This window comes from Callorhinchus milii, unplaced genomic scaffold (assembly GCF_018977255.1).
Source record: "Callorhinchus milii isolate IMCB2004 unplaced genomic scaffold, IMCB_Cmil_1.0 Scaffold9, whole genome shotgun sequence".
In the NCBI taxonomy this organism is placed as follows: domain Eukaryota; kingdom Metazoa; phylum Chordata; class Chondrichthyes; order Chimaeriformes; family Callorhinchidae; genus Callorhinchus; species Callorhinchus milii.
Genome location: NW_024704750.1, coordinates 19,109,454 through 19,162,181, shown reverse-complemented (window position 1 = coordinate 19,162,181; position 52,728 = coordinate 19,109,454). Strand labels below are relative to the sequence as shown.

The window sequence follows — 52,728 nt, the reverse complement described above, 5'->3', positions numbered from 1 at the left end:
CATTAGCCGCCATTGCCGTGAGCCGCGGGTACGCCTGCGCACAGGAGACCCCCCGCTCCGAATTCGCGCCTCTCTCTCTCTCTCTCACTCGCGGTGGGGGGGGGGGGGCCGGCGGCAGCATGCGCATGCGCAGACGCGGGACCAGGTTTGCGGACGGACGGACGGGGGTATGACGGCGCGTTTGCAGAGCGCAGGCCCGGGACCCCGTCATACGAGCGCATGCTCAGTGTGCGGCTGGAACCTCGGGTGCGCACGCATGCTTTCAGCCGTTAGGTCACACGCACACGGCGAGTGAGAGACAGAGACACACACACTCAAGACATGTACAACTAGCAAAATGGTGGGAGCAGAAGAGGCGAGCGCCGGACTCGTGGCGCCGACATTAAAGTAACCGCGCTTTTTTTTTTCCCCCCCAAAAAAATTGGCGTGTGTGGGTTGTGTGGAGCCGGAGGAGAGGAGCGTTTTGTTAACAGGCGGTGGGCGGGTTTTTTTTTTTTCCTCTCTCTTCAGCGAGCGCGTCGGCGGGGCCCAGGCGGGTGTGAGGCCCGGGGCACGCGCGGCGGGGAGAGGGCGGGAGGTGAGGTTGGCGCGAGGCGGGGAGTCGGCGCCGCGCGCCGCCGAGTGAGTCACCAACCGCCGGCGCTCCCCCGGCGTGCACCGCGCCGCGGCCACTCCCGGCATGCTTGGCGGCGGAGGGCAGCCCCCAACCCCAGCGGCCGGCGAGCCCCGACTGCCCGCGCGCGCGAGTGGGGGCAAAACCCCGGGGCCCGGAAACTAGGTGAGAGCAGCGAGGCCGACACTTGCACTCGCCCGCGTGTGAAAAGCGGAGGGGCCAACGAGTGGAGGGTTTTTTTTTCTTCCCCCCCTCTTGGGGGTCACACAGTGTCAGGTTGGGCTCCAGGAAAGGGGCAAAACAAGGGGAGGAGGTTTTTCCCCCCTCTCCCCCTCCCTCCCTCTCCTCCCCCCTCCCCGTCGCATACTGCGGAGGCAATGACCCGGGGAGAGAGGGGGTCGAGGACAGTTGCATAATTTAGCACCTAGAGAGTGCACGCCCCCCCCACGCCGTACAGCGCATCCTGGGAAATAGGAAGCCCATCCTTTCCGCTCTCACCGCCACACTTTCTGGGCTCTCTTTTCCCCCGTGTTTTGGTCTGACGTAACGTTGGTCAAGAAGAGGGTGGGAGTTAATTCCAAAGGTCTACCACCTACTCACTCACTCACTCGCACACACACACACACGACCGTGCAACGCAATTGCAGAACACGCAGATCACCCAAGAAGCGGGAAATAAAACTTATTGGGGGGGGGAAGGAAGTGGGAAAACCACAGTCAGTCGGGTGAAGCGAAAAGAATAGGGCAGGTTTCGTCGCAGAGAGAGGGTGGAGGTTTGCACCGACCGATCCCCGGCTTCGGAACTCGTTGGAGGAAGGCGGCCGCTCGGAGCGGCAGTTTACACAGCAGCAGAAGCAGCACACGGTAGGCGCTTCGCTGGCAATCCGGCGCTGTCTCTGACGTTTACGTTGCTGTTGAGCGTGTTGGGAACATGCTCAGTCTTTTGGTGCGATCGTTGCAGGAGGGCCGGAACGCTCGGGTTTTTTTTTGTTGCCATTAATTTTTTTTTAATTTAAAAAAAATAAGACTTGGGAGCAGTGCAGATGCGTTGTTTAGAGTGTAGTTTTGCGATTGAAGGCACAAGTCGTGCAACGATGTTTCCGGGTTTGTTCCCTTCCAGTCGCATCCGATTTTGTGCGCGTCTTGTGATATTGTGCATCGTGTGTGCATGTGGGCAAATTGAGAGAGAGAGAGGGAGAGAGAGAGAGAGAAGAGAGAGAGGTCGGGCCTGCGGCTGAACAGGGAGGGCAGCATCAAATGTCAGGGTTGAATGCAACGGAAATTGGGCTTTGTGTGGAGAGGTGGGTTGTCGATGGGGATCGCTGACTGACTGAGCCACAATGCGCAGAAATGCACGTGTAGAAACGCCCATAACCGGGGCTCGGCTGTAAACAGTCCTCGGCGGATGGATCCCGATCCGTCACATTTGTATGACGCCCTTCACGTCGGGCGGACGTCCCAAGGCGCTGGACCAAACCAGTGGTTTTTTTTTTAAATTATCTATTTATTTAAATTAAGAATTTCAATTAAGAAATGTTGTTGTCCAAAGCGGGTGTGGTGGGGGTTGGGGGGGGGGAGTGGAGCTCAACTTCTGGAAAGAGAAAATTCGATTGTAATTGATGGACGCCATCCAGGTGGTGCTTTTGGCTTGAAGTGGATTGAAGGGGTTTTGCTGCTACGTGGAGTTGTTTCCCTGCCATCCTCGCACCGTTCTCCAATACTTGGAAAGTGGGAATTGATGAATAACGAGGTGTATTCTTCCTATGTTGTGGGAGCCGCACATTTTTGGTGTTGAGGGATGGGAAGCGGGTGTCTACCTATCCCCCAAGAGTCTGCGTGAGATGCAGATACCAGTGTGAGCTTCAAAGTATGTTTGCGAAGAAGGGTGTTGGTGTAATTATGTATAGTTTCACCCACAAAATATGCAGTCAATTCACTTTACAGTACATTCTGTGAAGCGCTTTTAGATGCCTCGAAAACGCAATAAGATGCTATATTAAATGCAAGGGTTATTATTAGTCTAACTGGTCGCGTGTGTGAAGGCGGGATATCTGATTAGATCTGTTTGGAAGGGAGAGCCATGTGAACAAAATCTCTGTCTGAGGGAGTTGGCCTATCCTCATTTGTAAGTGTATGCAAGTGATACACAACTTGCATTTGCGTGTGTGTGTATATGTATATACACCTATTCACTGGGGTCTGTGTGTTTGTAGGAGGAGTATTTGTGATTTACCTGAATTCGTGAGTACGAGGGAAGGATGCTTCAACGTCATCCATGTATATGGCCTTGGAAACTGGTGCTTAAGGGAGGAGCAATCAGTGTGTTTCTGAGGTCTGTGTATGGGAGACAGCCAAGGGACTGAGCATATGAGGCACACTGCTATCTGTATGATCCCCGAATCAAGTGCTTGAGGGAGGGAGCATCATTGTGATCCTGGGGGAATTTGGTACTTGAGTGGGGTATTAGAGTATGAAATCTGAATTTATAAAATCTGAAATCTTTATTTATGAGGAAGGAGATATCTGTAATTCTGGGCTTTGTGAGTATAAGACAACAACAACATTGCATTTATTGAGCGCCTTTCACGTCGGGAGGTCGTCCCAAGGCGCTGGACAGTTGGCTCGGGACCCGAGAAGGGATATCTATGCAATTTCCCTGGTCTATGTCTAGAGGGAGAAGGCATAGGGTGAAAATAGCGAGGAAATGGGATTCAAAGGTGTCCAGGCTCAACGGACTAAATGGCCTACTCCTAGTCCAATGTTATCTTGGGTGAGAGGGGGCATCAATGTGATCTCAGTGTATGAGGAAGGGGCATTTGGTAAGATCCTTGGGTTCTTTGTGTATGAGGGAGTGTGCTATTGTTGTCTCCCTTGTATAATGTCCCTTCCTCACAATAAATGTAAGGATTATTATGATGAAGAAGGGATATCAATATAACGTTTCCTGATTTAATTCTTATTTGTCCCATTATCTTCACTTTATCTGTTATTATGGTTTCTCTTGCTCTTGGATGGCCACATAAACTAAGGCTTTAGTTTTCTCCTTATCTTGGTGACATCCATCATTATTTCATAGACATTCAATTCTGGTTGAGCCTTAACTTCCTTCAACAAATGTCAACTAAACCAAAGCTTCCTGCTTGGCTACTAACACCCACTGGCCTCTAGCTCCGACTTCATCACTCTCCTCAGTTGCTTAATCCAACTCACCAAGCCAGTGTAGAACCTTTCCATATTCCTCAATCCCTCTGCGCTCTTTCCAACTCTATATCTGGTCTTTGACGAAAACTGCTTTTCTGCATCTCTGGAAGATGCCTCTGCTTCTATCACATCCCAGTGTGGCTGAAGCTGACCTACATCGTTGCCATTGGCAGACGTTTCTAAAATACTCTCCTTGTAGCCCCTGCACAAGTTCCATTTCACCCAGAACTCTGTTGCCTTAAATTCTCTTGACTCAAACCTGTCTTTCTTCTCTCCCCCCCCCTCCCACCCCGTATCTTCGCAACCTCCAACAATAACAAATTGCATTTATATAGCGCTTTTCAGGTTGGGAGGATGTCCCAAGGAGCTAGAAAGTGAAGGGTTTGCACCCAATCTGGGGATTGAAATCCAGAGGGATTGAGGGCAAGAGGTTTGGGGTAAGAGGATGTTTCAAGGCACGGTCGAATAGGAAGATCTTGAGACGGGCCTTAAAGGAAGCAAGGGAGGGGGCAGTGCAGATGGTCTCCAGGATAGAGTTCCAGAGAATGGGGGCAGAAAGGCTGAAGCCCGACTGTCAATGGTGGACAGGGCAGGTGACACGGAGCAGGCCAGAGTCTGCCAAGCGGAGGGAGCGGGCAGGTTGGTAAAGCTTTAGTAGGTCCCAGAGGTAGGGAGGAGCAAGACTATGGAAGACTTTAAAGTGAGCATTAGGATCTTGAACTCTATCCTTTGGGGGATGGGAAGCCAATGAAGCCGGGTGAGGATGGGCTGATTGGCTCACAAAGCTTAGTGTGGGAGAGGATACCAGCTGCAGAGTTCTGAATAATTTGCAGCTTGTGGAGGGAAGAGTTGGGAAGTCGAGCGAGCACAGAATTAGTATAGACCGGCGGGCAGGTAGGTAGCATAGCCTGACTGGCTCCCTGTCCCCTACTGGATTGACTTATTGATTCTAATCCCTTCATTCCCTTGCCCCAGCTGCAATTTCCCCCCATCCATACTCTGCTTGGTAAGTCTGGGCCTACTGCATTGGATTCATCCTGTCTGCCTCATCATCGCTGGCCAAAATACAGTCACAATGCCTTTGCTGTCTGGAGCTTTCTCCCAAAATCCCTCTGCCTCTTGCATAATATCCCTCCTACAAATTTACCTTGTTTCAGGGCAATTTCCTTTTCCTATACACCCTTCTCCAATTCTCTTTCCACCTTCTGCGGTGATCCACACTGTCCCCGTGAAGGAGTTATTTTATGTGAAAGGTGCTATATAAGTGCATGTTGTTCCTCTCTGTGTATGAGGGAGTGGTTATCAGTGCTGCCTGGCAACTGTGGGTATTAGAAGGGGATCGGGTTCATGGGGTGACCACAGGGTTGTCATGAAATAGCGGGGTGATCCAGGGGCTGTAAAAGTGAGAAGATGTCAGTGGGATCCCCAGGATGCTTGTATAATGGAAGGGGTACTGGTGAGTTCACAGTATCAATTCATGTGTGTGAAGGAGGGTTAGTGTTGGTCTGAAATGCTGTACACTGCGACGACCTGCCGACGTGAAAGGCGCAATACAAATGTAATCTTGTTGTTGTTGATCCCTAGGGAGGTGTTTACAAGAGCAGGGATAAGTCCAGAATCCATCTATGAGCGACATTTTATCATTGTGTTACCCGGAGTCTGTGTAGATGTTTTCTGTGATCTGCAATGTTGAGGGGGTTATTCGTGTGTAGCCAGGGACTGTGTTTTTGGGGAGGGGGGTATGAGTGTGTATCACAGGGCTGTGTGTTTGGGCGGGGGCTATTAGTGTGTATCACAGGGCTGAAACTGCCTCTGGTCAAGGTCACAAACGTCATCCTGACAATGTGTGACCAGGGCTCCCTCTGCCTCCTCCTCAACCTCTCTGCCGCCTTTGACATCGTGGACCACTCAATCCTCCTCCACTGCCTCTCCTCCCACCTCAACCTTCAAGGTTCTGTCCTTGACTGGTTGAGGTCCTACCTTTCACACCGCCTCCACTTCATCGTGGCAAACGTTTCTCCTCCAGCCCCCGCACTGTCTCATGTGGTGTTCCTCAGGGCTCTATCCTCGGTCCCCTCCTCTTCACCCTCTACATGCTCCCCCTTGGTGACGTCATCTGCAGACATGGGGTAAATTTCCACATGTATGCGGATGACACCCGACTCTACCTCTCTGCCTCCACCCTGAACTCCAGGACTACTGGCATCCTGACCGACTGCCTGTCCGACATCAAGTCCTGGACGAAGGCCAACTTTCTCCAACTCAACGTCAGCAAGACCGAGGCCCTCCTGATTGGCTCGTGCCAGCACCTCCGCACTTCAGGTGCTGGCAGCATCAGCTTCAGTGGCTGCACACTCAATCTCACTAAGCCAGTCAGGAACCTGGGTGTCTTGTTTGACCCTGAACTGTCCTTTCTTCCCCACATCCACACCATGACCGGCACTGCCTACCACCACCTCCACAACATTGCCAGACTCCGCCACTGCCTCACCCCTCAGGCTGTCGAAACCCTCACCCTCGCATTTGTCACCTCAAGGCTCAATTATGGAAACTCCCTCCTCATCGGTCTTCCCAACTCTTCCCTTCACAAGCTGCAGATCATCCAAAACTCTACAGCTCGTGTACTGTCCCGCACCAGCCTCCGCGACCCCATCACTCCCACCCTCGCCCGACTCCACTGGCTCTCCATCCCCCAGAGGATCGAGTTCAAGATCCTCGTCCTCACCTTTAAGGCCATCCATTGCTTTGCCCCCTCCTACCTCTCTGACCAGCTGACTCCCTACCAACCTGCCCGCTCCCTCCGCTCATCAGGCTCCGGCCTGCTCCATGTCTCCCGCCCTACCATCGGTGGCCGGGCTTCCAGCCTCTCTGCCCCCACACTCGGGAACTCCATCCCACGGTCCCTTCGCCTCGCCTCCTCCCTTTGCCTCCTTCAAGGCCGGTCTCAAGACCCTTCTCTTCGACCGTGCCTTTGGTCTCCCTCCCAGCTCTCCGCCTTCCCTCACCCCTACACCACCCCTCCCCCATGCTCGGGTCCCGACATCTGACTGTACAGAGCTTTGGGACATCCTCCCGACCTGAAAGGCGCTCTATAAATGTAATGTTGTTGTTGTTGTTGTGGATGTAGTAATGTGGATGCCAGCACTGTGCGTTCGTGGTGCGGGGTGGGGGTGGGGGGGGGGGGTATTACTGAGTATCACAGGGCTGTGTGTTGGTGGGGGATCAGTGTGTATCCCAGGGCTGTGTGGGTGGGGTGTGTGTGTGTGTGGGGGGGGGGGGTTATTAGTGTGTTCTCTGGGGCTACATATTTCGGGAGTTATTGTGATTTTCCCTCTGTCCGTGTGTACGAGGGACGAGGAGTGTCAGTGGCGGGTGTTTGAGGGTCGGTGGGGGTGAGTGGAGGGGGGGGTGGGGGTGGAGGGGGGGGAGATCTGATCCCAGGTGTGTTAGTGTGTGAGACCGGACCTCCCGCTCTGCTCTGGGGTCGGCCCTCTGCGGCTCCTGTAACTGTATACCGAGCGATGGCGATGTTTCCGCGTGTGGGCGGGTGGGGGTGTGGGTGTGGGTGTGGTGGGGTGTGGGTGTGGGGTGTGTGGGGGGGAGAGGCCCTCTCGGGTCAGGGCAGCGCCGAGATCGTGGCGGGTTCCATTGTATGGGGTCGGGCCGCAGACGGCGGCCAAAAGGGTGTCGCCGCTCTCTCCCCCCTGTCTGCCGAGTGCCGGCGGCGGAGGGAGGAGCGCACCCTCGGGGGGGAGGGCGGGGAGTGGGAGGGGGGGGGAGGGGGAGGGAGTCACACACACACACACACACACACACACACTGGGGCCCGAGCAGATCGAGGAAGGCGCCAAATCGGCGGTAAGAGCTCGATTGGAGCGGTCTGGGGCGGCAACACCGTCCTGTTCACGTGGTCGGGAGGAAACATCGGTGCGGGGGGGGGAGAGAGAGAGAGAGAGAGGTGGGGGGGAGAGGGAGAGGGGAGAGAGCAACGGGCGGCTCGGCGTGACCCCCCCCCCCCCCCTCCTCCCCTCCCCGCGACGGCCTGACTTCCCGAGCCCTGCGGTTGGGGCGACGCACAGACCGGTCCCGCCCACACCCGCCCGCGCCAGACCGCGCAAATCGATCCGACCACGTTATGTCCTGTCCTCGGGCTTTTCCGCAGCAGCCGTTCAATCCCCTCCTCCGTGAGACCCCCCACACCCCCCCGACACACACCCCCCCACCCCCACCCCCCCCCCCCACACCCCCCCCCACCCCGGTCCCTGGCGTTGCATTGCTCGGCTTATCCCCGGTGCCTCCAGTCCGCGATCGCAGGGAAGTGAAAGCCGTGAGTGCTGGTCGGGCTGAGCCGCGCCGGGCGGTCCGCACTGCATCGCGCGCACTCTCTTCGACCTGAACAGGTATTTAAATACTTGGGCGGAAAGCGAGTCTTTTTGTGTGTGTTTTTTTTTCCAAAAAAAAAAGGAAACGCACACAAACAAATGTGCAGCGCACGAAGATTCGGTGCTTTTGCGTTGTCTGTTTGCACCCAATGGCGCATGGAAACAGCGATCGCTAACATCAGGATCCAACTTCACTATCAACTTCTGAATAATCCGAAATTTCCAATTGTCCCTCTGACTGTTCAGATCTGTTTTATAAGTTTTTTTTTTCACATGTTGGTGTGAACCCGCCCCCCCCCGTTACCGTGTTTTTACTGTACAATATCACATTGAGGGGTATCTTCTGAGCACATTGTTCTCAAATTAGCAGATACTCATCAATGCGTCGCAGTAACATCACAAAATTCTTTAACTAATCCAATCTTACAAGCGGGTAAAAATTGTTGGGTTTTCTGGAAAATAGTTTGAAGGTGAAAGATTATACTACACGACTGGTTATGGTGAGATTCTGCAGTTCAACTGCCATTACCATTAATATTTACTGTCGCCAATAAACACTATATGTTGTCTTATTGGTGGTGGATGAAAAGTGCATCAGAAATTCCTGATGTGTAGGATATACCAAAGGTTACCATTGCTGTTTTACTCTCATCGCCCTTGGGAAATGGTCTATCTGTTTTTGTACTCAATTGGAGCTTCTGCCAAATAAGAACTAAACTGTTGCAAAATTACTTATTTCCTCTTTCTACCCCAACCTAATTTTATGCTTGTGTGTTGAGTCTGCAAAATAATGGATACCTGGGAGTGAGTTACAGGCAGGAATCTAATTGGGAGATTTAGGTGGTTTCTACTGTATATGGTACATAGGAACAAGAGTAGGCCATTCAGCCCATCAAGCCTGTTCCACCATTCTATGAGATCATGGCCTATCTATACCTCGACTCCAATTACCCGCCCTTGCCCCATATCCCTTGATATCCTTACCTCACAAGTGATTCCTGGGAGTGAGTTATCGATGGGAATTTAGTTGAGGGCTTCATATCGCTTTAGCTCGTGTACACAAAATGTAGAGCTCAAGTGGCTTTTAAATGCAACCCAAGTTTTGAAATAACTTGCTGGTGATTTTTACTCAAGATGCCACCGCAAACAATCGTCCACCCAAGGTAGTAATGCAAAAATTACCATTTGTCATTGATTGACATGGGTACATTCTCCATCCTGTGTGTATATATAACAACAACTTGCATGTTGTCGTTATATACACTTGCATCATAACAAATGAAGACACAATTAGCAATTCAGTGGTATAACTTTAGGAAATGTTCGCCCACAAATGTAGTCAGTTCACTTTACAGTATATTTTGTGAAGCGCTTTGAGATATCTCAACAACATAAAGCGCTAAATCAAATGTAAGGTTTGTTATTATGTTCGGAAATTTATTGAAAGGGCTTCAGTAAAACACGAATAAGATCTGAAAATTATTGAAATTTTTTTACGGAACATTGGTACAAGGAAACTGACCCATAAAGATGTGTTCTTAAAGCGTACTGTATTCTAATAGGATCGGGATCTCGGGAGAAGGGTGTTGGTAAGGGCAATCGCATGAGATTGTACTACACATGCAAGATAGATTTTAGTTTGCAGTTGAAGCATATTTCACAAAGTTGCCAATTCATGAGTTGTTCATGCAGGGACTTCATTTACATTGTGCAGGTTTTGTCCAATTGGCTGTTGCATATGAGTCCTTAGATATATATTTACTTGGAATTCTGAAACGGATAGTCTCCGAATGGCAATTAGTGTTTCTTTTAATGCTACATGTATGGATGTCCATGCAGGTCCATGTTAATTTTACCTCCTGCAACAGGAATGATGGTTTAATTACTTTGTGAGCCTTAAAAAATTAAAGCGTCTCTCAGGAGGTAGCATATTTCATGTTGCATTTGTCCCATGGGTTTGTTGTTGAATTAAATGCACAGGGCACTACAGTAGTAGTGTGTTTTTGTTGAAAAGTGATTGATAGATTGCGGAAACTAAGGTTTGGAAAGGGTGCTTTCTATTAGTCTCAGCGGTTACCAGGATTCATGGTTATGAAGAAAACATCAAGTTCCTTCCCGATTTCTGGATTGTGACTTATGAGTGACTGCTTTCAGGTCCTGTGTATTCACGTGTGTAATTCTATTTTGGAGACCCAAGAAAATGGTTTACTAATGTTTTTGATGTTGGGTCCTGCATTTTCCAGCCAACAGATTTAAAAGTGTAGGATTGGAGAGAAGATCTAGAAATTTTATTAATTAACCTGTCTGGACTTCCCTTTTCCCCTTAACACTGAACAAATCCTTCGTATTATTTTCATATGTAAAGCCAGCTCACTTTGCAGTATTTCACCCACAAAACATACAATCAATTCACTGAGGTTTGAGGTGTCTCGAAGGCGTGATGAGACGCTATATCAAATGCAAGGATTATTATTCTGTGAAGTGCTTAGAGACGTCTCAACAATGTGATAAGGCGCTCTATCAAATGCAAGTATTATTATTTACAAGGGCAAGACTGGTTGATATGCACCATTCGCCAACTCTTTTTTGCTGCTTATTTTCCTTGCTTCTCTCCTGTTATACATTGTTGGAAAGGATTGGAAGAATGTGCCAGGAAAAATGAAGTTATGGTGCATATGTTGGAGCTGTTTATTATAGGTATGGAGGATTTATGTCAGGAATCAGAACTCAACCCATGAGCAACTTAAAATGCTGCCATCTACACCAGAACAAAGAAAATTTCCCTTTTGTGTCTTGATCCAGTGTAAGGGATCACTTTAACGCAGAGTTTAGAGTTCATGCTTGGAAATTTGTGAGTGGCCAGGGAGTAGAGAGAGATTGAGCTTGGCTGGCCTCAGGTTGGAATTATATTTTATGCTGTAAATGCTTTTGTTTGTATCTTACAGGGTTTTTTATGGGCCAAACTGACATCGGGTTTGGATCTCTCTCTCTTTCTCTCTATCTCTCGGACAGGTTTTGATTTCCAAAGACTATGGAGAAACAACAGTTGGTATATGTAAAGCAGGAGGGCAGCACCCCACAGGGTTCAGGTAACCCTGCTGCATACTTTGTCATTCTCAAGCAAGGGCCTGGAAATGGTGGCAGTGAGACTAGCATGGTGGTGGCCAAACAAGAACTCGGAGGTGGCAGCTGTATTGCAGATCAAAGGAATGAGTCTGAGTCGGGGGCGAATGTTCATCCATTTGAATGCCGGTCTGGGAATGCCGTTGTCACCTTGGAGAACCAGGAGATGTGGAATCAGTTCTATAAGCGTGGCACTGAAATGATCTTGACCAAACATGGCCGACGCATGTTTCCAAACTGTAGCTTCTGTATCTGCGGGCTGGATCCATTCCGCAAATACATCCTGGTAATGGATATTGCTCCAGTGGACAATAACCGCTACAAGTGGAATGGCCGATGGTGGGAGGTGAATGGCAAGGCGGAACCACACGTCCTTGGGCGAGTTTACATTCATCCCGACTCGCCTTCCACTGGGAGCTACTGGATGAGGCAGCCCATCTCCTTTTGCAAACTGAAACTCACCAACAACACGCTAGACCAAGAGGGTCACATCATCCTGCATTCCATGCACCGTTACCTGCCACGCTTGCATGTCATCCCTGCTGACAAGCTCACCGATATAATTCCCCTCAATGGCCCAAACGTGCTCACCTTCACTTTCTCGCAGACTCAGTTTGTGGCTGTGACTGCATATCAGAACATCAAGATCACTCAGTTGAAGATCGACTACAATCCCTTTGCGAAAGGCTTCCGGGATGATGGACTCAACAGCAAGCCTATGAGAGATTTGAGGTACAAGGGCAGTGACTCAACAGATGAAGGCTGTAGTGATGATTCTAGTTCCTCCAGGGGTGTGCCAGCTGACTCCAGTGAACACTCAAAACTGAAAAGACCCTTTTCACCTTCCGAATACAGGAAGATGCAGGGTAGCACCCAGGCGTCTTTGGGGCCCAGTTTTGACGGGGAAATGTATAATACAGATGAGGAAGGGGATTTGGAAGCTGATGTATCAGGGAGTAATGAATTTAGTCTGGGAACTGGAATTGTGAAGAAAAAGAGAACAACTGAGAGGTAAGCAAAGGATAGGAAACCTGGAGCTCAATCTGTTTATTACTCCCATCCTTGCCAGGATCCACTGGCTCCCAGTTCCTCACAGAGATCGATTCCCAAGATCCTCACCCTGATCTCCAAATCCCTTCACGATCTTGCTCCCCTTCACCTTTGCAATCTCCTATACCCCACTTTCCTACCTGTGCCCTCTGCTCTCCTGACTGGTCTTGCTGCTCTTTCCTCATTCCTCACTCCCTCTGTCCAACCATTGGTGGTCATGCTTGTAGCCACTATTCCTCTGCTCTCTGGAACTGTGTCCCCAAATCTCTTCACCTTGAGCCCCCATATCCCTTCACTTTGTGCTTTCTCTCCCTTCAGTCATTTCCTCTTGAAAACCTAACAGTGATCGCGCCTTTGGTCAGACTAGCTCTTCTCCCTGCTTGTTGATTCACACCATCCGCAAGGCGTTTCAAGACATTATCCTGAGTGAATTGCATTATTTAAATGCGCATGTTTTTGCGATGTTTTTGTCAAATTGTCAAAGTCCATGAACTGCAAAAAATTCATTTTACAATGATGTTTGTTATGTTCCATTTTCCCCTTCCCGTTTTTGAATTCTAATAATAGTCATTACATTTGATATCAGGCCTTACATGTCAGGAGGATGCTCAAAGCGCTTTAGGGAATTTACTGTGAAGTGTGGTAACCGTATTTTATAGGTGAATGCAGCAGCCAATTTGCACACAGCAAGTTCCTGCAAGCAACCATGAAGTGAATGAACAATTTTATCTGGGGAACGGTTGGCCAGGGCAACAGGAGAAACTCACTTCTCCTTTCAAATAGGATTTTTAACATCCACCTGAACAGGCAAAGAGGCCCTCGGTTTAACGTCTCATCCGAAGGATAGATTATATAAGGATTATGATCACCAGATTAGGTAGCAAGCCCTCCACCCTGCAACACAAAGCATTCGCACACAAAGTGCAGTCATTTACACAGAGTTCGACAGAGGCGAAGTTGCTGCTGGAAAATGCCTGAAAAATGTGCCTCAACTCTTATCAACAGGTTGATGCCTACCTCCTTCACCAGTGTCATGATGGGGGATGGGGAAAGGGAGATAGAGAGAGACAAAGCACTGTAGTTGAAGCTTAATTGTTTTCAGGTAAATGACGCGTGGTCTCCTTAGATGATTTAGTTATCAGCCTGGCTCAGTCGGAGCACATTTGCCTCCCGAGTCAGAAGGTTGTGGGTTCAAGCCCCATGTCGGAAATTCGAACTCCTAATCTACGTTGACGCTCCAATACAGTGCTAGGTGAGTGCTGCGTTGCAGGAGGTGTTCACCTGCTGAGACGTTAAACCAAGGTCCTGTCTGCCTGTTCAGATGGATGTTAAAGGTTCCATGGCACTACTCGAGAAGGGAGTCTTATCCAACGTTGCTGCTTCCCCCTCCCATAAAATTATTAATTTGCTTCATACTGTTTGTAGAACAGAGTGGTAGTAGCTGCCATATTCACCCTCGAAAGTACACCAGTCAGAACAGGAAATTCTGTGATGCTTTTGAGACGTCTTCACATGAAACTCACTGCATTAAATCCAAAGATGATGATTATGTGGTTCGGATGGGGGAATTGAGGAAGGCTATGTTCCTCAGTTTATAGAACTCTTCCTAAAGTTTTGCAGGAAAAAATGCAAGATGGTCAGAATATATTGTCCATTGAACATTTCTAAAACTATTTGTAGCCTGTAAACCCAAGATCTGGATCAGGCAGGAAGCGGCTGATGACTCCAGCTTGTTTGTTTTAAGGCAGCTGCAACTACCCAGACAGAACATCCACCTCTCACTCCGGTAGGCTGCCACCTTCTCAGGAGGTGCACCATATGTAGAACAATTTGAGGAATATTGTCCAATTTGGCCCTGCACTCTGACCAGGAAATTGTACAAGGAAAAGTTGTAATCAATTGAAAGGATCTAAAACAGACAAAGTCACAATACTGTAGAATGCACATTAATTACAACGTTTCCAGCCCATTCTATCAGCGTGGGGTGCGTGTTGGTTAAAACATCCCGCATTTATCTGTTCAACACCTCATAGGTGTGCATAGTAACACAGTAAACGCCCCAAGAAGGTAAAAGGACCATTCACAAATGGATTCCATGTTTAGACAAGTTACTTAGAAATAGATCACATAGTAACCTTTCATAGAATCTAGTACAGGAATACAATTCTTGCATTTGATATTTTCAATAAATTGTGAAGTTGGGCATCTCAGCATTAGCATAATAGCTTTGATAATCTGACAAGATCATTTGATTAAGGCTCAGTATTTCTATCCCTTTTTTGATGGTTTTCAACCTCAGATTTGTGTGATCTTACCATTTCTCTCAATCCCTTTCTCTTTCAGAAACACATCTCGCTGCCTCTTGAACTTGTTTATAAAATCTACGTCAGTGACCTCTGACAATTATTTTCTGCAATTTTACCTTTGTTGTATGTTTTTTTAAAAAAATGCCTGTTCTTATTCTTAACTTCCTTTTTAATCCATGTGTCTTGGTGAAACATTCCTGTGCTCCCAATCTTGTCAAAATCCCTTTGTAACATTGAAACATCTTTTTAGGTCACCTCAGATTGCCACTATGTATAAATGCCTAAGATCCTAAATAGAAAAGCTTTGGTTACTTGTGGCAAAACCTATCCTTTCTTGTCTGTATCCTAGTTCAGATTCCCCATGCTGTTGCTGCCTTTCATCCAGTTTGAATGGCAAATTTAGTTGGCCCTTACCCTTATGTTATCCAGATTCATGCATTGTACCAGGAAAGTCCAAGCTTTGGATTGTTAACACTTGTGGGAAGTGTACAAGTGTACCAAATTGCAAGAGAGCAGCTGAGTCTTGCATTGCGAGTTGGCGGTGTGTGAGGGAGAGGGTTAAGGAAAGATACTGCTACAAATAACATGTCAAGGGGCATATATCACAATACAAGGCAGTAGTAGTAATAATAAAAATAATCATTGCATTTGGTGTTGTCTTTCATGCTGGGAAGACATCTCAAAGTGCTTCACAGGATTTACTGTGGAGTGACTGTATATTTGTAGCTGAATGTGACAGCTGAATTGTGCACAGCTATGTCCCACAAATAGCCATGAAATGAGTTTATTCCTGTAGCTCAATGGTTAGAGCACTCGCTTTGCAAGCGAGAGACCTGAGTTCAATTCCCGGCAGGTCAGGGCGAAACCTTGGGCAAGTTTCCTTACTCCACACAGATCCTAATAATAATCCCTCCAAAACCAAAAACAATAATAAATTGGTCATTTTCAATCTACGACTGTTTGTGGGACATTGCTGTGCGCAATTGGCTGCCGCGTTCGCCCACAAATATACAGTCAATTCACTTTACAGTGTGTTCTGTGAAGCGCTTTGGGACGTCCTCCCGACGTGAAAAGCGCTATATCAAATGCAAGGATTATTATTATTATTTAGGGAATTGTTGGCCCAGACACTGGGAGAAACTCCTTTCTTTTTTTGAATAGTGCCATGGGATCTTTAATGTCCACCGGAACAGGAACCTCGGTTTAACGTCCGGTCTTAAGGACAGCTCTTACAATATTACACCAACCCCCAGCACTGCAGTGGAGTGTCAGCTTAGACTCTGAGTTTAAGTCCTCACATGGAGCTTGAACCTACAACTGTCTGCTTGGAGGCAAGAGTGCTACAAACTGAGCCAGGCTGACACACCACTTTTCTTTACCATTATCAATGTACTACTAAGAACTATATAGCCTTAGCAATTTGATTGTTGTGTTTGAAGCAGATACTAGGTCAGAAAATCACCTGGTTTATTTCTTATTATGCTGTTACTGGAAGTTGGGAAGCTTTCTGATCATTGCATGGACGAGCAAAGTGCTTTAATGTTGGTTTCTTATTGCTGATATGTAGGGGGCTATCTTCTTTGAACAGGTGGGTGTGGAAAGAGAAGTAAGAAGGATATTTTGGAGATGAATTGTTTCCAAAGTTGCATGCTATAGTGTCTGTAGTCTGGTTCCTGAGCTGGGCAGGTCTGTAGTACTCCAGTACTGTTCATGACAAATCAGCCAGACTGGTTCATGAGCGAGTCTTGGAGGACCAGATAAGTCCTTGAAATTCAGTCGCTGAAATTCATATCACCCAGTGCCCATGGAAGTTGTAATGGTTGGTCCTAGCTGGGCAAGCGGTGAGAAGGTCATCTGTATTTGCGGGGGGAAACTGTGTGGATTTAGCTGGTTAAACTCCAGCAGCTACCCCAATGCACACTCAGGGATCTCAAGCCATGTCTTTTGCCAACCTGGGGCTACTTTCTACAAGATTAAGTGAGAAGGTTGTCTCTCTCTGAGAAAGAGTTCACACTGCATACCAAACAAATTGAAACTAGACATATGTAAAATTTCTGGTTTGGAGACTCGTACAGCATGGTGATGGGTTTCTGCGTGTGTCAGACACCTGGTTGACCCCAAAAAAACTAGGAGTCATTTCCTACAGTTTGGTTGGCCTTAATACACTAAGGATTTGCACATTCTTATTAGGAAATCCTATAAAAAGTATGCTATGGAGTTATTCTCAATATTAAAAGGGTTTATGAACTGACAGAAATCCCAACTAGAGCAAGCCTAGGTTCTGTTCTTCATAAATAAATGCCCCCATTCCAACAAAGTTCGATGCATGATTTTATTGATAGGCTTTATCTGGCTGCTGGAAGAGGTGGTTGTTAATTGGGCATTGAGCTGGTGAGGTGGGGGTTGCAGTAGATATTTAGGGAATGGAGAGAGTTTTGGAGACATATGGTAAGGGAATCATTAAGAAAAATATTATTTTCAAAATGTCAATGCTTACTGTTCACAAGAGAGAGGACAGTTTTTGAACTATAAAAATCTCTTGCGTTACTGACTGCAAGTAATTGGTCACTGTTTTTCAGTACTATGTTCCATTCCTCATGTATGTTGCAGCTACTGGAAAGTGAGCCAATCATAGGAAGACAGGAGTGAGTTCCAGGTCTGGGGTGGGCTGGGGGATAGGGGGGAAGCTGGTTATGATTCAAGCCACAAAGCTCGAGTCCACAAGTGCAAACCTTGAGCGTTTTGTGGCTAATGAGAGTCTGAGGTAAGACCCACAGATATCCTGCTCACATCCTAATGGCTGCATAATACAACTATCAGATTTTCACTGACACTCGTATCATTTTGAAGGTATTGGCAGAAGCTGCAGAAATGTTGATAGTGGATTATTGTGACTGTTTACTATTTATTGTTCGTTGCATTTTGATATCCTTTTTTTTTCTCTCCCAGCATTTTGAAAAGCCTCCCTAATGTTTGTTTAACACAGCCATCCAGTGTGGCATCATCTGAAGACCAGGCGCCTTTCAATATTATTATCAAGGAAGAACCACTTGATGACTATGAGTACTACCACACAACACACCAGGAGGGCTTTGACGGAGCTGGACTGAAATGTAAGGAGGAAGGTGACAACGATAGTGATGATGATTCCTCATCCAGTTATAGTATTCCAACGTTAGAGAGGCAGACGGATTGGATCCCCACTGAAGTTAATGCTGCTAAAAACGTCACTGGCGACCTGGATATGCCTGCCTTGGGGGCAAAAAAACGTCCGCCGAGCAGTCCTCCGGAAGCAGTAAAGGCCAAAATGCTGAAAACAGAGACTGGTAAAATGCCCATTGTTTACTTGGAACCATGTGCTATTACAAAGGGTACTGTCAAAATCTCTGAATTGCCGAAAAACCTCCTGTCACCATGTCGAAGGAACTGGATCCCTCTGCTCCCTCGTCCTCCCAGTCAGCCAGAGTCAGCTGGAAAATCTGTCACTTCTCCTGGCTCTGCTGAAAAATCCAAAGAGGGAAATGTGATGTCTTCTCTAGAGAAGGATCCCATGTCGGGAAGAACTAAGAAACGCAGGACTTCGGCAGCGGTACAGAAATTGGCAATTTCACGAGATATTCTGTCCAAAAAGTTAGCTGCAAAAGGTGATACATTGGCCAATGTGGTCAAAACCAATGCTTCTTCAAAAGCTTTCAGCTCCGGCATTTGGAGACCTCCGACGGGGGAGGCTGATTGTACAGAGGAGTCGACTCCATGTTCCACCCGCACTGTTTCTCCGAGTGTGTCAGAGCACCAGTCCAAGGGGAGAACTCGTCGACGGGTCCGAAACCGAAAGCTGCGTCTGTCAAGGAAATCGCTCTGCTTTACCTCAAAAGTAGCCCCTTCTCCAGCCTCCTCTGAACACTCGCTGGAGCACCCAGACCCCTTCCCTGATGTTACCCCAGACCTGGATGATGTGGAAGGGGTTACCTTTGTGTCCTATTCCTCTCAGGTGACAATAAAACACTCAAATGATAAGATAATCATTGATGATGTTTTTGTAACTATGTTTGGAGATGTGCAACTTGACCACCTTTAACATAATAATCCTTGCCTTTGATATAGCACCTATATCAAATATCACATCAATTCGAGCCAGACTCCACTGGCTGCCTATCACCGATCAGATCAATTTCGAGATCCTCACAATCGTCTCCAAATCCTTTCATGTCCTGGCACCTCCCACCTCTCTGACCTTCTTAGACCCTGGAGCCAAGGTTTGGTGAATTTGGTAGAGTCCTAGGGGTATTGAGGGGGTCAGAGCCAGAAGTGAGACATTGGTGGTAACCAAGAAGGATGGCTTGTCTTGCCCATATTTAGTCGAGGGAAATTGTGGCTCATCCAGGCTAGGTTAGTGTTGCTTTCCCCCAAACAATGATATTAAGCCTCTGTATTGGCATGGACGTTAGACACTTAGACTTGCTTACTTTGTTTGGCATGCAGGAAGCGGTCCTTGTCCTTTTAATACCCAGGTTTTAATTTGATGTGGTTTCTCTTGTCTGGGTAGTCTATGTCTGGGAGGAGGAGGAACTACATTGTCCTTTGGATTATATCTAATGGAATTGTCAGACTGCTTGTTTTCCACTAAACTACTAAGATTTTTCACTTTGGGCCTCACTGATCACACTTCAACACACGTACGATAACCAAGCAGTACTGTTATGTTTCTTGATGGCCGTCTCATGTTGAGTGTTCTTTCTGATTGTATGTACAGGATGCCCTCCAATCCCAACCGGTCGAGCAGATCCCAGAGGACTTGAATGATCCCACCCATCAGACAGGTACTGACTGAATCTACTTTCCTTCCTCCTATCTGTGTGTGCTGCAGCAAGAGCCCTTCACTCAGTTAAACCTTAATTTTTGCTCAGGGTAACATTTAGACCTGCATATCTGTTAAAAGATCCAAGAGGATCTTTATGAAGAGTACTATATAAATGCAAGTTGTTGCTCCGTGTCTTGTAGCTTTTTATTGGGTCGGTTTTGTTTGAACATTTAACTTTACACAGCTTTGTGGTATTTTGTGAATTCAGTGTAGGAATTAAATAACATCAAATTTTTAGAAAGTAATCTCTGTAACTAACAAAAGTAATCTTTCAAAGAGCTTTACTACACACAAAATTGTGGTGGAGTCCAGGGCTTTGGCAAGGCTTGAATTTGAGGAGCAAACTTCCGAATGTCGTTCTGCCCCACGGTAAACCACGGTTGTGTGCGTGATCTCCTTGCAGCTCCACAAGAAAATGATGGAGAGAAAATGGCGCGACTGGAGTTAGAGTTGATCGAGGAATTAGCCCAGTTAGACCCCCCAGCGATTGTGCATCCAGCCCTCGAAGCAGGTGATTGTTATTTTATCATAGATTCAAGGTTCCATCATCATGAATTGGTCAGCAGAGCACTTCAAACATTCACTTGGAAGGTCCGAGTTGCAAGTGGGTCACTTGCTCCCAGGCTAGACTGCTTGTCTGTTTCATGCACTTAATCTGCATGCAGTTAGAGTATGATCTGACCAAGAGTTACATCTGAGTGTTAATTATGATGGTGTGAATTTGGCTGCGTATTCTTTTGGTTTATGCTGCTAATGCCTGTGTTCTCCCTATAGCTGGTTTTAAGCTGAGCTCCTTGGTGCCAACATTAAGCCTAGACCTGAAGCGCTTAGGGGTGGTGATACCACCCTCACCGGCTACAGAGGTCAGATCTGCTTTTAGGGGAGTTACCCAAAGCCCTTCAGGTGAGCCAGTTGGTTCAAAGAGAAATGCATGCATAGCAGTATTGTGACGCCTGTATTCTATTGCATCGGAATTTCCAGTTTGTAGCAATAAAGTAAGAATCACTGATTTGTTGGCATGTGATCGAATCTATCACTGGCACCTGAGAGGCTTCCTGCCATACTCCTGCATGAGGAGCATGGACCTCAGACAGAGGATTAGTGGTCTGAAGAGAGGTTTTACTGCAATATTAGTGTGGAGGGGAAGCAGTCTGCAGTGTATGACTGCACACTACAGAGACTCTTTCTGTGAATGTGGGAGCATTCTGAGTGCTGGTTTGGGTTTAACATTTCTCTGAATCATAGAATCTTACACCAAAGATGGAGGCCATTTGTTCCATCATGCCTGTGCTGGCTGTTTGAAAGAGCTATCCAACTAGTCCCAATCCCCTGCTCTTACCGCATAGTCTTGCAAATTTTTTGAAACCCATTATCGAATCTGCTTCCACCACGCTTTCAGGCAGTGCATTCCAGATTGTAACAACTGTCTTGGTTAAAAAATACTTATCCTTGTCTCCCCTCTTTTGCCAATTATCTTGAATTGGTTCTTTTGCCAATTATCTTGAAACTGTGTCCTCTGGTTACTGACCCACCCACCAGAGTTTCTCCCCATCTACTCTTGATCAAAACACCCCCTCAATAGTTTGAACATTGAGTATGGTTTTATTGCTATTTTAGCTCAATCAGAACAACTAATATTTTAAAACATTAGTGTTGCTGATGTAGAATTTAAATTCTCTCCAGCTTTGTAAACTTATTAGTCTCTGCCTGTCACCGACCTTGGAGTAGCCATGTCAAACCGTCAGATTCCTGCAACATGGGAAACAATTAGGCTTACTGTGTTTTCCTACAAAACAGATGTTAAAGTAGGGGAATCCTGGACCTCTTCCTGTCCCCTACCCTATCCACCCCACCATCGTCAGGTAGGCTTCCAATCCTCCTCCCCACTCTCAGGAACTCCATCCCAGAGTCCCTCCGACTTGTTTCCTCTCTCACCTTGTTCAAGGTGCGTCTTAAGACCAATCATCTTTCCCCTCCCCATGCCCCTCGGCTCCCACCCCCAGGTCAACTTGGAGGAGTAGACTAGTTACTGGAAGCAAGAGTGTTTCCCACTGGGATCCTGTTAACCCTGCAAGCCCTAATGAGCAGGGTGATCGAGCTGGACAAGCAGTGGGAAGCTTGCCAGGCGGTACTCTCAATGGTAGGTTATGTGGTTTTAGCTGAATGTAAATTCCAGCAGTACCCCACAAACACTCTGGGGTCAGCAAGCCTTGGCTCTTCCTGTCCAGCACCTAATTTTCTCCGGAATTAGAAAAGCAGAGTGCGTCCCTCCAGGAAGGGAATGCACAATTCCATTTTTGACACAGGGAAATTTCCCTGTGTAAGTACAATACATAGGCGGAACCCTGTTGGGTTTGGATACAATTTCACATAGTGATGAGTTCCATTTATGTCAGATACCCAGCTGACCAAAAAAAAACAAAGATTTAAATAGTTTTTACTTATGCTCAAATTTTAAAAATAAGTAAATTTTGTTATACAAGTGTAGTTTTTAAGCTGATCTTTTAAAAAATATATATATAACTTCAATATTCTACAGACGAAGAGATTCCCTTTGTGTCCAGGACCGGGAAAACCAATGATTTCACAAAACTGAAGGGTTGGAAGCAGAAACTCGGCCAGCACTCAGGAGTTTCCACTTCCAAAATGACTGAAGCGAGTAAGTTTGTGCTGGGATGCTCTCTTGTGGATGTATGAACTGATCTGCGCATTGAATCGTACACATCACAGAGCAGAATAGGAGCATCGTGTCTGCAATGTTTATTCTTCACAAATTATTTTGATTGTGCGACATTGCTGCATGCAAACTGGCTGCCGTGATCACCAACAAAATACACACACATTACACTTAGCAATAATTCCTGTGAAACGTTCTCCCAAAGTCAAATGCAAAACTATTTTTATTATATTCTCCTGCTTACAACTCATGCTCCTCATACCCTCTGACATGTTCTTCAAACATCTATGCTAAAGCCCTGGCTGGCCAGACTAATGGGGGGTGTGGGGGGAGATCTGATATAATTACAACGAGGGAACAAGCATTTGCCGGATTTTTGGGACACCGNTTTTTTTCGATTCCCCAAAACGATGGTAAACACCAAACGGGTGCAAGTGTGTATTTTTGCTTAAAGCAATGATCACTGATGACCATAAGGCATAGGAGCAGGAGTAGGCCACTCGACCCTCGAGCCTGCCCTGCCATTTAATAAGATCGTGGCTGATCTTCTAACCTAATTCCATTTACCCATCCTATCCCCATATCCCTTCATCCCTCTATCCTTTAGAAATCTATCAACTTCAATCTTGAATATGTTCCACAAATTCACTACCTTCTGAGGGAAGAAATGTTTCCTCAAATCAATTCAAAAAGGCTGACTCTTAATCTTGAGACTATGACCTCTAGTTTTAGATTCTCCAACCAGGGGAAACAGTCTCACGGCATCTACCCTGTCAAGACCCTTAAGAATCTTATAGGTTTCTATAAGATCACCTCTAATTCTTCGATATTCTAGAGAATATAGGCCTAGATTACTCAACCTATCCTCATAGGTCAACCCCCTCATCCCAGGAACCAACCTGGTGAATCTGCATCCCCTCTAAGACGAGAATGACCTTTCTTAAATAAGGAGACCAAAACTGCACACAATATTCTAAGTGTGGTCTCACCAAGGCCTTATACAACTGCAGCAAGAATTCCCTACTCTTGTACTCTAACCCTTTTGTAACAAATGCCAACATGGCATTAGCCTTCCTAGTTGCTTGCTGTACCTGCGTACCAATGTTTTGTGACTGGTGTACAAGGACACCCAAATCCCTCTGAACACTAACACTACCTAGTCGCTCCCGCTCTAGAAAAAATCCGCTTTTCTATTTTTACTACCTAGGTGAATAACTTCACACTTTCCCACGTTATACTCCATCTGCCACCTTCTTGCCCACTCAACTAGCCTGTCTATTTCCGTTTGCATTCTTCATGCGTCATCCTCACTGCTTACTCTCCCACCTATCTTCGTATCGTCCGCGAATTTAGATATGTTTCCTCATCTAAATCATTGATATAGACTATATATAAGCTATAAATGCCTGTACTTTTGTTGAGGTGAGGCAGGCCCAGCTTTCTGGACTTGCTGAGAGAGACTAGATCTGAGCTATCAACAACAACAACAACAATTTTCATTTATATTGGACTCCTCACGCAGGGTAGCATCCCAGATCTCTTCAGCTGCTATTCTTCGTTTTGTCTCTTTTGAAGTAAAAACATTGAAAACTGAATGGCCCAAACCACCGTTTTTTTATTTTAATTTTGATTCATTTTTTAATTTAAATTTTAATTCATTTCTTAATTTTTTAAAAATTATAATTCATTATTCAATTTTAATTTTTTTTAAAAAAAATCCACTTTTGGCAGGCATTCGTAACATAGTGCCACGGGATCCTTAACGTCCAACTTGTACAGGGAGACGGATCTCAGTTCAACATCTCATCCAAAGGATATCAACTCCGATATTGCAGTGCATCCCCAGCACTGTTGGAGTGTTGATTTAGATGGGAGTTCAAAGTTCTGACATGGAGATTTCAACCCACAACATTCTAGCGTTTAATTATAGTAGTAACGCATTCTCTCCATATCCAATTGGCATATCCAATTCTCACAATAGCAAAGAAGCGACCCCTTAAATTCTACTGACCTTCTAAATAGCTGTCCATATTGTCCCATGGTAATTTGCCAATGACTGCATATCCTGTTGGTATATCTCAGTGGGGGGAAAAGGAGGAGAAATCTCCCTTGGAATATTTTCCTTTGAATAGATCAACAGTAATCGTGAGTCAACTGCAATAACAAAATTAATTTATCTTGGTTCTAGTTCCAGGTTCCAGCCTACAATCAGCTATGAAGAATCGCTCTGCCTTCTTAAGTGACAAACTAGATGAATACTTAGAAAACGAAGAGAAAATTATCAAACAACGAGCTGCTCTCTGTGATGGCAAAATGTTACCAGTTGCGTACCGAATGCCAATTAAAAGTTCCAGTTACGTGCGAACGCTGGACAGCGTACTAAAGCATCGGAAATCCATTGTTACCCGCATAGGCTCCCGATCGAATAGAGCCTCGCCTCAGAAGCCCAGCTCAGGTGCCTCTGAATCGAAAGCTGTTAAACACAGTGTGAAAGTGGCAAGGTCCTGCCCGGCTGGCAAAGAGCCAGGGAGGACCCCCGGAAAACTGGGGGCCGCATCCAAATCGCCAGTTAAAAACTCCAAGTCTCGGCTTTTGTCGACCTTCCTGAGACCACCTGGGTTGTCCAAGAAGCAGTTGAAGTTACTGGATTTGGAGAATAGCGCTCTCTGGGAAGGGAAACCAAGGACCTACGTGACAGAGGAGCGAGCAGAGACGGCCCTTGTGACACTGCTCACAGCACAGGTATCTACTCAGCTTTGTACCGAGGGAGAAATACTAGGAGAAAGTGGAGCTGGTTCTTAATTTTAAAAAAATCTAAATCCTTCCTACAACTTCCAACTGCCTACTCACTGTAATTCCAAGATATAGAACGTTACACCACAGAAATGTGTTTCGTCTGTCAAGTCTAGTTTTTTTTTAATCACATGAACCTGCTCTCTTAACAGTTTTCTTTCTCCTCATCTCTCTGAATGATTGATGGACCTGACAGAGGTGTTTATTATTATAATAATAATAATCCTTGCATTTGGTATCACGTCTTTGAGGCGTCTCTAACCTGGAGTGCCTCTACCTCACCATTCCTTCCCCTCCTTAAAGCCCAACTTTTTTTGAATATCCTTTTGGTCACCTTTCCATCATTCCCCACCCCCTCCCCGCCCCCTCAGCTAACCCCACCTCTGTGAGTCGTCGTCCTGATGAGAATGGTTGTTGACAAGAGGCCGCATCTCAAATAAAAATAGAATGTCCTGGAAATGTTCATGTTAAAAATTATGGAAAAAGCTTACTGTTACATTATCAGTTTGTGAAGGCGCTACATTGCTTTCTGTTAGAATTGACAATGCGTCTATTCCGCTCCACTAGGGAACACTTTCATCCAAGAACCGGCGAGTGATCACAAAACGGCCGCCGCCATGCAAGAACGAGTTCTGCCGCTTGGGCTGCATCTGTGATAGTCTGTCACACGTGAAAGAGCCGCCCGAGCATTGCCGCAAGCCGGAGTGCATGTTGAGCTGCAAATGCCAGAAACACAAGGGTATGATATACAAGGCACCACTTGGGAAACGGAAAAAACTGAGCAAACCGTTGCGGGGGGATTTGATCTTCTACGATGCCTTAGCAGACGATGACGAGTGGAAACCCAGAGTCAGGAAGAAGAAAAGGAAGAAGATGGATTATGGTTAGTACCCAATATAAAGGCATCATTCTCTATTTCACTGTCCACTTTGTCCGGTTGACTCGGTTCAAGTCAGCATTTAGCTTTCAAACTTAGAATCTTTAACAACCAATAATCCCAAGGGCAAGCCTGATGACGTAGTGGGGAGAGCTGCAGTTTACAGGCTAGGAGCTAACTGATTTGAATCACAGTCCGTGCTGAGTTTGCCGGTCTCAACTAGGGCTGCAAGAAGAGACTAAGTTTGTGCTGGGCTTTGCAGGGTGAGAAACGGTTGAACTCAACAGGCTTCCGGATCCTTGTTCCTCTGTAGCACTCTACTGTGCATGTGTTACAGCTGGATGGGGAGAGGTCAGGCTTGGCTGTGACACCCTCTGCAATTGAGTGTTCTCCTGACACTCACTACTAAGGCTCATGCATGAACAGCAGCCATTTGTGCGGGGTACCAGAGGAATACAGTAACCGTAGAACCGTAATCCAGCAAGAGGAGGCCAGACCAGAAACAAAGAAGCATGTGTCAGCGGGGAGACAATTAGAACAATAAATGGACTTTTTTAAAAAATCTCAAAATGGGCAGAGAGGTGTAGATGGGATGGTGTGCAGGAATAAGGTGAACACTAGTGGAATTGTACCTCGGATTGTTCACTTGTTAAAACTTGCTGAGCGAGAAGTTATGTAATGATATGCAGGTCTGAGATTTTAAGGGAGGGGAAGATTGGGAAATGTAAAAAGAACCAGTTCTGTGCTACTAGAGGGAGTTAAACCAGATCACACCCAGAGGAAGAAACCTCCTGGTCGTGAAACATGAGTACTTAGAATCGTAGAATTATACAGCACAGAAGGAAGGCATTCGGGCCATTTTGTCTGTGCCGGCGCTTTGAGAGAGCTGTCCAAATTAATCCCACTCCCCCAGACACTTGTTGATTATTGTGCCAACCATATCTTTCCCTTGCAGCGGGCCCTGAACCTGAGGAACCTGTGCGCACATTTCCGCTGTGGATACGCCAGGAGGGAGAGGTGGATCCGGAGCCAGTGTACACCACACCTAACGTGGAATCGCTTCACACTAGCAAGTGTTCCTCTGTGTCCCAGCCATCATCTCCATTTAGTCCAAAAGAGTCTGGTGACTCCACAGAGGAGAACACAGTGGTGTCAACACCCTCTGACTCCTCAAAGCATTCCGAGGTAAGCAGGATATGTGGAGGAGTTGGAAATTGTGTACCTACACACAGGTTAATAGGTTAGTTAGCAATTTCAAGCTGGATTTACAAAATGATCCAAATTTATTAAACCTCCCACCTTCCCCTTTGGGAAACGACATATTGAGGAAGTTCCTCTTAAAATTCTTATCTGCTACTCGACTTCCAACAAGTGGAAATAGCCCGGCAACATCCATCTTATCAAATCCTTTCATATTTTGAAACACCTATCAGAGCCCCTTCTCATTCGTTTCAACTCTAGAGAGTAAAAGCTGCAACAGGTTTTTCTTGATAGCTGTATCCACTCATCCCTGGGAACATTCTTGTAAACCTATTTGTAATGCATCGTTGATACAAGTTAACTGCTGTGATTTCCTAAGTAACATTCACTTCAATTCTAATTGATCTCAGTAACAGAAGCTTAATGTGAAAGGGATGCTATCAATGGAAGTTGTCGTCAATCCCTACGTCTACATTAGTGGCATTTAACCTGTGGGGTCTTGCACTTTCCATACTGGGTGTGTTGTATGTACAAGAGCTCTCCCAGGCAATGTAATGTGATCAAAAGATCCCATTTTTTTAATGATAAGCATATAATAGACTCCAACATGCCTTCTGTATTCTATCTGAGGTGCCAGGCAGTTGATCAGAGTTGGCAAGCTACTTACTGGTTATGTGTACAGCGAAGTATTGTATATCCATACACCAAATAACTGCATTCTGCTGACCCCCATCAGGACTGAAATATTTGGGGTGAAATGTGATCTGTAACTGTGTGTATAACTTGTGAGAGTTTTTTTCCATGCTGGTTTGAAATGGCAGTATGAGGTTGAGAGAGGAAGTCTATGAGCCCGAGGTTCCAGTGAGGCAGACCAAGAGAATCGCACTATAATTTATGTATTACACACACAAGTGCAAACTGGATCTACATTGTGTTCAGCATTTGAAGGATTCATCTCCTGGATGGACTGTTTAAAATGTTCTTTTATTTCTGCCTCTCTTCGAGGCTGAAGACGAGAAGGACCCAGTGTACTTGTACTTTGAGAGCATGATGACGTGTGCACGAGTGCGAGTCTTCGAACGCAAGCAAGTTGAGAGGACAATGAACTGCACCTGCGTCTCAAAGCACTCCTGTGGGCGGGTAATTAAACTGTACTCCTGTACCTCTGTACTTGCAACACTGTTAGATCTCCTGTCGTACAGGTGAGGGGTACCTAGATGTTGAAACATTGTTACATCATCTGTAGTACAGGTGAGGGGTACCTGTTACTGCAACAGCAACAACAACTTGCATTTATATACTGCCTTTCGTGCAGGGCAGGGTCTCGGAGCGCTTAACAGTGGCAGAGCCTGATGCCAAGCCGGGGGGAGGGAGGAGGTGACTCTAAGCAAGGTCGGAGAGGAAGGTCTTCAGATGTGATCAGGAAAAAGGGGGAAGGAGGGGGCAAAGCGGAGGGATTGAGGGAGAGAGTTCTGAAGTTTGGGGGCATAGTGGCTGAATGTATTACATTGTTGGGTTGGGAGATATATTACAAGACAGTAATTGTATCAATAACTTTATGTGGTCAAGATAACCTCTGCTTATGCCTCGCTCTGAAGCACTTCTAGATTATTACACAGCATTAATGATCTTCTGCTAACACATGGTGAGAGGGAAGAATCTACTCATTTGTAGTTTGTCTGTGTTATGTCTGTGGTTCATATATAAAGCACGTAGAGTAATAAGGAACTTATGTCAAGTATTAAACAACTTGTGTATCTGAATGTCACACATGAACAGGTACAGTGCCAGTGCCTTGGGATGGATTTAAAATGAGTGAGCTCTTTGTCCCAAATTTCTTGATGTGCGCGTTTAATTCTAAGTTTCAGCCAGGCTCCCACTTTACTGATTGATGCCACTTTGTTTCTATGAGGGTGTTCAAGATTATCTGTCTTGATGTTTCTAGGAAAACAACACACCCAGTAAGGTGACTGACAGTGGAAAGAGCAGTCCATGTAAATTAAAGCAGCCATCTGACAACACAGAAGGTAAAATATTTTCTTTATAAAAATATTGTATGTACTAATCCCTGATAGATAGTAGTGAAATGAAAGGTGGGATGAGGGGGTGTTTGTGCAGATGGAACTGTAGGACCTAAGCATGAGTTAAGTCACCATTACCCACAAGTTCCACATAATAGTGAGCCTATTGGATGCTGCACTGCACTGGCAGGCTAAACAACATTGACGTCTATTCATGCAGCTTGCTAGTTGAAAGCAAACATAGATGCATTTAAGAGGAAACTAGATATACAGTTGAGACAGTAAGGAGTGGGTGAAGACTCGTGGAGTATAAACACCAGCATGGACTAGTCGGGCCAAATCATCTGTTTCTGTGCAGTACAATCTATGTAAGGATGTTCAGGGAGTATGACGCACATGAAAATGTCAAATAATGACATTAATATATGAACGAATAATTTTTAGCATTTGATGTGTATTGAATCCCAGTATGCTGTTTGTTTGGCCAGCTTTGGGGCTATTAATTTCTGTTAAAGGGCAGGACTGTGTGCAAAGAATGAAAGAGCTTATGCTGTAACTCATGTTCTGTTTGTTTCTACTGAGGCCGATATCTATGTTTCAGTATGTCTCCAGTTTCCTATATCAAAAGAAAAACATTTTCTTCATTTTAGCATCATCTACACACTCAAAGATTAAGTCCAAATACCTCTGGGCTGTTGGGATTTTCCTGCCCTGTAAGAAATTCCTATCGCTCTGTTTTCAGGGTGTCTTGCTGGGTTGAGCAATAAACCGAGTTTGGCTCCCATTTTTCACTTTCACACCGTTGATCAGTTTAAGCTAAGAGCTACTTTCCTTTATTACAAAATATGTTTGTTTAGATTCAAAGACTGTTTTCAGTGATCAGCGAGAGAATCTTTAGACCAGTTTGCCTTTTGCAGATGAACATATCAATGTCTTTTTTGTCTCCAGCTTATCACATCAAATAAAATCAATTGCTTTCGGGCTTTTTTTCAGGACAATCAGAGAACTTGACAGAGAGGAGTTCAAAGTCCCCATGCATTGCTGAGGTACAGGCATTGCAGGAAGCTGAGAGCACTGACCATGCTCCTCAGGCTGATGATTCACCTCAGGCTGATGGTTCTCCACATGCTGATGATTATCTTGATTATTCAAGTCCAGGAGAAGTAAGAGAGAATGAATACTTTCCAGACTCCAAGAGCGAAACCAAATTGATTGAGATCATTTCCGATTGTGACTGGGAGGGGGAGCGTTCCAAGATCCTCGGCGTTATTGCCCGACAGAGTGCCAGCCTGAAATCGGTAGAGAAAGTCAGCATTGGAAACTTCGTTCTTGAGATTGTATCAAATACTGAGAATGATGGAGCCTCTTTCACTCGACACGGTCCTGTTTTCAACTCCAAGGTGAAGATATCACAGCTCAATGACCGAGGAAAAGATGGGAAATTCTCAGCTCACACAGTATCCGTTGAGAGAATTTCCACATCCTCCAAGGACCAGATTAAACGTCCACCGACTAACAGTCAACTGATGGCTCCCAAAGAGAAGCAATTTTTACCGAGCATCAGTAAATCCGGAGGGAAAGGATTCTCATTCTACAACTATTTACGTTCAAAATTCAAGGCAAAGCCCGGCGAAGTATCCTCTAGCAATTTGGGGAAATGTGGCATGATTGAGGTGTGTGGTAGGGGAAAGAGAATAATCAGTGATCTCTCTTAACAAATATCAACAATAACTTGCATTTATATAGTGTCCCTCAGCATTGAAATTATATCATTCGTGTAACATAAGTGTTTAGCGTGGTGCATGTTTTACAAGTAAGTGAGTGGCAGACCGGTTAAGAAATATTGAACATTTATTACAAATTAGAAATTATATTTATCTTACCAAGTGTACATAATAGACATAGACAATATGCTCTTTATAGATAATCTGTATGCTTCACATACCACGCTTTTTGTCATTGGTATTTTGCTCATTACCCATTTAATACAATAAAAATAATAATCCTTGCATTTGATAAAGCGCCTTATCGTGTCGTTGAGATGTTGCAAAGCGCCTCACAGGATGTACTGTAAAGTGTATTTTGTGGATGAAACAGTAAGCCCTGAGGGTAATAAGCAGAAAATGGGGAGAAGTAAGCCTAGCACTAAATCATAGACCACTGTTTTCTTCCCCCTCCCCTCCCTCTTCCCAAACCCCACGAAGAAAGGGGCTCCCCTCTCCAGCGGGAACTTGCTTTTTGTGAGTAAATCTCACTCATTTGTACTGATTTAATACATGGGTGACAGAGTCGAGTAGGTGAGGGTGACTTAGCAGCAACAGTTTCAGATGTGAGTCCTACCAGTGCGGCTGTGAGCGCCTTTGGGCCAATTCAACACTACTGCTTCAATTGCCCAAAGATTGCTTATTCCAAATACTTTTGCTGCCAAATTTCCCTTGCTGATATGCTTTGGTCTCCCTGAGTAGTAGATTTAATCAACTTTCATCTTGGTTAGGATGGTTTTTGTTGGTGATTATAACTGCAGGACATGTACTCAAGTGGGGCTCCTATTTTCTGTTTTCACTACAATACAAATTTACATTTACACCTTTCACGTCGGGAGGACATCGCAAAGCGCTCAACACTGCTGACTGGGCATGGGAGCTGAAGGGGATGGGGGGGTGGGTGGTGGGAAAGAAACATGGTCAAAGAGATACATCTTGAGACTTTGAATTAGGGAAGGAGTGACGACATGAAAGGGAAGGAGTGACGACATGAAAATGGCACAAAGATTGGTCCAGTAATTAGAGCTCTCTGAGTAGTATGTGGGGTTCGTTGTCTCTGACTTGCTGTGTCTGTATCTTGCCTTCTGCTTAGATTGAAGGAAACACCAGCATACAGACAAAATTGTTGTTGGGACACATGGGTGCACTTCACACAGCCAATCAAGTTGCTGCCATTGTTGTCGGGAAACTGAGTTCATCTCAACTGCTCGAGAAGTCATCACTGAGTGCGGCTGTCTCCTTGGTATTGGATCGTCCTTCCCCCAAACAGCCGTTGTTCGCTAGCAGAAGGTCCACACGCCGCACATCTCCTGCCGCCCAAGTATCGCTTCAACTCGAAGGTAAGTCCCAAAGAAAACGAAGTTCATTTAACATTTGAAACAAAAGCCAGAAGTCGCTGGGGTCATTCAGCAGGCCAGGCAGCATTTATGGAGAGAAGAGGAAAGTGGGTTAGCGTTTCAGGTCGATGGCCTTTCGGCAGAACTCTGACGAAAGGTCATCGATCTGAAGTGTTAAACCACTTTCCTCTTCTAACCATAAATGTTCCCAGCGACTTCTGTTTTTATTTCAGATTTCCAGCATCTGCAGGATTTTGCCTTCAGTTAATTTAACATTTAAGAAGCACCCCTCCCTGTAAAAGCATCTCCAAAGCGCTTTACTGAATGAAATAAATTAGAAATTAAGTGAATATTGTTATTGGAGACAGGCATGTGAAAGGGAATGTCTTGCTGGTACAGTAAGCAGGTGATGTTCTCTTTGGAATTGTGGCGCGGTGTCGGGAAAGATCAGAGGCAGTTGTACTTTACATATCCTGACCTATGACCGGATATGAGACTGAGTGCTTGAAGTGGAAAAGTCTTTGTCTTACTTTCTTTGATATAATAATTCTTGCATTTGATATAGCGCCTTATCACGTCTTTGTTATGTCTCAAAGCGCTTCATGGAATATATTGTAAAGTGGATTGACTGTATTTTGAGGGCGAAATTTAATGTATTTTGTCACCATTGACAATGAGTCAATAAAATTAGTGTTTTTTTTCTTGCTTTTAATATCTGTACCTTATTGATAACTGCAGAGATCAAGACTCCACCAGCCAGTTATACTCGCCTTGAATTTGATAAACTTGAGCAAAGGACAGGACCCTGCTTCACTTCATTGCAACCAGGGGCCTCCGTACAGCAGATTGGGAGTTCTGTGTCCAAATCCACCATTATCATCACTACTACACCAGCTGATTCTGCTCAGTCAGCAGCAGTGTCAGCTGTAAGAACAGGAGTGTCATTTGTAACAACTACCTCGGGCCCTACAGCTGGTCAGTCAGGCAGCAGCACAACCACCATCTCCACTAAGTCCACTTCATCTAAGTGTTCTGAGACTGCTGCAGTGGGGACAGAGGCTCGACATTCCTCTGTTGTGACTGGAGCCAACAGAACTGCAGAAGACGTGACGGCTGCTGACACTGCAGGAAAAAGTACAGCACCAATGCTGTTTGCAGTGATTTCTGTGAGTGCCTCTGGAGTCAGGACAACACCCATGTTAACTCCGGTGCTCTCCCCCAATTCTGCCAGTCTGACTAATACTGTTCCTTCAACAACCACTGTCATGTCATTCCTACCACCATCAAACAAGACAAGTAAGTTCCATTTGGGTTTGCCTAGTGGATGATGCATTTGAATTAGATTTAAAGAAAAAACACACTTGTATTTTGACATCTCAAGTTGAAATGCCTCAAACATTTTACAGAAATTACTGTGGTGTTTTTGTAGGCAAACACAGCTACCATTTGCATGCAGCAAGGTCACTCAAACAGCCTTTGAGGTCAATGACCAATTGTCCTCTAGGAATGTTGGCCAGGACATTGGGAGAAACTGTCTTCTCTTTTTAGTGGTCTCAGATGCTTAATGTCCCTCAGAGAATCGAGTTTAAAAATCCTCGTTCTCACCTTCAAAGCCCTCCATGGTCTTACTCCCCCCTACCTCTGCGACCTCCTAACCCCCTATCAACCTGTCCGCTCCCTCCGCTTGACGGACACCAGGCTGCTTCAGGTCCCCCACACATCCCATCACACGATTGGTAGTCGGACATTCAGCATCGCTGCCTCCACACTCTGGAACTCTTATCCCGCAATCCCTCCACCGCACCCCCTCTCTTGCCTCCTTCAAGTCCCGTCCAAAGACCTTTCTCTTTGACTGTGCCTTCGGCCACTCTCCTACCCCCACCTGCCCTGCCCTCCACCCCTCCTGACCCCAACTCTCAGCTTAGGTCCAAAACCCCTGATTGTCCAGCACCCTGGGCGTCTTTGCGACGTGAATGGTGCTATACAAGTGTAATTTGTTGTTGTTGAAGGTGTGAGTGGAAGCAGCTGACTAAGTGTGGTTTACCTATGATCTCACACTTTTTCACCATATAGTTACCCACTTTGCAGGCCTTCTGTTTCCTCAATCATATTTCTAGTATTAGTGTTGGTCCTGGAAGTGCCAGTGAGAATCTCAAATCTTTGCTGAAAGTGTTTTAATATAATAATTATAATGATAATCCTTACATTTGATATAGCGCCTTATCATGTCTTTGAGACATAGCGCTTCACAGAATTTTCTGTAAAGTGTATACTGCATACTTTGTAGGCGAAACGTAGTAGCCAAGTGCGCACTACAGTGTCCTACAAACAGTCGTGGATTGAGTGACCAATTTTTTTTAATCTTTGAACTTGTGTTGGTTCTACAAACCCTTCCCAAATTGTACATTTTATATAGTGCCTTTCACCTCAGGAAGGCTTCTCAAAGCATTCCATATGATTAGCTATACAGATTGTAACTGTATTTTGTCGGCAAACCAGAGAGTACAATTCAGAAATAGGCCATTCAGCCTATCCAGTCCTGGTGTCATACTCTATAAGAGTATCTAGATCCTATCTATAGTCCTATTTTTTTCCCCATAGTATCTCAACTCTATTCTCTCTTAACCATGCTTATTTTGAATAAGGCGATATATTAAATACTATACAAGGATTATTATAAGCACATCACAGGAATCCTGTTCTCTGTGATGAGTTGTTGCTTCCTAGATTCCATTATCTGTAGCTCTGCCGCTGCTGCGTTTCGCCCACAAATATGTATTCAATTTACTTTATTCCGTGAAACCCTTTGAGACATCTAGAAGACATGAAAAGCGCTATATCAAATGCAAGGATTATTATTATCTAGGAATCTGTTGTGTGACTGATTAAACAGTAAGTCACAGTACTTGCGTGGAAGGCTGCTGTGATATTTGCGCTCGTCTCTCTTGCAGCTGGAACTCATGGAAAGCAAGAAAATGCTCCCTTTATTCCAGCCATTCTGTCCAAATCAAAGAAATCGGCAGGGCCACGCATGCTTCTAATCCCGATGCAGTCCGGCACTGCCCCTGTTAAGCCTGTCCAGAACCTGCAACTCACACCTGACCAGAAGATTGTTCTGCAGCCCCTCCGCTGCCCAGGTGGGAACCTCTTCAAGCACCCAAATGGTCAAATCATCCAGCTTGTGCCTTTACGAATCGCTAATCCTGGGAACCGACCCAAACTCCACCAGTTATTTACAGCTGCCATACGCAATCCAGGTGAGACAAGTACTGAATGTGTATGTGTTGTACATGACAATGAGTCTGATACAGAGTGCGTGTTGGATGGGCAGTTAGACTCCAGCGATTACCCCAACACACACTGGGGTCCCCAAGCCTTGGCTCTTGCCAACCTGCTCCTAATACTTCCTGGAATTAGCTAAGCAGGAAGCATCCCTCCAGGGAGAGAGTGCGCATTTCAACCCAACAATCTATCTGTGGAATTTCCATGTGTAGGTGGGATGCCTGGAAATCTCAGCTTGGTTTAGATATTCTTAAGCATGGTGATGGGTTTCTGCATATGTCAGAAAAAAAAGTCTTTGTTTGCATGCCGCTCTGTGCATAGTCCCCGGCATCAGTGTAATATGAATGGGCTGGTATTGCCAAAGAGCCTGATGACACCTGTAATGTGCAAGCAGTAACTTTTTGTGGTGTTACACGTGTTACAACTCTTCTTCATTCTTGCATTCTATCTACAATGTAATATTTAGTCTGCCTCTATCTAGTTTATTTAAAATAATCCTGTGCCATACCCTAATGTCCATTGTTTTCGCAAGTCCTAATCTTGGAATATTTGCTCCAACTTTCCTCCCCAGCTACAGGCTCAGTGAGTGCAGTCCGCTTTCCCACGCCAGTCAAGACCTATGCTGTAGTCCCTCCTGCTCCTCCTGTCAATAACACACCACCTCTTGTGGTTCATCAAGGAACTATACCAACAAGAGGACGCCCACGAATTCTTCCCAATGTTCCTCCCACTATTGCTCCTGCTCCCACTGTTGCTCCCACTGTTGCTCCCACTGTTGCTCCTGCTCCCACTGTTGCTCCTGCTCCCACTGTTGCTCCCACTGTTGCTCCTGCTCCCACTGTTGCTCCCACTGTTTCTCCTGTTCCCACTGTTGCTCCCACTGTTTCTCCTGTTCCCACTGTTGCTCCCACTGTTGCTCCTGTTCCCACTGTTGCTCCTGTTCCCACTGTTGCTCCCACTGTTGCTCCTGTTCCCACTGTTGCTCCTGTTCCCACTGTTGCTCCTGTTCCCACTGTTGCTCCTGTTCCCACTGTTGCTCCTGTTCCCACTGTTGCTCCTGTTCCCACTGTTGCTCCTGTTCCCACTGTTGCTCCTGTTCCCACTGTTGCTCCTGTTCCCACTGTTGCTCCCACTGTTGCTCCTGTTCCCACTGTTTCTCCCACTGTTGCTCCTGTTCCCACTGTTGCTCCCACTGTTGGTTCTGCTGTTCTCTCTGTTTCTACTCCACCCCCCAGCACCATAATGCTAAAGCTTGCCGCTGTTCCTACATCTGCTCCCTCCATTGGGACACCAGTTGCGACAACAACCCCACAGGCAACGTTTGTAACTGTGAACGCAGGAGTCCAACCTATCACCAACCAAGGTATGGTCAAGCTTCAGCCGTGTGGTTTTGCCTTGCTGAAGTTACCCTCAACGGGCCAAAAAATCCTGCCAACCACCATCATAACTTCTGGTTCAATGAAGTTTGTGAATCCCATGCCCTCTGCACATTTGGCTGAAATGACTAGCGACATTGGTCTGAAAATTAAACCGGAGAGTGATGTCTGCCTGAAGAGCAGCAGTACCCTAGGGGAAGAGTCGATCGAGGTTGGTTTGGAAGAGATTTGCCCGGCAGCTTCTGAGCTTATCGAGACAACTGTAAAAGTGGAGCCCTCGGCTGAAGTTAACCCGGGAGGTGTGGCAAGCCATACGGCTTCTTCAACACCGTCTCATGGTGAAGTGGGCGATGAGTTGGAAGATGACTCAGCAGACCAGAATTCCGAGCTGGAGAAACCAACCCCGGCCGAGCTGGTTGACCATTCGTACACCAGCGAGAAGCTCTCAACAGAAAAGGAAACTGAGTCTCAGGAGGAGGAAGCAGAAACCAGACAGAAATCTCAGCTTGTGCCCGGTGGAGAGGAGGCGGGGGCAGCAGTGGAGAAAGATTGGTTGATCAGTGAGAATATGGAGGTTGAAGTAATGAGTGAAGCAGAAGAATATTTACGGGCAGCAACTGCCAATGCTGCCTCTAAATTCCGTGAGGAGAGCCTGAAAGATTCAGGGGATGAAGACTTTCTGGGGCTTGAGAGCGAAGATGGGCAAGAGCATTCGGCCACCCTGGATTTTGAATTGGATCCAGAGCTTCAAAATGACATGGATGATATGGAGGTCCCAAGTGATGCAGAGGATATGGTGAGTTCTATCACTAATTAATTATAATGTAATGGCTATATCTCGAATGTGACACCAATGAAGAGATTTGAGAACAGGCAACCTACAATGACATCTGTAGGTTCCTAGCAACCCTTTTCGTGTCAGCCCCTCTTTACTTTGGCTGGGGTTGGTTGTGTTGCCACGGGAAACATGTTGGAAGATTGTGAGTTCAAGCATGTTGAGATTTTCAGCTTTTGGAGACACTGTCCTTCCGATATGCCTGATACATACATGAATGAGGGAAGATTGGCTCAAGCCAGAATGCTGAGGTTCTGCACTTATTATTTTACAGTATGATTCGTGCTCCAATGATGAAGCGGTGGATATCGAGACGGTGGAGGAACTCTCCGAAAAGATCAACATTGCTCGTCTTATCGCTTCCGCTTCCCGTCACCAGACCAAATCAAAGTAATAATAAGAATCCTTGCATTTGATATAGTGCCTTATTACATTGTTGAGACCATCTCAACACGCTTCGCAGAATGTATTGTAAAATGAATTGACTGTATATTTTTGTGGGTGAAATGAGGCAGCCAATTGTGCACAGCGGTATCCCAGAAACAGTCATGGATTGAGTGACCAAATTCTTCTTATTTTTGGGGGGGGATTATTATCCCCGAAAGCGATCTGCCAATCAACTAACAACCGGGTTCCTAGTTACTGTGAGGTAGATGGAGGTGTTTGGAGTAACAAATCCTGCCTAAGGTTTCGTCCCGTCCAGAAATCAAATGTCACAGCACAGGCATGGGTCATTTGGCTCATCAAGTCTGTGTTGGTGCTGTATTTCTCATATGCAACCAAGACTACTCCCATTCTCCTGCTCACTTGCTTTACTCTTCGAATACTTTCAAACATTCTCTTTGGAAATGGACTCTCCCTTGCCCCACCCGATTGTGTAGCTAAGTATACCCCAGGTTCCCTCCAGGTGAGCTAGAATGGCAAATTCATCTGTGTTGCAAAGTGTGAACTGGTTGCGAACAGGCAAACACTCATCTTACTGTGTGCCATTTTCCCTTCCTGGTACAAATGGTGTTCTCTGTCAAAATGGCAGGAGCGCTACTCTACAGGAGATTGTTAAATCGGTGTCGTTCTCACATTGTGTCATTATCTTTTAAGAAGAAGAATGTCCTGATAATTTCTATACATAAATATTTATAATCCATGTTATAGGAAATGACCAAAAGCATAAAATACTATCCCCATCAACTTTCTCCCCTGGTGGCTTCCACTGTTGACTAGTTACTCACCCAAGTGATATTCTTTATAAGTGAGTATAGAATGTGAGTGAACAGAATGGTTGACTGTGGGGACATCATACACAAGCCTTTATGTGGACAGGATGTAGGCTTATGCCTGTGGCCCTCAAATGGTAACTTCTGAACATAGACTAACCCTTTGTTGAAAGAACGAAGCACAAGGCAGTGGTCTGCGGGGAAGCACAATGTGTATGGTTCAGGCAGTTTATGCAAACAATAGAGTTCTGTAGGAATCATAGAGTGCTACAGCATCATATCTGGGAGAAATTAAATTGGAACCCAAACATCAGTTCGGATTTTTTTGGACCTCATTGATCAAGCTGTATTAAAAGCAAGGTTTTTTCTGCAGCTAGGTTTTTATTGTAACTGGTCAAAGCAGCCTCAAAATGATCTTGTATTCCTTTGCCTTCAGATGCCATTTCCACAATCCGTACCTTGCAAACCATTCCAAGGAGGAGGACTCCAAGCCCCAGGAACAGGTATATTGCATTCTGGAGAGGATTGGTTTTGAAGAGATGGGGCTCTGAATCTGAATAGGATAATATTGTGGTGGTGGGATGGGGAGGAGAGCGAAAAGGAGCCAGTGTCTAAATCTGCAGAGGATTACTAATGTCTGTTACTTTGGGGGAGGGAGAAGATTGGCTGAACCTTGAGAAGTTGTGTGTTGATAGAGGAGACTAGGAGAACTAGTCTGAAAATTCTAGCTAATAAAATCTGTCTACTGTATCCAGTGCAGGAGGAGGTTGGTATTAATTTGAGATAATGAATCTTATTTTATTAGTCATTGTTAATTATTGAACATTGAGATTTTCATTTTATCTTTAATAATAATCCTTGTATTTGATATAGTGTAATTCACGTTAGGTGGAGGTCTCAAAGCGCTTTGCAGGGTTTACTGTAAAGTGAAGTGACTGTATTTTATAGGTGAATGGGCAGCAAATTTCTGTACAAAGTCCTGCAAACAGTCATAGATTGAATCTACATTTTTATCCGGGGGATTAAGGCCAGGACACTGGGAGAAATTATTTTACAAACTGTTCCTCGGGATCTTTAACGTCCACCTGAACAGGCTGTCATTAACATAGTCATAATCCTTGCATTTGATATAGCGTCTTATCACGCCTTCGAGACGTCTCAAGCTCTTCACAGAATATAATTGAAGTGAATTGACTTTATATTTTGTGGGCAAAACATCTCAATCAAAGGACGGAACCTCCAACAATGCTATCCAGCACTGCACTGTCAGCCTATTTGTCAACCATTGAATTGCTTTGTATTAAAACATTTACTAAAGTTGCTCCCTTTTGTTTAGAAACCCAACGCTCACCTCAGCAAGGAGGTGAAGGCACAATTGGATGCTTTGGTGGTGTACCGGACAGCGCACACTGTGAACGAACGGCGAAGGCGCTTTGAGATGAGAAACCTCTTTGAGAGATTGAAGAGAACTCTTGGACTCTGCAAAGACCTGAAAACATCCAAGTATTATATTTTGAAACAGGTTTGTAAGCTTTAAAATGCCAGGGCAAAATATTCAACCACTTACTAATGATATCTTTTTCACTCAGAACTAACTCACTTTGACGGGCTAGATTAGGGTCTTACAAAAAGTAGTTTATTTTTTATTAGACTGGTATCTGATACACTCTGAAACCCAATACCGTGCTCTCAATCAAACAGCAGAGTTCCACGTATATATGGTTTCTGTTTCCTGGTATGGATTCCGCACTCTTCCTCTGGGAATTATCTATTCCTGGAGACTTTATGTTGGAAATGTTGGAAACAGACAGTGCTTGGGGATCCCAGAGTATGTATTGGTATACTAATGAAGTTTAGCCAACTAAAACTACACACGTGTACAGCAGTGAGAAGCTTCATGCTGCTTGTCCACCTAGGATCATCAGCCTGGTCATCAGGGCTTTGGTTATAGGAAGACTGGAGCCAAGCGAATCCCTGCTCCCAGTGACTAATCTGCACCTCTAAGTCTTGTTAACTGTCTGGCTGTCCGCCCATCATCATTGGCACAGATATCGGAACAAAAAATTTTATTTGATTTTTATCTTCTTTTGCCGCACGTGGTACCTTGGAACTAACTCAACTCAAAAGTGACCCGAGTTACCTCTGCCCTGATGGGAGAGTCGTTAGTTGTCTTTCTTAAAATTAGAAGTAAACCAGTTGGAATATAGAAGGCCATAAACACGGGTTGCAGAGAGGGATGAATTTTTGGGCGGTGAGAGAATATTAAGACGTCATTGAGAAAAGTGAGGGTATTGAGTATGGAGAAAAGACAGGCAAATGGAGGTAAAATATCTGCCATGTTCTAATAAAATAGCGGAACAGGTTCAGTATCCCAAATATTTCCTTCCCATTGACATCTGTAGGAATGTGTGAATCCGAAGAGACATTGGGCCTGTTTGGGAGAAGAACAAGTGGCACCCTGTCACAACATTTTACAGAACAGAACGGCATTGGTTCTCTGTAAGCTACCTTCCTGTATTGTCAGAATGGCTCTGCGGTGAATAGTTTGCGAGTCAGAAGATAAATAATTTCTGCTCTCTAGGCATTTGGTGAAATCCAGCACCTTCAGGATGATTGTGATCGCCTTGCAGCTGAGAGAAGTATTCAGACTCGCAGACGGGATCTACTCACTCGCAAGGTCGCCCTCATGACAGGTAAGCAATCAGCTGATCAGAAGATCTCATGTTCTCCCCTCTTTGTGTAGGTTTGGAATAAGGTTTTTTTTTGTACTTGGGTAAAATCCAGATCTGAATGCACTTTGCAGTGATTGGGAAGCTATTTTTATGGGTAATATAGAGAGCGAAACACTTGCAGAAGTTTGTTACACTCGCTGTCTTGACAATAACAGTTGACCATTCACTTCATGGCGGTTTGTGGGACATTTGCTGTGTGCAAATTGCTGCTCTTTGCCCATCTTCAGATCACACCTCTTTCCAGCTCGGTGTCAAAACTACAACTGGTGTTAAATGCCCCGAGTTGCCACTTATATTGTATAAATGAAAGTTGCTGTTGCATTTACTTACAAAATACACAACTACACTTTGCAGCAAATCCTGCGGAGAACTGTAAGAGGGCAAGCGCAAGGTGCAGTGATGGTTATCTAGTGCATCCGAACACTGCTGTAACTACTCTCCCGTCCGTTCTGAGTGACCATTTTAATCCCCTTTCATTAGGAAAGACCGAGGAGGTCATTTTGAAGAAGCTGGAATATATTTGCGCTAAGCAGAGAGCGCTGGATGTTCAGAATAAAAGCAGCCACTCGCAGCAGGAAGGGGGCACACCAAGGCCACGTCAGGGCAGCTGGAAAGAAGCACAGGGCTCGCCCGCACCTACGGACTCTCTCCAGCAGGTGGCAGCGGACCTCCAGTCCCAGAAGCCTCCCAATGTCACCGTACTTCCAAGTGAAAAGAGAGTGGACGTTGGCACCCACAAACCCCTTATTCTCAGCAGAAAGAGATTGCTGCCCACTCCCAGTAAGTACTTCTCAGCGTTCAAAGTACGGCATGAATGCAACAACGGCGAAGCAGGGCACCCTTATGGTGCCAGCAAAATTATTCTCTGGTTAAGAATGCGCAATCACTGTTGTTCACTTCTGTTGCATCAATATGGGTTGGTTACCTGGATCTAAAGTAGAGTGCAGTTTTACTGACGTGCTTAGCAAATACCGAGGAAAGGTTTTGTTCGTGCACACGTTTTGTGGTCCTCGAGCCCAGAATGTGTGATGTTTAGAGACACTCATTTGCTGTGCGGTGTTTGTTTATAGGGTTTTGTATGTTTGTTTCCCAGGTTCTTCTGTTTCTCTGGCTCCTGGCAGTTTGCTGATGACAGCACAGGGTCAGGTTCTGACTCTGAAAGGCTCTATTTTACCTGGTCACTCTGTCTTCTCAGCTGAGAGAATCATACCCACGGCCCCGATGGTACCACCCAGTGTTCCCATGTCAGGGATTCCAGGTAATATGGTGTGTTTGAGACAGGCCTTGAAACTCCTGTTCTGATTTACAGATATACAGTGCATTTATTAAAGCAAGTGTCCCAGAGGCACTTAAAGATGATCCAGTGCTGAAGTGCATGTGGCTGGAGCGGAGGGTGCTTATTCCGGCCTCTTTCTTGTCCCTCATACCCTCCCACCATCGTTGGCTGAGCTTTCCGCCACTACACCCTGAAACTCTGGAACTCTCCCTCTCAATCCCTCTGCCTTGCCACTTCCTTTACCATCTTCAGGTTGCGCCTGAAGACCTACCTTTTTGTCGACGCCTATGGTCATGTTCACCTCCCCTCCGGTCCCCAGCTCGGTGATGTGCTCCGCTACTGTCAATGACTCCGGGGCGCTATCCTGTGTGAGGGGTGCTATGTCAATGCACGTTATTGTATTCTTCCATTCCAACATTATAATTTCTTTGTCCACTGTCTGTGTGGAAATGATGCCTGTGGTAGTTCTTCAATATCTGATATCTTTATCCCATTGGGTCTTGTAGAGTAAATTTTAACTTCAGTCCAAGAATTAGATTATTGGCAAGGTTGTCCTCAGCTTGTGTTAGTAAAATCTTGAAAACTAACTCTCCCTCTCTTAGGCATTGCTTCAGTTACAATCCAACTCCAAAGCTTGCAACTTCCACTTCAGGTAAACAACTTGGCCGTCGCCACTCACTTGCCGCTCAGTTCACCATCGTTGCCCTCAACAATCCTCACTCCTGCAGTGGGTGTAACGAGAGTTCATTCAGTTGAGTCAGCACGGCAAAAGGTAGCCCAACTGCAATCCGAAGAAGGTAAGACACCGCTCTCATTCCTCCCCTTTCTCATCATGGATTTTAGTTATAAATGTTTGACCGGCCAGTCGTTATGTAGTCCTGTATTTTTTGCGAAGATGTGCTGTTAAATCGACCTCTGGAACTCACTGCCTGTAATGGTTTGGAGTTTCTGTGTTAAGGTGGCTGCAGGATTACTTTTAGGAATTGTTGACTGACTATATTGTACTACTTTGTACTACAGTTCATTTGTAGTGGAAGAAATGTTACATCTTCCTCGTTCATCTGTGAGCTCCCCACTTAGCACCAGTTTTATGTTGTGTGTGTTTGCCCTGTATCACATCGGTCTGTATTGTTGCTTCCCTCTTGGAAGAAGAAAAAGAAGCATTGAGGTCTGACTCGGGAGGAGGCCTTAGGCCCTGCGTACAACTGTTGTTGCGGGAGGGGAGTTGACATAGGCACTGAAAAGATTTAGCTTGAACGATTGCTTACGCAATAGATATTGGGAGATATTTCAGATTCAATAAGTGGAAAAGCTCCCGTGAAAAAAGCAGAAGCTTCGGTTTTGTGAATGTGGGAGTGATGGGAAGGATGTTTGTATTGATGCAAATCACTCTCATGATCTGTTGCCCTTCATTTCCCCCCTTTTAAACCCCTTTCTATACACTCAAAAGTATTCACTCAACTCAAAATCCACGTAAAACGAGTTCATATTAAGTGCAACTGGAGATGAGCTTTCCGATGCAACATCTTAATTGATTTCCGTCTCCCATTACAGATGATGAAGCATCTTCCTTCATGATGCCTAGAATCGTGAATGTTACGTCGCTCGCCTGCTCAGAAGACCCTTTCTTGGATCTGGAACTGGGGGGTGAAGAGTTGAGCCACTCCACAGAGCCTCTGGACTTCAGTATGAAATGGAAGAAACAGCCTGTCTCACAAGGGCAGAGTAGTTCCACCACTGGGAGAGCAGCCACCTCAGAATCTGAGAATAAATCCCGGAGAGCTAAGGAGTTTCGGGAAAGGGAGTCCGGACCAATTCTCATTGTGCCTCTGGATCCATCAGAACCTATCCATCTGCAAACCGAGGAGACTGCAACCTCCCGCAAGCTGAACGCTGGCATCAGTGACGCATCCAAGGCGTTGGATCTCTCTGGTTTGCCTGGCGGAGACGTAGAGTCTTGTGCAAGGCAAAAATGGACTGAAAAGGCAGGTTCAAGCAAGTCCCCGTCTATCACTGAAATGTTACTGGGAGATAAACTGGAAGTTCAGGCAAGGGTGCACGGCTGCAGCGCAGAGAAAGCTGCTGAGCAGGACAGCACACAGGACACAGAACTGGATTCTACGTCCTCTCAGTTCGGAGAACCGCTCTTAAAAGCTAATGGAGCTACAGCTGGCGAGATGGTGGACACTGAGGGGTATGAAACGTTTACCTCACTGTTGAACGAGCTCGCCTTTTTAAACCAGCACTTCTCTGGTGATGAGGACAACCCCGAGACGTCTTCTCTGTCTGACCACCAAGCACTGAACTTCATCGATGGCTCAAACCATGAGGACAGCATTGATGAACTGTCCCTGATCCACGGTCCGATCAGGTTAATAGATGTCGACAGCTCGGATGGAGGCACAGATTTGAAAGCGGGGCAGGAGAGTGGGGGATCTTCAAGTCCTCTTGTGCTGCAGCTGGAAGGAGAGGACTTGAGCGTCGAGCACTTGCTTGGCAGTGGGTTAGCAGGTGATTCGCAAAATGACCTGCATCATGGTGTGCTGGATTTCGAAGGAGATCCCACTGGCGTCTCTGGTGATGTGAACAAGCCCATGAACGTTTCACCTCCCCCGCTTGTTCAGATGAGACCAGCCTCACCCTCCAGCACAGAAGAGCTGACCAACACCTCCCCCGACCTGCTGTGGAGGCCGATGCCTAAACTGGCGCCTCTTGGCTTAATCAGGGTTCCCGGGAAAGCCGAGGCTTCAAGTCCATCGGTGGCCGAGGATTCCCCGGGAAGTAACAAGCCCATGCCAGCACTGGCACGCATTTCATCTCCGCAGAGGAGAAGCACGGAGAGCCCAGGCAGTGATTAACCAGATCCCTACCACAGCATAGTCTGACAAGTATTGCTGCAAACTGCTGCTTACTCTCCTTCAGGTTTTTTTTAAATATGTATCCTAATTGCCAGTGTATGAGTATTATGGACGTACTGATACTTTACAGAACACAAAAGAATATAATGTTAAATCTCTCTAGTGGGGAGCTTGAATGTGGACTTGAAACAAAGGCAGGAATGAAGATGAAGAAAATGACATTGGAGTTTGTGCTGATCATTTTTTCTCAATGCGATCGAGTGTGTTTCAAGTCACCAAATAATGGCTCTATACTGGTTATACAGTGTCCAGCGCGGTCCAGCATGATGCTATGAAGATCAGTGGTGACTGATCGAAACGAGATTATTTGCAGAGAGCAAACTTCCGAGCTTGGTTTTTGTGATTTTCGTCGAAATCATTTCTGACTATTTTTGTACAGTTCCGAAACTTGTGCAAACTTCAGCTTGAAGCTCTGAGCATTACTTTGAGAAAAAAAACCACACCTTTTGTATGTAGTTTGTATAATAAAGAGTATCTGTCTTTTGTTTTCTATAGCAATCTATAGTTTAAACTGGCTTTGACCCAGCAGCTTTGTTAATCTAATACTCTTGTGAGGTAGCTGAGGGGTGTTGCTGTAATTCTCTAAACACAAGGCTTTCTTTGCTGGCTTTTCTACTACAATGAGAGAAATGAAATTCTGAACCGGCTGTTGTGTGTAGAGACCTGATGAAATTGAATGCATTATGTGGAGTTACAAAAAGTTGGCTGGAAGAAATTCAGTCTGTTTTGGACGATGATGTGTAAATACTGTATCTCAGAATGTGATTTTTAAATAATGTAGTCTGTTTTTTTTTCCTTTCCTCCCCCTCTCTCCCTCTGAGATCCCACTATTTTTTTAGGAAACGCACACTGCTAACAGACTTGTTAGAACCTCCTAGTATTGTGGTAAGGGGAGACGTGTGGCCTTGCAATAAAACTTAATCAAACAAGGATATTTTGCTTGTTTTTAACCAGGTGGTGAATGTATTTTTTTTTTAACTTTCTCTACTTTTTGCTCCTGATGTTCCTATTCAGAGGTGTCAAACTGAGTATTCCTTCATTGATGGATTTGCTCCCACTGTGCAGAAAGTTAGGGCGATCAGAGGACTTCACTGTGCATTAATGTACAGGCCATTATCTTGCTTGCTCACTTAGCTGATTTTGAATTGAAGGACATTCACTGACAGCCATCACACACAGGACAATTTCCCACACTCTTGTTTTGCATGCGTGGCCTGTTACTAGATACGTAACTATATATTATTGGAGGTGATCAAACGAGACTCCAGGAGTTCTGAGAATTCCTTAGGAAGCAGGTTGTATCCTGCGGAGGTGAACGTTGACGAGCCGATACCACCTGATTTGACCCAAGATCTGTTGGATTTGAAAATAGAACCTTTTATTTGCTATTTATTCCTTTATGGAACTTGTGAGCTGACGTTCCACTTGTTGGTAAAGTCACTGCCTTGGTTGATAATGGGTTCCCATTACAATCACATCCCATCAAAATTGGTAGCTTTATCACCAAGAAATGTCTCACCCTCTATTTGTAAGCTTGTGGCTGACACCATTGAAACCCATGGTGTCCTTAAAGCTTTCTTGCTCTTATGCATAGTGATCTCCATGCCCACCACCCGATGAGTACTGCTCTGTTTAACACTTAGAGAAATCTCAAGTTTCATGTTATGCTTCCTATATGTTTGATACATCAACACTGGTGTTTGAGGAGCCTTGGTTTTCTATATGGACAGTTCCAAGAAGATTACTTAACCTAAAGATTCTTTATCTGTGTGTATGTATGACCAGGAAGTAGAACACATTTCCTTGGGTTGAATTGACCTGGATGATAGTAGCCAGATGCATTAAGACTGCTTTACTTTCATTTGATGGTTCTATATGTTTTGACATGACGAGGCATTTTAAAAAAATGCTAATTCTTTCTTTACTGTGCACTTGTTGGATACAAAAAAATGTTCTGACTAATCTTCAAGTCAAGTAAGCAGAGTATTAAAACAGGTTTACACAAAGTGTCGATTGACAGCAACATAAGGATCTTCATAAAGGCCTGAGCTGCATCTTCAGTGACATACACAGGCATTGTTGGGGTGCAACACTACTCAAGGTCTTCTTATTCTGTACAGATGTCGAGCTGCATTAAAAGGAACTGGGAAAGCACAGTGAGGGTCGGTAAATATTCAGTCCCCTTAAACAGAGCTATCATAATTGTTGCATTTGACATAGAGCCTGCCTTATGTGGTCGATCTCTCAGAACACATCACTGGATTTTCTGTAGAGTTCAATGCCTATTTGGAGTCTATAGCTTCAGAGTTGAAGAGCCTATCTCCCCTATCCTTACTCAAAAACATTGCAATTTATGTGAAGGTAGTTGTCCCAGGATCACAATTTGTTCAACCCAGTGACTGTTGGGTTGGGCTGAGATCTGCAAGTATGGGTGGGGGGGGTGCTGTGTTTGTAGGTGTTTGTGGCAGCCAATTTAAGCACAGCAATGTCCCACAACTGGTGACTAATCCGACAAAAGCAGCACTGGTAGAAGTGATAAAGAAATGTGGAGATACCTGTAGCTCACTGGTTAGGGCACTTGCCTTGCGAATGAGAGACCCAGGTTTGACTCCCGGCAGGGCGAAACCTTGGGCAAGTTTCCTTACTCCACATGCCTGATGATAATCCCTCAAGAAAAAAAACTAATAAATTGGTCCCTCAATCCACAACGGATTGCTGTGAGCAAATGGCTGCTGCATTTTGCCCACAAATATACAGTCCGTTCACTTTTCGGTATATTCCGTGAAGCACTTTGAGATGTCCAGAAGACATGAAAAGAAAAGCGCTATTTCAAATGCAAGGATTATTATACCATTTCCGTTGACCTATTGTTAAATCAGTGATATTTATCTGAACCGGATGAGTGAGTTCCTGTAAAGAACGGATATGTTATCACTGGGAGGTCCCAGGTGTCGGTCCTCACTGAGAAAAGCACATATAGTATGGTGATAATAATCCTTGCATTTGATATAGTGCCTTATCAGGTCATTGAGACATCTCAAAACACTTCACAGAACATACTGTAAAGTGGATTGACTACATTTTGTGATTGAAACGTGGCAACCAATTGTGCACTGCAGTGTCCCACAAACCTTCATGGATTGAGTTGACAAAATTATTACTGTTATTTATTTAANTTTTTGAAGGGAATATTACCACCTGGAAAGCGATCCGCCAATTGACTAACAACCAGGTTCCTATTTAGCCAGGTCCCTAGATCCCTTGGCACGATTTGAAAAGAGTTCTCCCAGTGTCCTGGTCGGATGAAATTGGTAATTCATTTTGTAGGAAATCTCTAAGAAGAAAAGGGTAATTAAGAAAGAGTCAATGAGACCAGAAGTACGAAGGACACTGGGTGTGGGACAAGTTGTAGTTAGGGTTAATAGATTGGCGTGTTCAGAGTCGCTAATAAAGAAACTTACTAACACACATGAGTTTGGGATTGTGAGTTATTACACCCTTCACGGCTCTCTGGGACGTTGATGTGCACAAATTGGATGCCACGCTTGCCCACAAAACACGTACAGTCACGACACTTTACAGTAGAATCTTGTGAAATGCTTTGAGGCATATTCCTGACAAGAACGGTACTGTAAGGAAGTTTTATTATTATTAATATTAAGTGTTGTAGTGATCAGGTGCTGATTATCTGGTGCTCTCTGAACAGGCAATGTATGAAGTGTAAGAACTAACAATAATAATGCATTTGATGTAGCGCTTTTCACGGCGGGAGGACATCCCAAAGCGCTTCACAGAACACACTGTAAAGTGAATTGACTATATTTGTGGGCGGACGCGGCAGCCAATTGCACACAGCAATGTCCCACAAACAGTCGCGGATTGAAAATGACCAATTTATTATTGTTTTTTGGAGGGATTATTACAACTACAACAAGCGTCACTGTTAGTTTCTGTCAAAGTTTTTTTTATTGCATTAGTAAAGTGAATCCTTGGTCTTATCGGTGTTACCACTAGTGGGTGCTGCTCTCAATCGTTCGATTTCCTTGGACCCAATAATAAACAGTCCTTTTTATTTCAAAATAGCACCAATGACGTCGAAATATCTCAATACGCTTCACAGGGAATTGCTATTAAGTGTCTGTGTATATTTAGAAAACCACAGCAGTCGATTTTCTCACAACAGTGTCCTACAAAACAGCCACAAAGAGATAGACCAATACATCTGAAAGACTTGATGTCACAGGAAGGTGGAACCACAAGGAAGAATTTATATTAAAATGTCTCGGGAAAGTGCTTCACAGGATTTATGGTCGAGTATTTTGGGGGCGAATGGGCATTGCACACGCAGCAATGTCCCACACACAGTCATGAAGCGAATAACCAATTTTCTCTGGTGAATTGTTGGTCAGGAAACGGGAAAAACTTCCTTTTTTTTTTAAAAAAGAATAGCATCATAGGACTGTTAACGTCCACACGAGTAGGAGGACAGGGCTCGAGTTTAAAGTCTCATGCGAAGGATGGCGTCTCTGACAATACAGCTGCCCCCCCACACGGCACTGGAGTTTCAGCACAGGCTGAGCTCAAAAGCCGGTCATTTTTTGAGGCGAGAGTCCTACCACCAACGAGAACATTTTACAATGATATAATAGCTCCTTCACAGGGAGAACGGCTCGGAGTGCTCGAATCCTAATTGAAAAGCAGCCTGAGTTGGGGGCTGTGTGTATAGTGTGTGTGCAGTGTGTGTAGTGTGTGCGTACAGTGTGCGCGGTGTGTATTGAGTACAGTGTGTGAGTACAGTGTACACAGTATTATGTATAGTGTGTGTGTGTACAGTGAGTGTATACAGTGTGTGTATGTATTATGTGCACTGTGCGCTGATTGTGTGCAGTGTGTGCATGTACAGTGTATACAGTGTGTGTATTCTGTGCAGTGTGTGTGCCTGTCAGAGGGAGTGGTGTGTGTGTGTGTACATTGTGAGCGGTGTGTGTGTGTTTGGGTGCAGTGTGTGTATTGTGCAATGTGTGTGTGTGTATTGTGCGCAGTGTATTGTGCGGAGAGTGTGTGTATTGTGTGCGGTGTGTATGTACAGCATGTGTGTGTGTATTGTGTGCAGTGTGTGTGTGTGTGTATTGTGCGCAGTGTATGTGTGTATTGTGTGCAGTGTATGTGTGTATTGTGTGCGGTGTGTATTGTGTGCGGTGTGTGTGTATTGCGCGCAGTGTGTGTGTATTGTGAGCAGTGTGTGCATTATGTGTGTGTTGTGTTGCATGGAGTGTGTGTGTGTAAATTGTGTGCTGCGTGTGTGTGTATTGTGTGCAGTGTGTGTATTGTGTGCAGTGTGTGCCTGTCGGAGGGGGCAGTGTGTACAGCGTGTGCAGTATTTGTGTATTGTGTGTGTGTGTATTGTGTGCCGTGTGTGTGCCTGTCAGAGGGGGCGGTGTGTGTGTGTGTGTACAGTGTGCGCAGTGTATGCATGTATTGCAGTGTGTGTGTGTGTATTGTGTGCGGTATGTGTGTGTGTGTACAGTGTGTGTGTATTGTGTGGTGTGTGTGTACAGTGTGTGCATTGTGCGTGTATTGTGTGTGTATACAGTGTGTGTATGTGTGTATTGTGTGCGGTGTGTGTGTATTGCGTGCGTTGTGTGTACAGTGTGTGTATTGTATGCAGTGTGTGCGGTGTGTGTGTGTGTGTGTGTGCAGTGTGTGTGTGCAGTGTGAGTGTGTGTGCAGTGTGTGTGTGTGTGTGTGTGTGTGCAGTGTGTGTGCAGTGTGTGTGTGTGTGTGCAGTGTGTGTGCCTGTCGGAGGGGGCGGTGTATGTGTGTGTGTGAGAGCTGGGAAACTGATCAGTGGAGAGAGTCGGGCTGCGACTGTGTGTGTGTGTGTGAGTGAGAGGGGGGGTTCGGGGCTGTGTGTGGGGGGGTTGGGTGCGGGGGTCGGGGCTGTGTGTGTGTGTGTGGGGGGTCGGGGCTGTGTGTGTGTGTGTGGGGGGGTCGGTGTGTGTGTGGGGGGGTCGGTGTGTGTGTGGGGGGGTCGGTGTGTGTGTGTGTGTGGGGGGGGGTCGGGGCTGTGTGTGGGGGGGGGTCGGGGCTGTGTGTGTGTGTGTGTGGGGGGGTCGGGGCTGTGTGTGTGGGGGGGGTCGGGGCTGTGTGTGGGGGGGGGGGGTCGGTCTGTGTGTGGGGGGGGGTCGGGGCTGTGTGTGTGTGGGGGGGGGGGTCGGGGCTGTGTGGGGGGGGGGTCGGGGCTGTGTGTGGGGGGGGGGTCGGGCTGTGTGTGTGGGGGGGGTCCGGGGGCGTTGTGTGGGGGGGGTCGGGGCTGTTGTGTGTGGGGGGGGGTCGGGGCTGTGTGTGGGGGGGGGGTCGGGGCTGTGTGTGTGGGGGGGGGTCGGGCTGTGTGTGGGGGGGTCGGGGCTGTGTGTGTGGGGGGGGGGTCGGGGCTGTGTGTGTGGGGGGGGTCGGGGCTGTGTGTTGGGGGGGGGGTCGGGGCTGTGTGTGTGGGGGGGGTCGGGCTGTGTGTGGGGGGGGGTCGCTGTGTGTGTGTGGGGGGGTCGCTGTGTGTGTGTGGGGGGGTCGCTGTGTGTGTGGGGGGGGTCGCTGTGTGTGTGGGGGGGGGGTCGGGGCTGTGTGTGTGGGGGGGTCGGGGCTGTGTGTGGGGGGGGGGGGCTGTGTGTGTGTGGGGGGGGTTGGGGTCGGGGCTGTGTGTGTGGGGGGGGGGTCGGGGCTGTGTGTGGGGGGGGGTCGGGGCTGTGTGTGGGGTGGGGGGGGGGTTGGGGGGGGGTCGGGGCTGTGTGTGTGGGGGGGGTTGGGTGTGTGTGTGGGGGGGGGTTGGGGGGGGTCGGGGCTGTGGTGGGGGGGTCGGGCTGTGTGTGTGTGTGGGGGGGGGGGGGTTGGGGT

The 52,728-nt window shown here is 46.0% G+C and overlaps 1 protein-coding gene across 6 annotated transcripts; it reads left to right on the top strand.

The window, feature by feature from the left end:
• Window positions 1-331: 331 nt before the first annotated feature.
• On the top strand, window positions 332-46,787 carry mgaa (MAX dimerization protein MGA a). 6 transcript variants are annotated; one of them, XM_007889547.2, is made up of 25 exons: window positions 332-387; window positions 11,142-12,330; window positions 17,625-18,666; window positions 19,429-19,495; window positions 19,940-20,047; window positions 20,311-20,439; window positions 22,076-22,195; window positions 24,402-24,955; window positions 25,574-25,889; window positions 26,839-27,068; window positions 28,089-28,223; window positions 29,029-29,110; window positions 30,098-30,777; window positions 31,961-32,207; window positions 32,943-33,500; window positions 35,156-35,461; window positions 36,058-37,658; window positions 37,972-38,087; window positions 39,348-39,414; window positions 40,248-40,433; window positions 41,493-41,604; window positions 42,124-42,423; window positions 42,737-42,901; window positions 43,522-43,716; window positions 44,474-46,787. In XM_007889547.2, exons 2-25 carry the CDS (start codon window positions 11,228-11,230, stop codon window positions 45,775-45,777), a joined length of 9,723 nt encoding a protein of 3,240 aa, XP_007887738.2. In that variant the 5' UTR covers window positions 332-387; window positions 11,142-11,227; the 3' UTR covers window positions 45,778-46,787. The 6 variants fall into 6 exon arrangements, with proteins under 6 accessions (XP_007887738.2, XP_042193872.1, XP_042193875.1 ...); XM_007889548.2 differs by having other exon boundaries at window positions 340-387; window positions 11,209-12,330; XM_007889546.2 differs by lacking the exon at window positions 332-387 and adding an exon at window positions 981-1,477 and having other exon boundaries at window positions 11,209-12,330.
• The last annotated feature ends 5,941 nt before the right edge of the window (window positions 46,788-52,728 follow it).

What these genes read in the sequence shown, in the direction of transcription:
- mgaa (XM_007889547.2), top strand. Translation starts at nt 11,228, where the DNA reads ATGGAGAAACAACAGTTGGTATATGTAAAGCAGGAGGGCAGCACCCCA. An exon ending in GCATCCAGCCCTCGAAGCAG is followed by an intron (nt 20,048 to 20,310) that starts GTGATTGTTATT and finishes TTCTCCCTATAG; the next exon opens with CTGGTTTTAAGCTGAGCTCC. An exon ending in CAAAGCACTCCTGTGGGCGG is followed by an intron (nt 28,224 to 29,028) that starts GTAATTAAACTG and finishes TGATGTTTCTAG; the next exon opens with GAAAACAACACACCCAGTAA.